The 60,948-nt window shown below is 41.0% G+C and overlaps 4 protein-coding genes across 7 annotated transcripts; 3 read left to right on the top strand and 1 right to left on the bottom strand.

Moving 5' to 3' along the window:
* Positions 1–1,841: 1,841 nt before the first annotated feature.
* Positions 1,842–8,980, bottom strand: LZIC (leucine zipper and CTNNBIP1 domain containing). Of its 2 annotated transcripts, XM_082295727.1 has the most exons (7): positions 8,939–8,980; positions 8,120–8,261; positions 6,919–7,054; positions 5,773–5,871; positions 5,017–5,112; positions 3,174–3,255; positions 1,842–2,225 (listed from the first exon to the last, which is right to left on the bottom strand). In XM_082295727.1, exons 2-7 carry the CDS (start codon positions 8,218–8,220, stop codon positions 2,167–2,169), a joined length of 573 nt encoding a protein of 190 aa, XP_082151853.1. In that variant the 5' UTR covers positions 8,221–8,261; positions 8,939–8,980; the 3' UTR covers positions 1,842–2,166. The 2 variants fall into 2 exon arrangements, with proteins under 2 accessions (XP_082151853.1, XP_082151854.1); XM_082295728.1 differs by lacking the exon at positions 8,939–8,980 and having other exon boundaries at positions 8,120–8,873.
* On the top strand, positions 8,979–15,147 carry NMNAT1 (nicotinamide nucleotide adenylyltransferase 1). The gene is made up of 5 exons (XM_082295726.1): positions 8,979–9,084; positions 11,694–11,868; positions 12,309–12,492; positions 13,185–13,330; positions 13,694–15,147. Exons 2-5 carry the CDS (start codon positions 11,745–11,747, stop codon positions 14,110–14,112), a joined length of 873 nt encoding a protein of 290 aa, XP_082151852.1. The 5' UTR covers positions 8,979–9,084; positions 11,694–11,744; the 3' UTR covers positions 14,113–15,147.
* Positions 15,148–17,205: 2,058 nt separating this feature from the next.
* Positions 17,206–18,818, top strand: RBP7 (retinol binding protein 7). The gene is made up of 4 exons (XM_082295633.1): positions 17,206–17,297; positions 17,811–17,989; positions 18,247–18,348; positions 18,680–18,818. The coding sequence occupies exons 1-4, from the start codon at positions 17,225–17,227 to the stop codon at positions 18,728–18,730; spliced, it is 405 nt and encodes a 134-aa protein (XP_082151759.1). The 5' UTR covers positions 17,206–17,224; the 3' UTR covers positions 18,731–18,818.
* Positions 18,819–21,802: 2,984 nt separating this feature from the next.
* UBE4B (ubiquitination factor E4B) lies at positions 21,803–58,799 on the top strand. Of its 3 annotated transcripts, none has more exons than XM_082295874.1 (29): positions 21,803–22,013; positions 27,588–27,774; positions 30,459–30,594; positions 31,102–31,189; positions 33,237–33,381; positions 34,202–34,430; positions 34,893–35,267; positions 36,138–36,251; positions 38,935–39,076; positions 39,579–39,679; positions 40,810–40,924; positions 42,476–42,559; positions 44,125–44,181; positions 44,542–44,658; positions 44,774–44,872; positions 45,317–45,430; positions 46,377–46,575; positions 46,797–46,935; positions 49,159–49,258; positions 49,974–50,101; positions 50,445–50,543; positions 50,946–51,181; positions 51,913–52,039; positions 52,333–52,477; positions 53,550–53,684; positions 54,040–54,231; positions 56,437–56,611; positions 57,054–57,200; positions 57,518–58,799. In XM_082295874.1, exons 1-29 carry the CDS (start codon positions 21,990–21,992, stop codon positions 57,574–57,576), a joined length of 4,008 nt encoding a protein of 1,335 aa, XP_082152000.1. In that variant the 5' UTR covers positions 21,803–21,989; the 3' UTR covers positions 57,577–58,799. The 3 variants fall into 3 exon arrangements, with proteins under 3 accessions (XP_082152000.1, XP_082151999.1, XP_082152001.1); XM_082295873.1 differs by lacking the exon at positions 21,803–22,013 and adding an exon at positions 23,977–26,018; XM_082295875.1 differs by lacking the exons at positions 21,803–22,013; positions 34,893–35,267; positions 36,138–36,251 and adding an exon at positions 23,978–26,018.
* Positions 58,800–60,948: the final 2,149 nt, after the last annotated feature.

The raw sequence follows: 60,948 nt of genomic DNA, 5'->3' as shown, positions 1-60,948 counted from the left end.
CACAAACTTGTTTGTTAAACACAAACCCATGCTTTCATTTAGCAGTTGTTCTTTTGTTATCAGTTTTTATTCTTATAATAAATAGATTATGGACTTTTTTTCCTGCCCCTGCAGAAACATTTGAGATAGTGGTGGAGGTACATCCCAGGATTATTTAGCAAAATGTTTAGCACAACACACTAATTAACTTACTATGCCTGAAATCAGTCTAACTATTTCAAGAGGTTACTTAACTATCTGCAAGGGTCAACACATGAATAGCTTCACATCAGCAGCAGCTTCCTTGTTTAAATCACATTTATGGTCAGGGCATTCTGTAGGACACAGCCAGTCTCTGGGTAAAGCTCCGATTTCTGACCCTTCACAGCTTCTGAGAAGTCTGACCCAGCACCCTGAATCTTGCAATCTTGGTCACTAATCTCAGTCTCATCTCTGTCAATCTAAATCACCAGAGATCCTTCCAAGAGCAGAAGCGGCCCAACATTGGAAAGATGTTCAGTCAAGGATCAGTTTAACAGGAATGTTACAACTGCCTGCAGTGCAGAAATTTGCAAAAATCCTGAAATATTTACAAACCAATTTTAAAGAGCTTCTCCTGGAAACTTACACCTCTCACACTACAAGGAAAAAGATTTCCATGTCATTCTACTGTAAACTTTTTTTGAGTGCTGAGAGATTTAATTTACATAATAATGCTGCAAGCAGGCTGGGGGTGTATGGGGAGAGAGTTCCTTAGTACCAGTAATGAGCAGAAAGGAAAAGAAGGCAGCTCCAGTCCCCATGGACTGTTTTGTTTCCCATAATTTCAGAGTCTAATAGTGCCTTTTAATAAGCTGCTCTCAGCTATGAAGCTGCAATCAGCCTTTGTCAGAGAACACAATGCTGCCCCAGACAGGAAAACAGTTCTGCTGGAATGGACAAAAGACCCCACACCTCAATAAAGGCTTCTTAAAAACAGGGAGAAAAAAGTTGCATCAGGGAAAAACAAATTATGCTGTCTATACCATGTATCCTTTCATTTCTTAAATGCTAGATTTCGAAAGTGTACCTATTAAAGCAAAATACAGTCTAGAGACACATTTTCTAGTCTACTCCAGTCCTAGTTTACAATTAGAGAAACTTGCTAATTTATAGGGTATTTGTGCCCTGTAAGTGCACTCTAAATGATGATTGACCATGTTAATTTTCTGTTTATAGTGTATGCTACCCACTTAGTCTCTGAGCTAAAAATTCAACTATTTGAGATTTAAAATCCTCCTATGCCAAGTTTATTCAGGATCCAGTGGAGACACAGACCCTCCCCTCTCCATAGCATCACCACTTAGACTGAGCAATGCTTGCACTGATCACAGAACGGGAGCTTTTCCCCCCCTTTTAAAACTTGTTTCTCCTGGCAAGCTATTTCATGCCACCTCTGAAATAACAGCATCGTGCAGTTATGCACCACAGCTGAAGGAAGAGCCACAGAAAGAGCATCTCATTGCCATGTCCTATCAATTCCCTGTCCTTTCAATACACAAGGTTAAATTACTCCAGAAGCCTCCCCACAGGGCTGCCATTGTCCTCAGTCAGGGCTGGGACACAAAGTGCTCATTCATGTGCACAGCAAACAAGCAGCCAAGGGCCAGTGATCAGCATCCAGGCTCAGTTTGGGTCTTCTGCAAACAGTTTGTAGGAAGATGGCATTTCAATAAACTACATCCATTTTCCAAAGCTTCGATGCTTTCCTAGCACAAACTACTTAGTAGGGAGTCCAGACAAAAACCTAAGACAATGTGAAGAATCACCCCAAAAAAATCATCAGGACCACTCCTTAAAAAGATCTGCTTGCTACAACCACATGCAAAAAGATTTAAGTTTTAATAGTTAGAGAAATACACATTAAGAAAAGTTCAAAACAGCTGACTCTTTCCAAAGACAGTCATACCATGCTTTTGTTTTAGAGTTCCACTTAGTGTTCAGCCTCAGAGCTTGTATTACTTAAAAGGGTACAGACACCAAGGTTCCAAAGTGCACTTAAGGCTGTTAAGGACCCAAGAGTTTTAGGACTCGGGTCTTTTGTTTTGCTTTGCTTTTATTCAACATGTTAGAAATAGAAAAACCAAATGCAGTATGACCAAAATTCAGTGCTGCTGATAACTGGAGACACAAGCCTCACGAACCTCTTCATTGTTTCGCCTTTTCTACTTCAACACTTGCAAGAGCAAAGACTTTGTCTCCAGATCCTGAGGGGGAAGAAACATTTGAGTAAGTATTAGTAGAAATTGTGAATTACCTTATATACAACTTAAATCAAGCAAAACATTTGAGATAAAAAGAAACCAAACCTACATTGGGAAAACTACAACACTTGAGCTAATTTAAAAAAAAACCAACCCCACACTGGCTTGCCAGGTCTAGAGCAGCCATGTCCTACTGGGCCTGGCTGGGACGGAGTTCCCTTCCCCCAGCTTCTCTTGTAGAGCTGGGATTTGTGTTTGTAGCTGGAATGGTGTTGGTAGCACACCCGCACACACACAGAGCTACTACCAAAGTCCCCTTTTGAACGAGAGGGTTCTCACCTTGCTTACACTCGAACGGAGAGCAGAGCTGAAAGGTAGGGCACCCAGACAGTTTACTTGTACCCTGACCTAGTCTGGCACATTCCTGCCATTCACAGCTCTTTCATCCCAGTTCTAGCTACTGCTACAGTGAACTGTCATGCTTATTTAATGCCTTTTATAACTGAACTCTTGATCTTGTCGACACAATCAGAGGTATGACAATTATGGCAGGAAGAGTGCTTTAAAGCTGTATTTTGATAACGTGCCACTAACTCCCAAATTCTTTGCATCAGGCAGAGGAAAAGGCTCTCCTGAAGAGAGTCATTAATGCAAAAAAGATCTGTGTTTAATTGTAAGAGCGGCATCTCTGCTTGAGACAGACCATTCAAGCCTTCAGTATGATGGGCACCCTTGGCATTTCGTGGATGTTTGGCATTGGATTTATTTGCTGTGTTACTTTTTCCTCATGGATAGTGTATTAGAGTTTCATTGTTAATAAAATATGTATTAACATTTAAAGGCATGAATCTCTTGTTCATATTTTCTCTTTCATAGGAGAATCAGATGTACTTCTATTAATCAGTGTTCAGTGATGCAAAGGAATCAGAAGTTATGAGAATGAAAACTTACCAAGGTCAGTGGAGACTCTCTCAAACTGGCTCAGGGCTGTACCAGCATTTGTTGACAAGAACATCTCATCATCCCCAGTGAGCTAAATCAAAAAAATGCCACAACTGTGAGGTTGATACCTTAACTGTGCATATTCCCACCATCTACCTGTGCATCTACATGAACTATGACAGGTTACAGCAATGGTCCATTTGCAGTTTTGAAGTGGCAGTGTCATCTACCATGCTGAAACCTAAACAAAAAAAAAGCAAGCTACTTCCCCTAGCACTGAATTTTCCCTCCCTGGCTCCTGTCAGCCCAGGCAGGACAGCATGTGCAGTGTCAGACATACCTCCACATGCAAGCTTCCAGTTGATTTCCAGGGATCATTTTTTATGAAAAGTTCACACTGTACCTGTGCAGCTAAACTATGCCAAGGTGTCAATAACTTCTTTGTCACATGGTCAGTACAACAATGAACTAAGATCTAAGCTTACTTCCCATCATCTGCTGAGGAAAGCAAAAAAAAGCTGTCACTACCAGCTTTGACCACGGTAAGAGCCAATGACCTAGAAATGGTTCTCTTCCTTTAAAGTGACATTTCCTCATGTATATTTTACTTTTATGTATGTGCTCTGATGCCTTGTGACAGATGCCCATAAAATATTTACAATAATGAAGCAGTAACCTACATTTGGAAGGTTCAGATATTCTAAGTTAAAAGTCACTCATTTAATTAGCCTCAGATACACATCTTTATTACAGCAAAGCATGTGTGTCAAACTGCTCACAGTGTTTGCATCAGTTTATTTATTAGAAATATAAAAATGAGGTACAGACATTTCAGGATGATGTTGAATGAAGGAAAACATATTACTTACCTGGCTTTGTAAGCAAGCATACAGCTACTCAACGTTTTGCAATACTGTGCAGACAAACATGCAATATTTGCTGTCATTGCTCACATCCAGAGCAGATGTGAAACTACTGTCCTAGCAAGCCCTCTGTGCAGCAGGCTACTGATCATTTTAAAAGATTAAGAGGATAGGTCAGAGTGTGGTGAAGTAGCTTGATACTGTGATCCAAGGAACTCATTCAAGAGGATTAGATACCTTCATGCATTCAGTTCACAATCTTAACTAGCCTTTACATATTTTCAAAACATTTTTTTTCCTCTGACAGTCAAGCAATAAAATATTCTGAGGGAAAGCCTTTGCTTTGGAATCTACTTGGACTGCAGCTCCTTTAAGTACTGCACTGGATCTTTTCCATTACATTCCTTCATTTCCTAAAAAAGCTTAAGTACAGAGATACACAGCAACCCATTTTCTTCATATACCATCCACAAAGAGAAATAACTTCTCTTCCTCCCCCTGGTGGCAAACCCAGGACTTTTTCTGCCACTTATGGATCACTGGGGCAACAATCAATTTATCACTTATCTCTCCAATTTCTTTATCTCATACCCAGAGGTAGGTATTATTGACACGATAAAAGTGAAGCTGGATACACGTCAGAAGTCTTGAATAGTTCCTGATGAATTTGTGGTAGTTGGCCAGTAAAAGACTTGTTTTGTAGCTTTCCTAAATATGATCACCTTGTACCAGCTGGTGTGTGATTCATGCATACAGCCCACCAAGGGAAACATTTAAAAGTAGAAACAGCCTTACAGAAAGGTACAAAACTATTTGATACATGTTCAGCTTCAGAAAACTCGGCATTTAAATGGAAGGATGTTTACGTAATGTAAAAGCAAGCTGCATTTTATTGTTTGCTTATAAAATTGTAATGTCTTATTTTAATTATTTCTAATTCCTCCTAAATATGCGGAAAACTCTATTCACCTATCACACCAACCCCTTACCTTCTCACCAAGCTTTCTGAGGGCAGTCAGGATTTCCAGTTTCTGTTGGGTGTACAAGTCGCATGGCAACTTCCCAACCATTAAGTCTCTGTCCATCTGCACACCAGGGGGAAAAAAAAGTCAAAATATATAAGCTTCCCATTATTTCACCCAACACAGTGCATGAGAAATGCAACAGCCTAAAAATATCATTAGTAATCATGGACCCACAGCAGTAAGGGACCTCTGTCCTATCTGAGATTTAAAAGATGTCTGTGAAGTTTTTCTGAATGTTCAGCAAATACTCTTTACCCCTAACCTTAACTTACTTGATTTCTCCAAACTTGAATCTCTTTTTATCAAATAATGATAATCATTTAAAATTATGTATTCATACATCACTGGTACATGGAGGAATCACATTTGATTTCACTTTATCCAGATCTTCATTTTAGATCTCTGAAACATCAAGTGAACTCTCCAGCCCTCACTACAATCACAGACTTTCTATTTGCAGTTTCCTCAGTTCACCCTGCTAATCCCATTTTTGCTTTGAAGCAGGAAGATAGAAGATAACTCAAGAAATACACATGGTTGTCCCCATTACCTCAGTAAACATTTAAAACTGAACAAATTCTGAAAGAGAACTTCTCCATCCCTTTCAGACTTTACCACCAAGTTTTCCAGCACACTCAGTGCTTTCCTTGCAATCATTACATACTTGAATCAGTCTGGCTCAAATAAACGGGTTTTTTGCAGTAAAACAGAATTCTTCACCTCTGCCAGCCTTGTCCTCAATTGCCTCGGCTGCTTCTTTGCAAACATTCTAATCACTTCTGGAGTTTTAAACGCTTGGCTGATAGCTGCTTGTATTGCCTGCAAGGAAAAGAGCAAGAATGACCAGGACTAACAGGAATCACAAACTACAGCTGCAGGATGAGATTAATGAAGGCTGGAGAGCATCATTACTATCCTCTGCATAATTTGATACAGCTTTTTTTCATAACCATGGAAGTGAAATTAAAAAAAAATATGACCTTTATGGAGGGCTTAAGGAATCCTCTAATTAGTGTAACTAGACTGAGAAAGAGCTGTGAAACTTTTCATTACTGTCCAGGTCTTAATTTCTACTCATTTCCAACACCTTCCTGATACTAGCACATCACAGTTTTAATGCCCACACTGATGACTGCAACTCTTCTAAGGGAAAGCAGAATGTAAATGATGAGGCAAACATCCTACTGTTATTCGAAATCCTCTATGGATTATCAAAATTATCACCATAGTTATCTTTGGACAAATCATGATCTCTCTGAAAACAAGACCCTAGAACATAAAGTTCAGAAAGAACAAACCATTCTCTAGTTAAGCATTTGAAAAGAGAGAAGATATATCAGAAGTCTGGAAGTCAACATAAAATGAGACCAATAATATAATATAAATAAATATAAAATATATAAACATAATATAATAAAAGAACTTCAAGTCACACAGTCATTCCTAAAGCCTTTTCATCTGGACTAGTATGAATCTGAAACACAAATCAGTAGTAACAGCTACCTTATGCCTTCTAACAAACAGGCATGAACTCTATTTCTCATGATGCATATTATCCTGGATTGTCCCCCACACCTTTTATATATTGCATTATTTTACGTTATTTTCTAAAATAAGGGATCGGATATATTTAGTTCCTGCAATGTCCTACAGTGTTATGGCTGTAATTCATCAATGGGTTTTTTTTCCCTTTTAAAATGAAGACACCTATCCAAGTTTTTTACACATACAGGTATATTAAATTATAAAAAACATTAATTACATAGATCTAGATTTCACATAAAAATTATAGTGAAATGTATCTATTCACTGTTTCATCGACTCCAGGCAGAACATGAACTTTTCTTAGCAGCACATCATCCTTACCAGTTGCATCCCACTGAGCTCATCCACCAAAGTCATATCTCCGGACATAATCTTCTTCAGGGAGTCATTGAACTCACTCAGCTGCTCTAGAGTTTCTTTTTTGGTCTCTTCGTACTCATCTGCATCCAATTCCTCTCTAAAGAGGACCCAAGAAGACACATTAATTCACAGGATTTAACCTGAGACATCACATGGAGCGAAGGGCACACCATGGAGCTCGATTCCCCAGGCAGCACTGAGGTGTTCCCATCTCTGCAGACTGCTCTGCTCCGACCCCTTCAGCTCTTATCCAGCCCATGCGTGTGTAGTTTGCTTGGGTTTGCACCCCTCCCAGCCACCTGCGTGGTTTGTACAAAGTCACTGATAATAAAAAAGCCCTAATAATAAACAAGATACCTCACACCTGGAGCAGTATTTAAAAGTATTTTTGGATCTCAACAAAAATATGCAGTGAAATTGTCTTGCTCAAAGGTACAGTGAATGAGATTATCTTAGAAGCCTATCTCCTCACCCAAAGCCATCCACTTAGGAATAACTGATCCTGCAGTCTACACCTTACCCAATTCCCAGAACTGCACTACCACCCCTTAGCAGTTCTAGTTGTTCTTGAAAAAGATACATACTGCTTGGACAAGTTAGAACTAGAGTCAGAGAAAGCATCTAAACACAGGGTGTTTAAATGCAAGTACTAAAACAGATAAAAGCCCAACCTTCTTGATAATTCACTGTCTCAAATTGTATCAACCCACAGAAGACTAATACAAAATCACATGAAAAGTTAGACAAACTAAAAAAGAAAACAATGCAAAAACACCCCAGGCATCCATAATTATAAGATAAACCAAAAGAGCCACAAAAGCTATTTGTTCACTGCTATTAAAAATCCCATAGAAAAATTGTGATTTTTGTGAACAGCTATTAGAAGTTTAAAAGTCACACTGAAATATAACATTCCAAAGAAAATATTGAGTATTTATGCTTGCATTTTTCTCAGATATATAAAACAATCTTAATAAAGGTTTTTAAAAATAATTTTTACTGACACCAATATCCTACATAATTTAAAAACAGAAAGCCACAGCAAAACACAAAAATAAATACATCCCCCCCCACCCCAAGATTTTTGAAAGGTACCACTTTCTTCTGCCAACCACTTAAGAAAAATACTACCATATAAGAGGAAAGCAACTATTTTTATTACCTGCATTCTTCTAGATCTTGAAGTTGCTGCATTAATCTGTCCAACTGCTCCTCCAGGTTTTGTTTTAGTTTACTTGTCTCTGTTGTTCCTCTTGAAGCCATTTTCTGTTTTCACATGAAAATGTTGTTTTTACATGACACTCCTAAGAGAAAGTACATTTTATTGTTTGTACCAACAACTTAAAACACATTTTAAATGTTCTAAATATGAAAATGATGCAATATCTTGCTGATGGGATGTTTAATCACAACACCCGGAGATCCTTGCAGTGGAAATACAGAAATGCCAGGCTGGGTGTACAGGATTATCTTCACAGTAAGAGGCGGTTCACCAGGGAAGTAACTCCAGCACATAAAACCAAGCGAGTGTCAAACCAAGTAGCAATTACTGAAATACAGAGGCCCCGCTATATGAAACAATAGATACGACTCTTCACCGGCCCCTTGGAACACTACTCAGGAGATAACCCGGGTGCAGGTGTCTGAAGCGCGCCAGCACGTCAGGCAGCACCACCGGCTGCAGAGAACCAGCGCACGCGAGAGGAACCCCCGCTCCCCGCGGATCGTCCCGGGGCGGACACAGCGCCGGCGGGCAGCGGGACACCCCGGCCTCACAGCCGGCTCTGAGGGGCCGCGCCACCGCCGGCGGGCGACAAGGAAACGCGGCCCTCCCTCCGGAACGGGCGAGCACGGAGCGCCCAGCGGCCTGCGGGGAGGAGAAGGCGGAACTCGGGCGCTACCCGGGGCCCGCCTCCCGTTCCCAGGCCGGACTCCGGCCCCGCTCGCCCCCCTCCGCCCGCCCGGCCCCGGGCCCCCTCACCCCTCAGCCGGGCAGGCCGAGTCAGGGCGGGCCCATCCCGGCCCTGCGGCGCCGCTTCCGCCGCGCCCGGGCCAATGAGCGCGTGCGGCCCCGCGAGCCCGGCCGGGCGGGGACAGCGCGGGCGGGCAGCGGGGACAGCGCCGAGGGTGAGCGGGGCCGGGGAGCGGGGCCCAGCAGGGCCGGGCGGCGGCGGCGGGGGGAACTCACTAGGGCGGGCCCGGACCGCCGTGCAGGCCCCCGGGGGCGGGGAGCTGCGGGAGGGTGTAACTGAAGCGTCCAGCGACGCCCACATCATACTTGTATTCTATAGATATACCGATATATAAACATATTTGACAGATATTTGCCTCTAACATAAATGAGATTGAGCAAAGCATCCTTACCTGCTTATCCCCGGAAGCTGCGTGGCAAGTTGGGCTCCAGAGCCATCCTAAGACCTGCTGTAGGAATATTTTGATGTCTTTTAGCGCAAATACATGTCCAGTCCAGCTAAGCACTAGCAGGACTGTGATCAGTACATACTAAAAAGCCACACTGATATATAACACTTCAAATAAAATACTGGATTGGGTGGGATTATGTAAAAGCATGATGAGATTACATGTAAGCATGTATATTAGGAGTACATCAGAGGGCACTTCATTTTTCCTTCAGAAGTGAAAATTGTCCAGGATGTATGTCCTACACTTACAGAAAACCTCAATGAGGGCCATTTTACTTTTATTATACAATAAGAATAGGCCTAGTTCCATTGGGCTGGGCTTTGATCATCCCTGGACCTTGACTTTTTTACCTGTCCTGCGATGCGCAAATTGCATAGCTTTTCCAAAAAATTCAGAGCTGTGTGAAGGTGGTTCCATAGAAAGCAGATCCCAGCTCTGATGGTGCTGTGGTGGTTATAAGATGAGATAACAGTGAAGGCAATCATGTCACTGATTACCTCTGATGTCACATACCTCTCATTTCCTCCGTTCCCCACATCAACCATGCAGCTGTTTTCTGTGCAAACAGTGCTACACAGAGGGTGTCAGTGCAAATTAGGAGACTGGGGGGATGTGGAAACTATTAAATTCTATGTATACTCTCGATATGGAATGCTGCAAGGTGAGTTTATGAGGTAATGATTGTCTGTTTCTGTAAACTGTAAAATAAGCAGCATGGAGAGGGACATTTGACTAACTCCCGAAAAGGTACTCTATATTTTCCTCCTAAAATTTTCTCCTTTTTTTGTACTTTTTTTTTTTGTTGTTAAGGAAAAGATCAACCTTTTTTCAGTTCTGCAGCATGAGTTACTCTGTTGAAAGTAGGATTTGTGCAGTACAAAGGCAGTCTAATTCCTCTCCTCCCTGTTCCCATAGTAACTCTCCTTGCCACGCCTCTGTGAAGGCTGCATTTCAAGTACCACCAGCCCTTGCACTGCTGAGCTACTCTGCAGTAGTAAAGAATATTTTAAAAGTTTGTGAAACTCTTGAAAGCACAGAAGAGTACTAACACTTACAAAATACGAAGCCTTGCAAGAGTTCCTTTTATCTGCGGGCTGTTTGATGTTAGAACACAGTCACTGTTACAAGGTTTGGCTGTGATGGTGTCTCAGCGCTGTGGCTGCTGTGAACATCACTCAGCCTCTCTGTAAGGGAGACAGAATGTGAGGGTGACCTTGTGGGATTTTTCCAGCTGGCGATGTTGCTGTAGAAACAATGGCAGATAATTCTGTGCTCCTCAGGATGTCTCAGACGTCTTGCAAACAGCAGCAGCAAGAGAATGGCCCATCGTGGTTCTCCTTTGTTAGGCCAGGCTGTGGGAAAACATCTTGGCAAGCCAGAATATTCTCAGGAAAGAACAGAGAAGCAAAAATGTGTGTGAGAAGAAAGTGAAGTGTGAGGAGAAGTTAAATGATGAATAGTGAAATTTCCTTGTTTTCAGCAATTCTTAAGCAGCCTTCTGAAACTGAAGCTCAGAATTGGAACAGAGCTGTGGTATTTTAGAAAAGGGGAAAAACCCCAGTATTTAATTGCAGCTTTTACTAAATTTCTGTTAATTCACTATTCTTCTCTCACCTTTTCCGCTGGTACACCTAACACTTGCTGCAACACAAAGCAGACTGACTTTTCTCATGTTTAGTCCATAGCCCTCTCTTCCCACTTACCATGCTGAATTATATAAATTACCCCTCTTTGGATTTTGTATTTCAGAAAATGTAAGTAAATCCTGCATGAAGAAGTGTTGACGCTGTTTTCCTCCAAAATTTAATACAATGTAATATGTGGCACAATATTGATTTTATAGATCATGCTGGAAAGGCTCACTGCAATTTAGAGAGGCAAGACTAGGAACCGTCAAAGGATGTTCTATTTCTCCCTGTAAGCACTAGAAGGAAGTTACTTAACAAGGAAGTTCCCTGCCCACATGTCTCTTGGCAGTTGATTGGCACTGGCATCTTAAAAAAGGTGCAAAGTTCTAGTAAAGTGTGTCCTGCAATCAGGATAGATAATCTCTCCACGTGAAGTTTAAAAGCATGAGCTGCTTTTCTTCACAGTGGGCCGTACGCCATCCTCTCTGGGCAAGCAGCCTCTTTGCAGTGATTTCATATTTTAATCACTTAAAATTTGGACAATAAAGTGTCACATAAACAATCACAGGCCAGGTGTTGGTGGAAGAAAAATACAGCATTCAATTGGATCTTGAAATTTTATCTTCTGCTTAGTGGCAGCACAAGTAAGTAACTATAGCTCTTTCTTAATCCCATTTCTTGTAGTGGCTGGTACCTGGCACCAACACTCTCCACTTGGCTCGGTGGCTGTGAGGAATGGCTATGGAAGATCCTGACAGGAAGACTGAAGTGGTACTGCTGGCCTGTGGGTCCTTCAATCCCATCACCAACATGCACCTGAGGCTCTTTGAGCTGGCTAAAGACTACTTCCATGAAACAGGTAGGATGGTAATTTATATCACTCAGAATAGCTTTGATAACCAGACACTTATATGTTAAGGTGAATATTTTGTGTCTATGAATGCCTGTTTTACAGGGACAGATATTTTTGCAAATGCTAATTAGATATTGAAGCTGGTATCTGTTTATGTCATATACAAAACCATGTAGGTCATTATGAGAGAACTCACATATGTGTTGCTTATTACTGATTTTAATGAGCTAAAGCACGGGTTTTATGGTTTATGGAAATATATTTTACTGACTCTTTCCTTGTGCTGCCCTGACAGTGCAGAAGTGTCCTGTATTTTTCCACAGGGCTGGCTAATCAGCTGCCATTGCGCTGGATAATGGTTATGTCACAGGTTAAATACAATGCAGGGGAAGTAACATCTGCTCAACCACTTCTCATGTTCTTGTGTGATGTGTTTTTTTCCACAGGAAAATACAAAGTAATCAAAGGCATCATTTCACCCGTGGGTGATGCATATAAGAAGAAAGGTCTGATCAGTGCGAATCACCGAGTGACTATGGCAAAACTGGCTACAAAAAACTCAGATTGGGTGGAAGTCGATGATTGGGAAAGCTGCCAGAGCGAGTGGTTGGAAACGCTAAAAGTTTTAAGGTATTCTTCAGCCCACCTCTAAAAAGTGTCATGAACCTGTAGAAGGATTAGGAATGGTGTTAATGCTAACAAGTTGGGATAATTGCAGGCTAACCCCAAATCATATGGATAGACTCACTGAATTCAAAAGTACTATTGATATGAACATTGAAAATGAAAGATTGCATCATTAGTCCTAAACATACCAAAAATGAGCCTGTGAACAACTTTTAGGATACATCATTTCTTAGGCATTATTCAACTTTTGTGCTGAAAGGGTATTATTCTTGGGGAAGAGCAGAGACTAGAACAGGACAGACATGCTACACAAGTTTCCCTCCTTTGACCCTGATTGTGTTGTGCTGTCCATTTGTGTATTTAAAGACTGGCATGAGAATTGTCTGAAGGAGTATTTTCTGAGTATTATGTTTTTACTCTTTCAGTCATTGCTACTTCACTGAGGTTCTTATTATTAAAATGAATTTTTATTAAAGAAAGAAACAAACCAACCTTGTTGTTTTTGCTTTGAAATCTTTTCACTTTGACCACCACATGACCAAGCTCTAACAAGTCCCTGTTTCTGCAGATCAGCTCTTGGTAGGCCTGTCTGTGAAAGTACTGCAAGAAGAAGTAGAGACAGGTTCTTTAGTAGGCCATACTATCCGAATTTTCTCCTACATCTCTGAAATACCTAAAATACATCTGTTTTGCAGGTATCATCATCAAAAACTTTTATCTGCTGACGTCACTAATAGTCTGCAGGATGCTGTACCTGTAACAAAGCTGGGACGGAAGAGAAAACAGCAACCAAATAGGCATGAGCCCATTAAAAAGAAAAATCAGAGTCCAGTTGTAAAAAGTTAAGTCTGTTTGTAAATGAAATGGTTAATGATCCTTGTTATTTCAAGCAAATTGCGCTGATGAGTAACTTTTATGGTAGCTCTTGGTTCTGATGTCACTCAGTTACTTTATTCCCTTAGATTCTCAGCATAAGGCATTAGATCCCTTTAATGAAGGGACTCCCATAACCTTTATTTGGAAAAATCTGAGGCTACTAATTATCAATTATATACTCTGAATCTTTTTTAAAATTTCATTCCCTCGTCTCATCTTAACCAAAGATACAGAGAGAGAGCGCCAAGAAATTAAATGTCCCTGTCAAGTTTGCTAACATCTGGTGGCCTAAACCAAGCCCTATTTCTCACTTAATTTTCTCTTTAAGGTGTCCCACAGGTTAAACTGCTTTGTGGCAGTGACATGCTGGAATCTTTTGGGATCCCCAATCTGTGGAAGTTGGAGGACATCACCGAAATTGTGGAGAAACATGGCCTTGTGTGCATCAGTAGGGCTGGAAACAATGTTCAGAAATTCATCTATGAATCTGATATTTTGTGGAAACATAAGAATAACATTCACCTTGTGGAAGAATGGATCACAAATGATATTTCCTCCACCAAGATCCGGAGAGCCCTGCGGAGGGGTCAGAGCATTCGTTACCTGGTGCCTGACGTAGTTCGGGCATATATCGAGAAGAACGAGCTGTACAGCCCGGAGAGCGAGGACAGGAATGCTGGGGTGGTCTTGGCTCCCTTACAGAAACATGCAAGTGACTCCAAGAACTCACAGGCACTGAACAACTAACTTACTGTCTGCTGTGTAAAAAACCTACATTTCAGTACAGGAAAGTGTGTTTTCTAGGGGCTGGTTTGGGGTTTTTCTTAGGCAAATAGTGGGCTAATTCTGTACATCTGTAGTTACTGATGAGGTTTTTTGCACTCAGCGATTGGACCTACACAACCTTTTCCAAGTCCAATAATTTCCAGGATTTTCACATTTAAACGTTTTGTCCCAGTGCACTGAAGTGAGTATAAGAATTCACATCAGCATATGAAAACTGCAAATGTTTAAGCAAAACAAATGAAAATGTTCTGATTAGTTTTAACTCAAACTGCTCTGCTGTTTATAAAACAGTTACACAAATATTTTTAATAACTTACAGTGTCTTAACAAAATTATCTGGTTTCAAGATGTATCATTTACTTAGAGTAAATCCATGTAATTTTGGTGTTTTTTTTTTTTTTAATTGTCAATGTGTGATTCACCTCAAAAAAATTATTTAGCTCTATCCTGGAAGGGAAGAATTTCTTCTTGGCTGAAGTGGTGCTAGGTACACCATGCTTTGAGCTGCTTGCCTTTGAGATATGCAGCTGCTTGTTTGCTGTCATGCAATTTGCTTCCTGAAATGTCTTGGGCTTTACTTTTCCGTTGATATTTCCAGGGCTGTTATGTTAAGCTCAGTATTGTTTCTGATGGAAGGACAAACCTACCTCAGAAACTGGTTTAAAGCTATTGATTTAATAGATAGAAATTAAAAATAGTGTCATTGCACTGATTCTCAGACACTTGTGTCTTTATTACAAATAATACATTTATTTAAAATAATAAAATATCTTTTACTTTTGAGTCATAAATAGAATATAATTATATATAGCCAGAATTGTTTTCTGTTACTGAAGTTGAGAGAAAATGGTAGGATATCAATAGTGATCATAAATGAAATATTTTTCTTTGCCAGAAATCTGGTTTTGAATCTAACAGTACATTGTCTCCATTATGTGAACATAAACTAGAGAGGTACTGTGACTGTTGTGGTGATAGAATTCTACCTCCCTTTATTTGCTGCTATCCCATTTTTGCTTGGATTATGTGCCTTATTAAGAACGCCAAGGTTTGCAAGCCACTTTCTCATGGGTCAACAGCTCTTTCATGGGATCTCCACAAGATGACTCTGGTCACGTTTTTCAGATCAACAAATCCAGCTGAATGTGAGACTCTCCAGGCAGGTGGCCAAGATGCTGTTGGGCAAGTCTAGAACCAGGGACATGTTCCACAATCATGACTGACTGCTTGGTATGGATCCTTTGTTTTACTGGTGGGATCCAGGAACCTGCCTGTTAACAGCACTAGAAGTAACTGCACACTGGCCATCTCCTGTTCAATCAGTTATAAACACCAGCACCACAATCAGTGCTGGGGCAGAACAAAGATGTCAGACAGGTAAAAGTCTCAGGAGTGGACTCTTGTCAGACCTTAAAGAGAACAGGGGGCCCTTGCACCTCACGTGTCATTTAGACCCAAAATATTTTATTAATGCTGCTACAGCAGCAGGACCCACCTGGTCTGCTTCTGTAATGAGGCCACACCCCTAAGGGAATGTGTTAGATGTGCAGTGCTTCTCAACAACTAGGATGGAAATGGAAAACATATTTCCACAAAAATAAAATAAGAAATCTGAAGGGAGAAAGAAATGAACTTTCTCACATCTGAACTTTCAGTTGTGGCCAGGGCAAGAAGCAGTTCTTAGAAGCTCCATAGGCAATTCTGTGGCTGAAGCTTGGAAGAGTACCCCTAGTGCCCTTTAGAGGTCTTTGTGTGAGGTTTGAGTACTGATTTACAGAAAGAAGGCCCACACCCCAGATTATCTACATAATTTAAATTAAAATGTTATATCTGGGCTTTGACACAGGATTTACCAAGTACTGACTTTTCTTTGCTTGCCAGAGCCAGTAGTATTGCAACAATGCTTTACTACCATAACCTCGTAACACCAAATTGTGGGTGAAATGTTACTATTTGAGTCCAGAGGAAACAGTAATTTTCATTTCTCGGTGCCATTCCTGGTTTAGTGTGGGTTGGAGAACAATATACAGTTGCAAACAGGAAACAGGTTTTGATGTCCTGAGTTCCTACTCACATGATTCTGTGAGTCATATGGGTCAAACTGCCAGCTCTGAAAACAGAGCTAGCGTTTGGGGAAACCTCCCTGCAAAATACTATCCTTCAGCCTAACACAAGCCAGTAAATAAATAAATGTAGTAGGTATAGGTGTGTTTCCTCACCTCTAAATCCCTTATTTCCTCACTTACAGATTCCCTATGTCCTTTCTCTTCAAAGTCAAGCATTTTTTATTCACTTTTCAAAACACATTGCTGGCTCATCAGGGATTTCTATCACTTCTTTGCTGAAGGTAAATTCCAACACTGAAGCTTATCTGCTGCATCATGTTCTCCACTGCCTGTGTGCTCTGCCACAATGTGTAGCATCTAATAAAGCATCAGTGGGAACAGCTCCTGTATCAGCTCTCCTTTATGTGTCAAGAACAGAAAGCAAAGGCAGGAGCTACATCTCCTATATACACAAGATTACTTTTTGAATTCTGCTTACTATTTACTCCAGACATAAACCAACACGATACAATTCTTATCTCTGTGTCATAGGTATTGCTTTAAAATTTGTTGATATAATACAATCCACAGTTTAACAGTCAATCCGTGTCTGTTCAAGTACAGCATGTCTTTACAGGGGTACATCACCTTTTCAACCAATATCTGGATTTCAGATCATAAAGCCCCAGATCTAATAAACATCCAGGAAATCTTAGTAACAACAAAATCAGTCCTTTAAAGTATACAAGACAGACATAAATGGTTTAAACCTGGTTTTGGCTTGCATTGTCACTCTTGAGCTATTAACATTTGCTCCACACAAAGATTTCAGACACGGTGAACTTTTCCCTCCAACGCAGCTGAAGCCATTCTACAAATACCCTCTCACCCACTGGCTCAGCAGCAGCACCCTTCCCCTCCAGCAGAAAGGTTCAGGGGTGTAATCCCACCCACAGGCTGCCTTATAAAAGGCCTGGCTAGAAAACTACATTTGCATTTTTGACTGGATCTTCCTTCTACTGCCTGCAATGCCTGTGGATTTTAGTGGAACCTGGAACCTTGTCAGCAATGACAACTTTGAAGGTTATATGGTGGCCTTAGGTAGGTGAAAATACTTGATTCTGTCCTTCCTGCCTTCTCCCATAAGGGTCTTCTTGAATTTGAAGGACTGCCCTTCATTTCACCCTATTTAAGGCATAGAGTGCAGAGAGTTCTTGTTAATTCTTTCATTGCCTTTCCTCTGAAGAAGGATGAGAGTAGGCATTAACCTCTTGCTAAGTGGGGGTTATGTCTGACACCAAGCTTGGTGTCTCTGTGGGGGAAGCCAGCTCTCTCCAGGAGTCTTCTGACTCAAAGTCCTGGAAATCTTGCATAGGAATTGTGCAACAATTGAGTAAACTGGTTTTCAAAGAGTAAAAAGTACAAGAGGACAACTTAATCTGTGTAACATGGAGCTTTAAACAAAACGAAGGGTTCCAATAAAACAACAAAATGCTGCATAGCAGTAAGGTCAAGCTACCTAAGAAATGCTTCTGTTAGTAATAAAGGTTCAGTCCTGGCTGCCAGAATGGCTGGTGATAAATACAACTCTGACATTTTTGCCTCCTGTCCAAGGTATTGACTTTGCAACACGCAAAATAGCAAAAATGCTGAAGCCTCAGAAAGTGATCAAACAAGATGGTGATTCATTCTATATCCATACCACTAGCACATTCAGAGATTACTTGCTTGAATTCAAAGTTGGAGAAGAGTTTGAGGAAGATAATAAAGGCTTGGATAACAGAAAATGCAAGGTAAGAGTGAATATATAAGAGGCTGAGAAAATTAAGATGCCACAATCAATCCAGATACTTGAGCAGAAATTGTTTCAAGAATAATATTTGTAGCGCAAGACAGCAGTACAAGCTTGAGTTACAGACAAAGAGTGTCACTTTCACTCAGGAGTAACATCTGGGTCCTCTTTTATCCAGGAAAATGCACATTTTTCTACAAGTATTTTGCAGAACTGAGACAGACATGCAGAAACACTTTTTTCCCCCCTGTTCTACAGAGCCTTGTTACCTGGGAAAACGACAAACTTGTCTGTGTGCAGACTGGTGAGAAGAAGAACAGGGGCTGGACTCACTGGCTTGAAGGGGATGACCTCCACCTGGTATTGACAGAGTTCTACTACTAATATCTCTGTATGGCAAAAATTAGGTTTATAATGTGGTCATGGTGTGCACAAGTCTTCTAGCTCTGTAGGATGTGTAATGGATGGTACATAGTGAGCACATACTGCCTTGAAACAGCTCCATTGTTTCACTGTAATGTGTAGATAAATTTGGAATGTCAAGCGTAAGTTACTAGCATGGCCAGAGCAGTGGCAAAGGACCTATGTTCAGTTTTGGAAGCAGTTCCTTTGATTACTATATATATATCTATACCCTTGTTGGGGTTTTTTGGTTTATATTTGTTTGTTTGTTTTTTGTTTTGTTTTTTAGGAGCTTCGTTGTGAGAATCAAGTATGTAAACAGGTCTTCAAGAGAGCTTGATTCTGTGTGGTGTGCTGGGTCCTGCGTGCAGGGACAGCTCTGCACAGGAGCCTCATGTCCAGTGAGGGCTCTATGGACAAGAACTGACTCCTGTACCTATTAACCTGAATGGTCTGAAGTTTCTGGCTCAGGAAATAAGTCTGCTGTTGCCAGTGTTAAAGGTCTGATTTTTGCTAATAAACGCACCAAACCAAACTAATCTCAAGCACCTTGCTATTGAACATGTTTTTCTGGAGGAAAAAACCCAACCCAAAACATAAGTGATGAGGCCTGGGTCTCTAAGTAATCAGAAGTCAATTAACACAAGAAAACCTGCCAATTCTAAGAGGCATGTCAACATCAAACAAAACAGGGGAAGTTGGGTGCTGATAGAGGGGAAGATAACAAATAATGAAACAAGGAACAAAAGGTATGGATTTATTTTTCAAAATGCTTCTCTTTAAGATGTAGATCACTACTTTACTTGCTTGTCTTACACATTGTAGTGTGAGGCCCCATATTGTGCCATAGCTGCTTTGTTCTCAAAAATAATTAAGTTGATCTTACCAGAGGAAACCAGCCTGTGGGCAAATCCCAGAACCATGAATATGGGTCCGAATGATCCATAGAGATTCCAGTCTGCAAAATAATTGAATTCTGTAAGCACAGAGGGAAAAAAATGCTGCTTTAGTTAAGCTTTATTTGGATACAACTGTTACATTATATTAGATATGTTTCTTTATGACCGTGTGCAATATTGCATAGAAAAGTAGGGTTTTTTTCCTTGAGAGAACAGATAAGTTGTCAGATAAAGTAGGTAGTTACAAATGACATGAGTTGTGCATATTCCTGGTTGCATGTTCTTGAAGGACTGTAGTTTAAGCTTAGTACCTTAATTACTTCACATAAAAAAAATAACCCCTGACATTTTGAAACAACTAGCACCACCTTTCTGATACTTCTTATCAGTTCAAATTGCTTAAAGCCACCATCAGAGTCAGACATCTGTTGAAGCAGGAAGGGCTTTTGGTTAGATTGACCCCCTCCTCTAATTACTAGACCTATATAAATTTAAGCTGGTTTCCAAAATAAAAATAAAAGAACTAGTAGTCTTTATACAGTTAGGGAAATGTGGGGACTAGCAGTAAATGCCTGGTGTTTATGCTATGGCTCCTGACAGCGCCTTCCTTCTGAAACTGAGTGGTTTTATTTGCTTGAAAACAAAATTGCCGTTAGAGTGCTGTGTTAGTAGAAACCACAAATTCGGGCAGCAGCCCCGATCGCATCCGTTTATAAAATGCAGCTGCAGGCAGAGTTTTCTGCGCCACCGGATGGCGCCTCTGCAACGTGCTGCACCTTCCCTGAGCTGGCGCAGGTCCTCAGCGTGCAAAGGGCTCACGGGTTACACAGCGCAGATACTCCCAAACCCACTGCTTCCAAGCCCTGCTCTCCGGTAAAAGCGGTGTGGGAAGCAATACAGAAAGGCACGAATGACCTTGAAGGACAAGAACAGAACTCCCCAGAGAAACACTTGAAGAGTTTTATTCAAAGGTGTTTCAGATCACTGCAATTATCTTAAGAAAATCCCAAGGAGATAAACACAAAATGAAGCGTAATCTAAAAACCAAAGGTAACAATATACATCTATTCTATAAAAAGACTGGCAATATATATTATGATCCAATTATTGGTTTCCTTTCTGAGCACCCTGGTTAAGTCATCAAAATAGTTTGTTCAAAAAAAATTTAGATCAATAAAGTACATTAAAGATGTATATAAAAACACAAGACCAAATACCCTACCTACTCATCTATGCATTAAAAAAATTGATCAATTCTATTGCTATATAATTATTTGCAGTGTGCATGAAAATATGTCCTAATTGCTCATACAGATCAGTTTGGTTCCATCTTAACAACATCCTGTTGTCCTGCTTTTACGGGATTCTTTCCCTTGCTGACTCAAATCACACTGCCCCGTGCACAGCTCACTTATTATTAGTGACTGTTCATCCTGGGCTAAAAACTTGCTGATGCAACTCTCGATTCGTTTATCCTTTGCCAAAAGAGCAACATTTAAAAATCCTTTTCTTTCATCTACATGTATTATAACTCAAACAAACTGAGCTGGGGGTGAGCCTCCAATGTACTTACCCGGCCAGTTTGGTCCATAGCTGAGTTTCATTTTGAGTGTGAGGGAAAAGATTAGTATCTTCCTGAAACATACTATTTTGTGGTATAATGAGGGAATTAGGTGCAGAAAAGTTCATAATAAAGAAAAAAAACCTATTTCATGTTCGAACTATACTTAGAAAAGGCCGAGGCCAAGTGCTCAACGGGGTCTTAGCATCTTGTTCTTTCCTTGGTATGTTACTCAGCTTGCAATAATTAGATTTAGATCCTGCGTATTCTCGATCACTCGTCACTGAGAGGGGGCTAACATTTACGGACCCATTGGAGAGGGAAGGCTTCAGCATCTTGACCCTCCCTGGGATAGCAGCGTCCCTGAGCGGCAGCTGCCCCCTTCCCGCCCCTCCTAGACCCTACACGGACCCCGGCCCCCTCAGGAGCCCCGCGGCCGCCCCTGCCCAGCCTTTCCCGGCCCCCTCAGGAGCCCCGCGGCCGCCCCTACCCAGCCTTTCCCGGCCCCCTCAGGAGCCCCGCGGCCGCCCCTGCCCAGCCTTTCCCGGCCCCCTCAGGAGCCCCGCGGCCGCCCCTGCCCAGCCTTTCCCGGCCCCCTCAGGAGCCCCGCGGCCGCCCCTGCCCAGCCCGCTGCCGGCCCCGGGCCCGCCCTTTCTGGGCCCCTCACGGGCCCCGCCCCCCCGTTCCGGCGGAGCTGCGCGTGGCCCCGCCCCTCCCGCCCCTCCCGGCGCTGCCATTGGCCGGCGTGGCGCGCGCGCGGCCCCGGCGTGCCCGGCCCCCTGCGGGGTCACGTGATCCCCAAGATGGCCGCCGCCGCCCTGTTGTTTTGATGAATAATCTCTGTGCGGGGCAGCGGCCGCGGGCGGGCGGGGGTCGGGGTCGAGAGCTCTGAGGGGCGCGGGGGCACCGGGAGGGCGGCTTCCCCTCGGCCGCGGCGGCAGCCGAGGCGCGGGTGGGCGGCGGGGAGAGGGCCGGGGGCGGCGGTGCTGCCGGCGGGCGAGGCGCGGCGCGGTCGCCCCGGAGATGCCCTTGTGAGGCGGCCCGGGGGGCGGCGGCGGCAGGAGAGCGCTGCCTCGGAGCGGCCCCGCGGCGGGGCGCAGGAACGCGCCCTCCCTCCGGGCACCATTAAGAGGAAGGCGATGGAGGAGCTGAGCGCGGACGAGGCGAGTGCGCGGAGCCGGGGCCTGAGGGGGCGGGTGGGCCCCGCGGGGAGGGGGCTCTGGGCCGTGCTCGGACCCGAGGGTGGCGTTTGGCTGCGCAAGAAGCGATCCTGAGAAGCTCTGCCTTCGCCCCGTGTCTGTGCTCGGTGTTTTTCCTCCTGTCTCCGGGCTGTCCCTGACCCGCGACCCCCCGGCTCAGCCATGGGGTTGGGTTGCTGCTCTCCTGGTTAGTTGTTTATTCTCTGCTTCCATCTGCCAGGTAGCCTTTGTCTGCAGCGTGTTCCCTCTCTGTGTCCAGTACTAGGCGTTTATGTGTTCTTTGTGTGTGATTGGAAATTTTTGCTTCCTTAGACTCTTTGCTGAGAAGCAAGATGCGTGTGTTTGTGGTCTTATATTTAGTATCATTTCTTCTTGAAGCAGCTTGAAACAGGCTTGTCAGTTTTCCAGTGTTTCCTTTGATTTTTTTTTCTTTATTTATTCAAGATCTTCATCTTTCACTGAAGAATTGTAGTGTTATGCTGTAATTGGCAAACATCTATCTCTAATGTATATATTCTATTCACATAGAATAAGGTGAACTGTTCCTTGTTTCTTTCTTTTAAAGGATGCTGCTTTCATTTGTTTTTTAATATAGAGTAAGGTCTTAAGTTTTGCCCTTATATTAGAGGACTTCCAAATGAATTATGTCCTGGGTATAATATGTCAGGATCTAGGGAGTTTCCCACTGTCCCTGTGTAATCCTGAAACCATGTAAGCTTTGAATCTCTCATATCTTTAAAATAATAATTTAATATGAATGTGTACTGCATGCAACAAAATGTATTGTATTGGACCTGCTGCAATACAGGCTCAGTGCTGTACTTGTATTCCAGGGAGGATCAAAAGAAATTATTTTTATTCTGTCCGTATCTTATAGTGGGATTGTAGAGCAGGGTGGCTGCTGTTACTCAGATTCATATTCCAAAAAGTTGGGATGTTTTTGATGATGCTGTCACGATTTAGCAATCCTACTGTGTTGCGTCATGATCCGGGAGAAAATGCTTTGTGCTGTTTACTTGATGAAGGTACTCATGCTCTATGGAAGCACTGAGAAAAGGAGTACAGTTCCCATGTTGGGAGGAGTGGGATGAGACGCTGGTGTTGTAAGTCTGCTGTGAAAAAAGGTCTCCAATTTTACAGGTGTATTTCATGAGTACTTTGTTTACGTGCAGTTCTTCTCATTGTTGAACTGCCCTGATCCTGAGGTGTTTCATGATTAATTTCAGAATTATTTAACCTATGTAAGCTTATTTGTGTCACTGCCTTAGCACATTACTGACATCATCAAAACAACTGCATCATGGATCTGAGGATGCAGGAAAGGAGTTCTCCATTGAGGACTCATCCACCTTTTTTGGCAGAATGTTTGTCTCCAGTGACTTTTCTGTGTCCTTCTTGTCCGGTTCAGCGAGGACCAAACCAAATGGTCTTTTAGGTGATTGCTTGCACAATCTCGTATCATTTTAACAGAGTCAAGTTGTCACTTCTTGTTATTAAATGGATCCCTCATTGAAAAGTCAGAGCCAAGTCCTTTTTAATATTCCTCCACATCTCCATTTTGCTGTTATTTGGCACGGTGGGCCCTGGGTCAGACTATATTGAAAAGTAACCTTCTGAAATATGCTATATGTGACTTCTTCAGATTCAGACTTTTTTTCAGGTAGTGACTGAAGGCAAAAAAACACTTAACGGAAGTTTAAATTAATTGCTAGGCTCTTACAGGTAAGGTTATCTTCTGTTATCAAACCATAATTAAATATAACCCTGACAGGCTGCAGCTTAAAAAAAAGAGATACACGATTGACCATACATACATTTTAGTTTCAAGAAGGCATTTTCCCCTCCTATCAACAGTGTGTCTCACTGACATTTTCTCAGTGTTGCCTTTGTTAATGCACTAGAAATTGTGATTCACTACAGACCATAGTAAAATTTTTAGGAGGGGAGAAGAAGAAATTTCCTTCTTAGTGCGTGAGTTTTAGCACAGTAGATAGCACAGGATGAGAACAGGGACTTCACAGAAAAAAAGCAGAATCCAGCTAAACGTAGCATAAAGTGGGAAAGAATGATGTGGGTTTGTCATCTTCCAACATGTACGTGATTTTTGAGTAGCACTTTCTGAGCATAGAACACGACCACTGTCACCAGAAAATTAAGCATTTCTTAAACCAGTTTAACAGGCTCTAATGAATAAAAAAAAAAAAATAAACCTATCTATTCAAATTACCCTTAATTGTACAGATTTGGAACTCTTCTACATTATGGTCAAATAGGAAATTTCTTTAGAGTCTCACTAAGCAGTTGCCACTATAGCAGATACTGATACAGATTTGATTTTAACTGGGAATGTGTGAGCCTGAAGGACTAGCCTTCCTGGTTGTATCTTTATTACCTGGTGAAAAATTAAATTATCAGTCAACCATCTTTAACAGGGTGCTATTTTTACATTTTTTTTTGTTGTGGTGCATGCAGCTAACAGCTTTTAAGAAGTCCATTTAGATCAAAAATGTATTTCTGAAAACTGCTACTTACAGATGTAGTTCAGATGTGTCCAGCAAAAACTGTCCCAGACTGTACTAGTTAAAAAGCAATGTGCTCTTCCCGTTCAGCCCATTCGTTTTTTTTTTTTATTAGGCCTTTAAACTGTGTGTTCTGGAGCTGTGCTCTGCAGGGAAGATGGGCTCTGGAGCAAGCAATGCCATGTAATAGTTAGGACTGAATTACTTGTCACTATTAGGTAACATAATGACACATAACAGCTTTGTCATGTGTCACTGGCTCAGGTGTTTATTGCTGAATCAAGACATGGGGATTATTCAAATACCCTAAACTTCCCTAAAAATATATTTAAACCCCCCAGCTTTGTGCTGCTTCATGGTAATTTGGGGAGTCATTCAGTCTGAAATGGGATCAGGTTAATTGGAGGCAACTCCCACACTTCTGACATGGTATTTGTGTTATGTGAAGGCAACAGGTTGGGGTCTCGTTTGTGCCTTGTGCTGTGCAAACAAGCTGTGTCTTCTGAGTCCCCAGCTGTGCCCTCAGCAGAAAGCCCATCTTCCCTCCTCTCCCTGCTGTTCAGCCTGAAGACACGGGGAATTGACTGGATTGAATGTCAATTTTATGCCATCTTTTCAAACTTTTTTCAGCCTATACTTGGTCTTTTTAGCCTAGTATCCGTTTCTCCTCTTTTGTCTCTTACTTAAAACTTCCTAGTTTTCAGATCAAACTTCAGATTCCTGTAATAATTTTATATAAACCTGCAGGAATGTGACAGCTTGGGGTATCCAAGAACCAGATCTGGTCCTTTAACATGTGCTCTGTGTACCCTCAGTTCTGAAAGGTGTATCAGTCAGTGGTTAAAATATTCAGTTTATTTATATTTTAATGTGACTTTGTTCAGCAGTAAGGAAGGTAAGTGTAATTTGCCCACCATCCTTAAAGGGGCAGGGAAAAATACTGTATTAGTTTTTATTGCAATATCTTATCTCAAAGCAGGCCAGTGTCTGTGCAGATTTTTTGTTCTATGCCCTCTTCAGACTATTTTGCAGGGCAGGTTACAGTCTGGGGGACTGGTCCCTGAGAAAGGCGGGTGGTTGATGGACTGAGAGTGACAAATACAAGGCAGAAGATTTGTCTCAGTGTCCTCCTGTTTCAGCAGTGCTGACTGCAGGTGGATTTGCTGTAACTTGGGCATGGATCTTGCCTAGCACTGGAAGGGAAGGAGGGCCAAGTGCCCCTAGTGACCTCAATTATCTGCCTGACACTTGGAGATGTTGAAGAGGTGACCTTGTTTGAGTAATCAATTGGACTATACCTGTGAATAAATTGATAAATATATTGGTTATTATCTCTGCCTTTTTCTCCTCACATATCTCCTTACACCTGATTTGGAACTAGCTAGCAAGAATGAATGTGAACAGTTGTGGAAGAGTTCCATATCACGTTAATTGTAAAAAAGCAAGAAAAGTAAGTAATCTTTCTCCTTCAGACACTGGTGCATATATGGAGTGCTTGTGTCTGCATTTGTTGTATTTGTGAGCTGTGATTGCCTAATTTGGATTCAGATACGGGGACATGTAGCTGACATTTCTCAGTTATACCTCTGAGGGCTGAGATAGTTCTGGAGTTTTTTCAGATAAACACTTGGATGAACAACTGAAAAATTGAAATGTAAGGTACAAATGAAGAAGAGGGAAACCCTAATATGTATTACTTTTACTTAAAGGCAAAGCTGAACAATTTCTTTTTGCATTAAGCTCCCCTATTTTGTTTGACGAGAAGGAAGGATTAGAGATTCTATTCATAGCTATTTTTTTGAGTCTTAAAAAAAATTCTTGCTGCCATTCATGTGGTGACACAGTTCCCACAGTTTTTGAAGTCTGATTTAATTTGACTGTTCTTCTTCCTGTTGGAGTAGGTTTCATAGGCCATTAAATGATATAGCAATGTAGTGTAGACATTGACTTGACGCAAATCTTTTGTTCACTCTTTCAGTTGCCTGGCAGTTCTTTAGGACTATGAGCAGAAATGAAAACTTCTAAGTTGTGTGCAATGCTTGAGTGTCATAATACAAAGGGAATAACAGGAATTGCTGATTTTTTCAGGGAGCTGGCATCCTCAAATATCATACTTTTATTTTGGGCCTATTTGAAGCTGAAGATGTAAGCTTTGGGCACAGATCCTGTAAGGCAGCCTGTGATAATAAATAATTTATTTTATGGTTTTCATTTATGTGAAACTTGAAGCATTATAAATTTAGTTTCATAAGTTTTGTCTGTTTATTTCTCATGTATAATACTAGTATTATGTGATTACGTACTGTTTTTAATAAATAGGTTTGTAACAGTTTTCTGTAGTTGGCTTTTGAAGGCAGATGCTTCTCTGTCTTAAAAGTAACATGCGAAACCAGTTTTTTAAATTCTTTGTGATGAAATGCCTCTAGGTGATAAGAGAATGTTTTTTACTCTGTCTGTACTTGTCAAGGTGCTTCTGTCCAGCACACACGATGCATGTTTTTGGTGTTGCACTTCTGTTTTGGATTGATTTGGACAGTGATGGTCTTCAATAACTTTCAACTAGACCTTCTTTAGCACGGGTGTGTTGTTATCATGTGGTGTGAAATTAAAGCAAAGGTCGCATTCACGTTGTCCTTTTTATCACATTAATGCAGTTTTGTCAAATGCCAAAGTAAATGGGGAGGAGTATTGCAGGTTTTGAAATTGCTGAGCTGTAAATGTTAAACTGGTCTTACACAACCCCTCGAGGGACAAACACAGCATTCCCAGGGCAAATGGTTTTCCAAGGCAGCAAATACGTACTTAAAATTCGAACACGCAGGGTACCGTAGCGCTGTGACGCAGAACAGCGGGAGAGCAGCAAGCCCAGCTCCCCTGAGCAGGCTTCAGGTAAGGCTTCAGTCTTTGCTTTGCAGGAGCCAGTCCCTGCTGTGAGGGAGGGCCGGAGGGCAGGGCCGGAGCCGTGCAGACGGGCTGGCCGTGCAGGCAGAGGGGTTCACCGGGGTTCTCTCCCCTGCAGATCCGTCGCAGGCGCCTGGCGCGGCTGGCGGGAGGCTCCTCGTCCCAGCCCACCACCCCCCTGACGTCCCCGCAGCGAGAGACCCCTCCGGGGCCGCCGGGCGCAGGCGCAGCGCCGGGGCCCTCGCACAGCCTGGGCCTCAGTGTCCACAGCATGACCCCAGCTACCTCTCCCATCGGTGCGGCAGGTAGGCTGGCAGCTCCCGGCGTGCTTCTGTGTGTCTGTGCACATTCCTCACACAGCTCCTCCTTGTACCGGTGCTGCTGCTACTTGTGCTCTTACTGAAAGTAATTTTCAGAAATAAATGTTGCAAGATGGTGAACAAAGGTACTTCTTGTTTTAATTTTCCAAGTAGTAAGGGGTTTTCCATTTATTCCATTTACAATTGTTTTCCAAGTGTCAGTAAACTCATGGCATTTACAATATGGGTTACCAAAGCTTGAGAAGGTTGTAATAAAGTTTAATATTATACAATATTATGGAGAAGATGCGTCAAGGAGACAGGAAAATCCCTTTCAAATCTTGCAACACAGTTTCTATTGATTGGTTTCTAGGTACATTTTAGCAATCAGTCTCAAGTTAATTTTTGATCTTTAGTTGCAAGCATTCACCACAATTAAAAATAGCAAGCTGTGGCTGGGCATTGTCAGTGTAAGAATGAAGTATTTGCATTTGCTTTCTGCTTTGTATTACTTTGGCAATTTCACCATTTACTGGAGAGAATACAAGCAGGATATTTACAAATTGTATTTATTTCAGAAGAGACCCAGTTCATGTATTTATGCCACGTTTGACCTAACACAAATTAATTTTGATTTCAAATTGTCTGACTTAGAAATCAGGACACATTGGCATGTTTTCCAGTATTGTGATCTTAATCTGAAAACTTAAATTGTTTTGCATGTTATGTTACTGAGCTGAGATGTTCACAAAACCATTCCAAAACAAATGTCAAGATGGTTCTAACCAGATATTCAATATTATTTCTAATAATTTAATAGAAATAACATTTTTCCAATGCTCCTTGATAAGTTTGCAGAATTCATTATCATTTACCTGTTTGCTTCTTGAATTTTCCAATTCTCCCTTTGGCAAGTAGAGTATTTTACAAGCTTAAATCTTGTAGTTTAATTACAGCGCCGTTCAGAAATACCTAGAAGAGACTCCTTTCTGCTTGTTTTGTTTCCTTGCATCCAAAGCAGGACAGAGAAAAGCTATCAAAAGCATTTCCTGAGATAAAGTCATTGCAGATGGAATTTAACACTCTGTATTGTCCTCATGATCAAAGCTAGCAACCCAGAGGTGGAGGTGACTTCTTTTTTCTTAAGAGTGGTGCAGAGTTCACTCACTGTTCCCTCAGCCTGTGGTTATATGACTGTTTTAATCCATCTGGGGTCTGACTCTTGCTGAAAGGAGTATTTGTTGCTCTGCTGTCCATGGCAGCTGTGTGGTGCAGGGGACTGTGGGCTTAATACAAGTGAAAACTAAGCCAGGAAAAGTAAATGTTTAATTTTCAAATAGGGGAGGTCCTGATCCATCCTAGGGCACAACTGGATAAACAATACTGCCAGCAGAGAAGGAGGTGTGGAAATGTGTACCTGGAGGTAGACATGCTCAGGTATTGGCAGATGGGTTTATCATGGTTTGAAGTGGTTGGATAGTGAAGACCTTGGAGATTTCTGTTTTGAGAATTCACCAGGACAGTGCCTGACTGTACTGACTGGATTGGCTGATGACCCAGAACAGGAGTTTGTAGTGTTTGCTTCCTATGGTGCCATTTGTGCAGCTGTTTAATAATGTGTGTCTTTTTCACGTCAGGGTAAGAGATATGGTTGAATTGGGGAATGGATCAGGAAAAAAATGTTCATAACAGTTTATCTTGTGTGTTTATGTAGCGTAAATGAAGACTCAGCTAATGCTGTGTGGTTTGCAGCAGTTCCTTTCAGCAGCAGACCAAAGTGACTGCAGAGGATTTTAATTCATTTGGACATACAGAGAGCAGCTCCAGCAGAATAGTGTCCTTGTAAGCATCCATTGTTCGAAGGAGTTGCCTGTCATGGTGAGATCAGACGCAGGAATCGATTTCATGGAAAATACCATTATTTTGTATGTATTTTGAAAATACCTTGGAGAACCTAAAAACAGTGTTATCAGTGACAACTGGAGCTTCAGGTGTCAAGTATTTTATTGTGTACCTGATATAGCAAAATACAGATGCAAGTAAATTCTGGAAGATATGTGTGAAAAGATGGTAGGGTAAGGTTGAGGAGGGCTATTAATGAGTGCTGCAGCATCACTGTTAAAGTACATTTTCCTGGCTGTAAGAGTAAGACCCCAAGGGAATGCAGAACAATGCAGTCTTTTGCCCTGGTAAGCCCTGTTTGCTCTGGTCTCTTTTGTCCACTGACTTAGCTAGATTTTCTTTGGGGAGAGGGAGGAGGAGAGATGAAGAACTCAAGGAATATTTATTGCTCCTTTATACTTGGTGATGTAACTCCATTGTAATAGCCCAGTCCTGTTCTGATAGGACAGTTTTAGAGGGGCTCTGACAATGTCTTAAGGTAGTTGACAGAGCAGTCTTTTAAGAGATGAGTTTTTATAGGTGTGAATCTCTAAGCACTTCATGGATGCAAGTTTATCTTTGTTCTTTGTTTAATGCAGGTAAGCATCCCTAAGCTGCTGAAAGGGGAGGTAGAAAATCTGATTATCTGTAGTCAAATGTGAATATTATTAACATTTATTTACTAATGCATTGCTAAGAATACTTAAGAGCTGGATTGAAAAACAGTGTTTCCTCTCCTTTTCCATCCAAATAATGTGTAGTGCCTTCTCACTTCTGTAGTAGTGATCTTGGTGGTGCCTTTTCTTTAGGAGTAGCCCACCGAAGCCAGAGCAGCGAAGGAGTGAGTTCACTCAGCAGTTCTCCATCAAACAGCCTTGAAACCCAATCTCAGTCCCTCTCTCGGTCTCAGAGCATGGACATTGATAGTGTCTCCTGTGAGAAAAGGTAAAAAATACAGCTTGTAACAGCTGGCAAATATGGCACAATGCTGATGGTCAAACCTCTTAGCAGGACAATGCTCTGCCCTCTCTCCCTCCCAGCTGTGTTAATTCAGTAGGGTTAATGCTTAAAAACCATACACTGTTTAGACCGCTGTAATGCTTTTTCTAGTCTGGTTTTAATGGGAATTCCTGACCTAAAGTGGTAAAAAACAAAATGTTATCTTAGACATTAAGAGATGAGCATGTCTGGTGGGGATAATTCAGCTACTCTATTTAAAATAAAAAGGTTATGGGATGTAATAGCTGTGTAGTTTGTATTGCCTGCTGAAGAAATTTAGACCTCAAATGTAATATGAGAAACATTTATCAGCCAGTGATTTTAACTGCTGTTTGTGCATTGCTTTCTCTGCTGCATCTGCTTAAGGGGACACACTTTCAGTCAGCATCTTACAGAGGACTGTCTACAGCTTTCTACAAGTTAATGGACTTTTTCTCTTATTTCCACTTCCAGTATGTCCCAGGTAGATGTGGATTCAGGAATTGAGAACATGGAAGTTGATGAGAACGATCGCAGAGAGAAACGGAGTCTGACGGACAAGGTGAGCCTGGGTTGTGCTACCTGGAACCTGGAGGAGGGATGAGCTCAGTTATCTCCATATATCAATATCCATATATCATGTATCCATTTTTTAATACACAGTAGGCCTGAATAAACTTTGAAAATTGTTGCATCCTATTTGTGTAGCACTTGGTAGCCTACTCACAAAGTACTGCTTCAAATGTATGTTAGGTATGCTGGAGTAATGTTGTCTAATAAGGTTTTCTTCTAGATATTAAAACCTGTAAGAATTAGCTATAAAGTTTTAGAGAGATGGTAGAACCCTTTAAAGTAGAAAAAGAAAGCAACTACAAAGCTCTAATCCACTCCTCAAATTGTCCTTTTTGTCATTTTAGGCCCATGTGAAATAGAGCCATAAAGAAATGGGACATCAGTTTAATAGAGAGAAGTTTCTACAGCAGTGCTTGCAGTGCTCGTTAGATATCTTTGTTTATTCTGCCCTGTCAGTAATAAGCTCAGTTGGTAAAAGCCTGGCCTGAAGCCATGCAGCAGCAATGCTGCTGCAGGATCCTTTGGGCAGCCCGAGCTGCAGGCTGCACTCAGGGCTTCCACTGGGGACTGAATAGCCTGGCATGGAGGACACTCCTTGAGTCAGGGGTGGGGGGAAGCCAGAAAGTAAATTAAATCTTTGCAGCCTGAGTTGATACTTCTTACTCATTTGAAGAAACCAAAAATTAAGTAGATGGGAAACAATGTTGTCCTTATACATGAGCAGAACATTTTCTTGCCTGGTTGTATGCGTTGGAAATGATGTCATCAGTGAAACTTTCTTTCAGAAATAGGCAGGAGAGGTAGAAGTATTTGAAACCAACAGAATATTGATAGATGATAAAGTCAGTGAAAATGTATTAATGTCCCAAAATTTATGGTTTAAGGTGTTGAGGGAAAGCTTTTGAGAAGGATACAGTGCTGGTAGTTGCTGGAAATCTGATAAATCTAGGCTTACCTGGTGGTCATTATGAGGCCTCAAGTTTAAAGGAAAAAAGGGAGATTTTTAGTGACAACCTTGTTTTTTTCAGTCTGTTTTGTTCTTGCTCATTGACTTATTTCTTCTAAAAGAAGAGTGTTACTATCTTGAGAGGTAAGATACATAGCAGTGCAAGGTGCACTAGTATTAGTCAAATACCAGAATTTGGTTTTAGATCAAGTAAATATCTACAACTCTCATGGACCTCTTGCAGGAAAATAGCCTCAGAGTCAAAATTTGAAATGCTGCGGAGCTGAATTTTCTGTTTTGTGTATTACATTGCTTCTACAGTGTTGGTAAAAGAGTGTAGGGGAGGGCAGAGTTGTGGTACTGGCTTGTCATGTACATTCTGGCAACTTTTAAAGGCCACCTCTCCTCACATTGCAGGGGTAATTACTTGCGTGCTGTTCCTGTGTGTTCCATCATTTTTTCAGGTGCACACTCAAAGCTGCCTTAGGGGTGTAGGAACCCACCTTTGACCTTTGCCAGACACTCTGTGTGGCTGCATTCGTGTTAGAGAAACTGGTTTTTCATTTTGAGCAAAGTTTACACCATGTTTCCTTTCTTGGAAGAACAGGGAACAAGGAAAATTCTTGAGTCTTTTGTCGTGTCCTGACTTCATTCAGCTGAAAGATGTCTTTAACTTGGGCAAGGGTGAAGGCAGGAAAGAACTGGGGAAGCTTTTTTTCTTCCTGTGCTTTCATTTTTACCAAAAAAATCTTAAATAAGTGTAGATAATGAAAATTTAAATCCCAAATTAATTCTTTAAAGCAGACATCATAAGTATCTTAGTTGAATTTTCCTTCTTAGTATACAGTTTTGAATGTTACAATTTTGGAAATTATGCTGGATTTGAGTATTTCCGCTACATCTTTGCTGCATCCCTTGTGTTTCTTCAGGTGTTTTTTCCAAATTTTGTCAAATGTATCAATATTCCTTTATGATTACACAAAACCTGCCATTATGAGTTAAGCTGAAGCCGTTTAAGGAAGATCTGTATCTGATTGTAGGTTGAGTAATACAGTTGCAGATCAGGTGTTGATTGTTTTGTTACCCCCAGGAGCCTCTGTCCGGGTCGGAAGTGTCTGAGGAGCAAGCTCTGCAGCTGGTCTGTAAGATCTTCAGAGTCTCTTGGAAGGACCGAGACAGAGATGTTATTTTCCTGAATTCACTCTCTGCCCAGTTCAAGCAGAACCCAAAGGAAGGTGGGTACCTGAGCAGGAGGCACTGGCAGGGTGGTTTCTCTTGAGTGGTGTGTTCCCCCCACTCCTTATTTTTACCTTTTTATCCCTCTGCTGCAATACCAGAGCCACCTACTTGTGGTCTTTGCTCAATTTCAACATCTGCTGTCAGCAGACGTAGCAGGAAATGGAATCTTGGAGCAGGAGCATGGGACTGATGGCTCATAGCTCCTGTTTTAATCAATTGGTCTGCTCTTGTTGGTTGTGTTTTTGGTCCTCAAACTAATGTGCTGATCCAGAGCACGTTGCTGGTTCCATTTATTTTTTCAGAAACATTTTTGTGAATTAAAGGATTGTCTTGCATCATAGTAGACATCTAGCAGTTAATTTGTTAAGCCAAAATTTCCTGATTATTTTATGTAACAGGCTATATATCCTATGTTAGCTGTAAGGTACAACCAAAACAATTGTTATTTTATGTGTGAGGTATGTGCATGTTTTGTTTTCGTTTCTTTGACACAACTTGCCCAGCTCAGCAGCAGAGTGGGAAAATAGGAGTGCAACACACAAGACAACTTTAATAGCTAACTATAGGAGCATTAGGTCATCTATGATCTCCCGTGTTTTCCATAAAGGCTGATTTTTTTTGTGTAGCTGTAATTCCAGAACTTAGGTTAATATAGACAGTGATAATTACAGATGTGTCAGTGGGTTGTTTTTGCCAAAACCAGAGCTCAATTCACAGAAGTCTGTTTCTGTCCTTTTTTTCTCTGCTAATGTTTACATCTGACTACTGTGTAGATGAAGACAGAGGTGAGGATATTGACTCTCTTCTTCTTAACAGTGTTTTCAGATTTTAAGGACTTGATTGGGCAGATTTTGATGGAAGTGCTGATGATGTCCACCCAGGCAAGGGATGAGAACCCCTTTGCCAGCCTGACAGCCACATCCCAACCCATTGCTGCAGCTGCCCGCTCTCCTGACAGAAGCCTGATCTTAAACATGGGCTCCAACCCTGGAAGCAGCCCCATGTTCTGTAATGTGGGCTCCTTTGGTTCCAGCTCGTTATCCAGGTGACTTCTGATTGTAACTGAATACTGATTTCACTTGAATACTGATTGGTAGACTAGAAGAGAGAAAAGGGCATAGAAGTGTCCCAAGAACAATAAATAGATGGATTTTTAAAGTTTTTCACTCTTTTTCGTGTGAGTGTCCCCCATTTCAGCATTTTTGATTACACTGCCATGGCTAGGAATGTCTTTGATAGATTCAAGCAATGTAACTGTTTCCTACTGAGAAGTATCCCTAACTTGCATCAAGAAGGCCATGACTTTTAAAAATGTGTAGAATATGACATAGTTTTATTCAACGTCAGTAGAAAAGAATAATGTGTGTGAGCTGCAGAAATATTGCTGAAGAGTCATCAGGAGGGCAAGGACTTCTCTTGCTCGTTTTATTTTTTTCACCCTTTTTCTGCATATCCTAAATTGTTGCTTTTTTTTTTTTTTTTTCTTTTTCCCCTGTAACTGGTTTAGTCTCTATGGGACTAGTCCAGCTCCTCCTACCAATTTCACAAGCTATGTACCAATGACTGGTTCATCTCTTACCCCACCAGCCAGTTCAGTGCCTCCCATTACTGTCAGCTCTCACCTCCCAGCAGCAAGCCCCTCCTGGACACAGCCTTCCTCTCCGCGGTACCGGCCATACACCGTGGCCCATTCCGGAGGCTTTGCTGCTTCTTCCATCCCGCGTTCCTTGAGCATTTCCATCCCATCTAGTTCTCCAAGTCCTCCAGCCATGCCAGTCAGCACATCCAGACACAGGCCCACAGCCATGGGTCCACCTTTGTTTACTGCTTCACCCCGTGCTTTGCGCAGGCGTCCTTCCTTACAGAGCAGGATTCCTCCTAGGTATTGCACAAGAGCAGAGTGTGTTTGATGTGTGCTCTGCAGGGTGTGGCATCAGCGTGCAGTATGGAAGAACTTATGTTTGTGCTGAGCTCACCCTACTCACCCTGAGTTGATTTCTGCGTTTGGGTTTGTGCTAATACCTTGACTTGCTAACCAGGTGTCTTTGCAAAATGTTCGACCTGCTTGTGTGCATTTGAGGTGTGATGTAATTACTTTAAAAGTAGCAGTGTGATTTTAATTTCCTCCTCTTCATATATCCATTCCAGTTAAACTATAAGCTTTCTGTTCAGTTGTTGCTGCTGGATAGTAAACCACATAAACCTGCTGCTCCAAAATCAGTTTTCTCAGTAGGGCCTTAGTTAATTTGTTGAAAGCTGGTACTTGCTGGACTAGGTTGGATTTGACTCCCTGGTGCACAGATCTAAATTACAGATCAGCATATTTCAGAATGCCAGGCTAAGTACCACTGCTTTTCCTCTCTTGGCTGTTCGTGGAATCCCTTGTTCCTGCAGGAGAGAGAAACAAACACACAAGGTTTTGAGACCACTGCTTTAAAGTCATTAGCTTAGAACTGTAATATTTATTATTCAGTCATGTCTAAACATTCCACTTCAGCCATAATTTTTATTTGGTCTCAAAAATTCTTTTTCAATTTTTGTGTTGTAAACGTGTGGTGTTTTTGATACCTGAATAACTTGTACTAGTGTAACAGAGCATGTTAGTATGGTCCTGGTTTTACTAACATGGAGTTACCTGTTGTTTGCATGCTTAGAGAAGATGATTTTTGACAGACTTAAAAAGAAAAGCTACCATTTACTTTTTCTTCTGGCTTTAAAAATCTGATGGCCTTTTCCATTTTTGTTGTGGTAGTTTATACGACAACCCTTTCTCCTTCCTCCTTCTTGCTGTTTCTGATGTGTCTGAGGACAGTAGTGATGAAGAAAATGAAGACGATGATTTTTCTTGTGTCCAGTTTGGGTCCAGGTATTGGAGAAAGAGAATGTAACCTGCATGTTTGGTTGTTTAGGAACTAACAGTCTGTGTAGTGTCAAGTACAGAGTAATTTGTACTTCAAAGTAATTTGGGGAACAACTGAAGGCGAGGATGTGACTTGGCTGGCTCGTTAAGTTGGTGTGTAAACATGGGTAATGAGTACAGTTAGTCAGCTCTCCTTTGGAGATGTGACTAAGGTAAATAAATGTTCATCATACTGTACTTTAGGCCTAATGAGCGTGGTTTCTGAGATGATGTTTGAGTGGAACTTCTCTTTGGCTGTATGAGTAGAAGGCATAGTATTCGCCCGTGGCTGTAATTATAAATCACTGGTACATCATGGGCATGCTTTCCTATGAAAAACTGGAAAATGAGGACAAGGGTTAACATGCAGACAAAGATACAGTGACAGATAACCAGCTGATGCAAACAATGGGATTTTGAACATTTGTTGCTGCTTGACAGCTGAGAATCCTCCTTTAGCCCGTGGAGAAAATACACCTGAAATCTTACACCAGTCCTTCGATGGGGTTATTGTAGAGAAGGGTAAGGGAAGCAAGAGCAGAGTTTTACAGGCTACAGACCTGTGGAGTGACTGGGAGGAAAGGGCTCCTCCAGGGCTTTCAGTCCAGTGGGTATATAGTTACAGCAAAAATCAGGGCAAATTAGTTGCTTGACCTTTCTAAAACAAAGCCAGCTTAGGACTTTAGGAAGTATCTGGTAGTGTCAAGGAATGCCCAAAAATACTTAGTGTGAAATGATCTTGCCCCCATTAGCTTTTTTGTCTGTTGCTGTGCTATGTTGGGACACTGCTGCTGCATTCACTGTTACCTACAGCACCTTCCAAGTAGCATCTCCTCTTTTCTACTGCAGTCTGATTTCGGGAGAGTGAACTTGATAACACAGCTATAGGAGGGATTTATGTATGTGGAATTTAGGGTTATTTTCCCCACTGCTTTGTTTAGTTTTTATTGTGTTGGTGACTCAGTCCAAATGTTGGATTGAGTTGCCAAGCTTTGGATAGGATTTCTGCTGTGCTTCTGGGGTTTTAGTGTGTTTATTGTATCACGGCATTTTGCAGACAGCAGTAAGTTGTTAGTTAAAATATAAACACAGTGGCTGTACAACTATGCAGCAGCTGGCATGCTGAAAGCACCAAGGCATTCAATATATGAGCTTTGTGTTAGAATAGTTTTGAGTTATTGCTGCAGTGAAATCATTAGTAGAGTGACTGTAGAACTAGTAGGTTTTCATATAAATTTATGTTCTTAAAAGAGTATTTTTTAAGCTGGATGTGAGAAGCCAAGAGGTTTAAAAAAGAGACCATTAAAAAAGCCCCATGTGCATGATTTTGTGGTTACTGAGCACTATTTCAATAGAGCTGTGTTTTACATGGATTAGTTTTAATTGAATAACTGAAAGCATCTCTCTGCAAACAGAGGTTGCTGCTATTAGAATGTTGTGTTTCTTAAGCATCTGGTAGCTCAGCATGTTAACAGCAATAACCTTTCCTGGCTTTATTGGTTGGACTGTAAAGTTTGCACAATAGATTTGTATGGCTCAATTATAGAAATATAAATTATTTTGCAGTTAAAAGGAAATTCCAGTTCTGACAGTTTATAGTTTTAAATATGTTTTTAAAAAGCTGTATTTGAGGAAACCAATAGTCTTATTTTCCAGTTTAAGATCTGGGGCTCGTAAATTGGTCTTCATTCAAATCTATCCTGACTGTACACAGACTTCTCTTTGAGAATTGCAGCAGACCATCCAAGTAACTGCTGGTTTTTAGATTTCATTTGCATTAAGTGAATATTTCATGTCTTTAGTCTCTTCTGTAAAATGAGGATTTTGCTTTTAATTAGCTTTGTCAAGCTGTTACGTAGAGAAGAATTCTGTTGAGATAACAAGTCTGAGATTGAGAGTTGTGGGTCTGTTCTTACTTTTGTGTTCAATTTCTCTCATCTCAAGGATGGTTTTGGTTTTGTGGGTTTAGTTTTTGTGTTTACAGTATCAGTGCTTTCTTTTCCCCACTGAGGCTGTGCTACTTAATGAAATGATGTGTTTTACTGAACTGAAATGAACTGAGTTGAAATGAAATAATCTTGAATGTAGTAATGTAAAAAACAGCAGCAGCATGGATATATTGCCTCTGTTTTATGGATTCTTCTTCCTTAGAGCACCTGAAGTGGTTGTGTATAGCCCTGTCTGTCAGCCCAGGTCTCTTCTCAGAAGTGGGAGGCTCCTGCCTCCTGTGGTTTGGTGGTGTTAACAGAATTTTGACATTTCTGCCGTTCTGAACAGTGGCATGGAAGGGTTGTGGTGTCCTGAGTGTCAGGTACAACTCAAAGGCTGTTTGTTTTCTCTGTTACATTGTGAGACCAAGATTTACTGATTCCCATCAAAGTTATGCACCTTGTGGCTGTCTTTCAGGCACTTGTTTAATAAGGCATTTACAGCTCTGAACTTCAAGGGCTGGACAAGCTGTTACGTGGAGAGCTCTTCATAGATCATGGAAATTACCTGAATTATCACAGAAATTACCTGAATCACTGTGCCATGTGTGTGATGGGATGGATCGTTCAGAGCATTGACAGAGGAATGTTCATGAATTGTTTGATTGTGCAGTGAAGAACTCTACCTAATGCTTTTTTTCTGCTTTCTGTGTGTTTTAAAGTGTGGGAGGCTCTGGCAGCTCGAGTGTTTCTGATTCCTGCAGTGACCACTTCACCATTGAAAACTGTAAGGAGACAGAGATGCTGAACTACCTCATTGAGTGTTTTGATAGGGTTGGAATAGAGGAGAGAAAAGCACCAAAGGTATGTTTCAGATGAGTGAGGTTGTAGCAGTGCTGTCACAAACACTCCTCTGACTCATTAGTGGGGAAAGTTGGTGGGAATGATAGTTCTTCTTGATGGCTTTGCTGTAGAAATAGATTTACTGAATTTATTTGGGCCCTTTGATTCTTGTTAATTCATCAAATTTGAGTGATGCATATATTTTGTATCTCTTAAATAAGCACTGTGTTAGAAATCATCCTTCCTATTTCCATTTACTACATTTTATCCAAGTTCATTCTGTATAAAACAATTTTGTGAGACCAGCTCCCTTGTCAGTGTTCTGTATTCTACTCTAAGCTTTTGCTTCTGGGGAAAAAACAACCAACCAACATTATTTATATATAATCTGGAAGGTTTTAACTGGAGTAGTTTTAGTCTTAGTGTGCATATTACATTATACTGCACAAATAAGTTTATCGTCTTTCCTGTGTGTTCTGTATTTAAATTCTGATTTGTATTAAAATAATGTTGTTTTTGTCAGATGTGTAGCCAGCCAACAGTTAGCCAGTTACTGAGCAACATCCGATCCCAGTGCATTTCACATGCTGCTCTGGTGCTACAGGGATCCTTAACACAACCAAGGTAAATCAAGCTGATGTTAATCATGAGAGTTAGACTGTCCCAGGATTCTTTTTTTCTTCTGAGGGTTAGATAAGAAAACTAAGATCAGTTGTTGGAGCAGGAGAATTATGTGCCAGAGGAATAGTTTGTTGCTTTACAAATGATGAGTTGGTGGAAAGCAGTTTGAGTGCTTTCTAACTGCATTTGTGTAAAATCAGCCAGGTTGAAGTGAACAGTTTAAGCAGAGGATCAGGAACCGAGCTGGTTTTTGTCTTGCCTTACGCTTCAACTGTTTTAGTTACAGATTGTTGGGGCACTACACCTGGGAAGGTCAGTAACCAATAGAGCTGTGGTCTTAAAATGTGTAGCAAAACCTGCTGAAGGAACATAGCAGGTGTTTTGCTCCAGAGTTACCATGGCAGGTTTGGTAATAGAAAGCTGTCTGTCCTAAATCACCACTCTGGGATTTCAAGTGCAGTTGTTTAACCAGCAGCCAGTTTAGTTAGAACACTAAAAAGGTTTTTAAAATAGGATACGTGGCTTTTACTAAAATCTGCATAAATTTATATTTGTGTCCCCAAAGAATACTTCAATAATCTTTAAAAGTGCACCAGTTATCTGGTGTGCTTTGAGGTCAGTTTTGTCTCTGCGTGAACCAGTGTTGACATTAGTTGTGTAAATATATAGTAAGGAAAAAAGACACTTCTTTCAAAATGCTAGGAAGCAGTTAAAAGCCACATTAAAAGTAATGACTGTATTAATTCAGAAAAGACCAATGTTATGTTCTTTTTTTAATCTGGAAAAACACATGTAAGAAAATATTGTTCCTTCACCAGCTGATCTTAACAAAGGGTTTTTTTTATTAGAGGGGGTAGAAGGAGCAACAAATTACTACACAAAAGCTGTTGTTTTCTTCCAGCCTCGTTAACCACAGTGTGATGTTGGCAGCAGCATCTGTTTGAGAATAACCTTTCCCCAAGTAACTTGAGCAGACAAGATTAGTTACTTCTGAAAGGAATAGGTGTATCCAGACATTGATAATGTGCTTGCAGACACATCCTTGCATGTGGCTGCTCTGATGTTTTTGCAAATACTACTGCAAATAATCAGTAACTGGTTTGGATTTTAATTTTTTTTTAATACAAATTAAGGTCATTGCAGCAGCAGTCTTTGCTGGTACCATATATGCTGTGTAGGAATCTCCCATTTGGCTTCATTCAAGAATTGGTGAGAACAACTTACCAGGATGAAGAGGTGTTCAAACAGGTAAGGCATAGGTAAAAAGTAGCTACAGCACATGACTCTATAATTTGCGGTATCCAAGAGAGTGGATTGTCAGAAGTTTAGTCAGTGTCTCATAGTCCTCTAGGACTAGCAGCCTGTTAAAGCAACTGGACTTTTTGTTCTTTTTTTAACTCTTAACATTTTGTTAAAAAGGCTGGCTTTCAGTATTTGCTGGTTCTAAGTATTAAAAGTGCATTTGCTAATATGCAGCACACACTAACACAGAAGTGGACTACTTGGAATGTGCAGGCATATATTGCAAGGTTAATCTTGGTTTTCGTCCTTTTGTACAGAACTCCTAAAAATGTACGTGTTAGGATGGCAATCTTCTGCAATCCTGCTCAGAGTTACTGTGTTTTCCATCTTGCAATCTTTACCCTTCTTTGCATCTTTAACAGTTTGTATCTAAGGTGCTAAGAGCAGTTTACAAATCCTAGTCCAGTAATTCTTCATGTTTACAGAGGAAATGACTGAGGAACATTAGGTGGTTTGTTCTGTGTGTCAGAGTAGCTCACTGAGATGATAAATAATTAAGACACAAAACTAGCGAACTTCTAGCCTGTAGACTGTAAAGCAGATCAATAAGGCTGTAATTGTCTCTAATTAGCACTCCCATAGTATTGTGTGATTTGGCTGTAAAGAGGCCTTTGAAATGGCATTTGACCCTTCCAGTTTTGCAAAGAATGACATTAGATAATTTTTATGTGTAGTGCGAGTAACTGTTAATAATTTACGTTTCTGTCTGGACTTCTTTTAGTAGAGGTTCATGTAGTTGAAAGTACATTTAAGCATGACAAAAAGTGGTTGTAAAAGTGTTAGAAGTCCTGCCCTGGAGAAGAGAAGCATTCCTGGAGCTGAAGCACATGGCCACCTGTATAGTGCTTTTCTGTAATATGATTTAATAATATTTTTTGTCTCTTCACAGGAGCAACACAATATACTTTAAAATTCAGTGGGACTCCTGTTGTTGTTGCAGAATTACTATGGGTTTATTTTGTGAGGGTATAGTTGTCAGAACTGTGCAATTGGGACTTATTAAATGGGTGCAATTACTTCTGATTAATAAGTTCCTGTCAACTCATTTCCTCTTTCCTAACAATCCTTGACTGCTGCTTATTATCTTTACCGACTTACACATCATGCAAAATTAGAGTTGTATTATTGCCCCAAATGTACAGAAAAATAAATTATTACCCATTTGGGCAATAGGTTGTTGGACACCTGTCCAGAACCCGTGCACTTGTTTGTGTCTACAACACACAGAGAACTTGCTCACTGAGAACATGCAGGGAACTCGATGGAGCAACGCCCCATTGCTTAGACTACAGCAAACAAGTTGGGTTTTAGCTTTGAATACCCTTTAAAGCCTTCAGGCTTAACTGATAAAAATTAAAAAAAAAAAAAATCCTAGTTTTTGTTTTGTGTAACTTGCACTATTTGAAGAATGAACAGGCATTTCATGCTTTGTGTGGCAATGGAGTCATTTGATTGCTTCCTGTTCTTGAATAAAGTAATTTACTTGTGTTTTTACAGATCTTTATTCCCATCTTACAAGGCCTGGCTGTGGCTTCCAAAGAGTGCTCCCTTGATAGTGACAATTTTAAATATCCCCTTATGGTAAGGACTGTCCATTTCTAGAAGCAGTTTCTTTATGTTTGGTGATAACATGCGGCTTCTAGGCAAGATAACACTTCAACACTTTGGGGATTCTTTTTGGTTAGTGGATTGCTATTAAACTCTGTCAGAAGATTAATGGGGCATGAGATGTGTAAAGAACATAAAAAATTTAGTAGAGTGTGAGGCCATTAATGTCTTAAGCTTAATGAACGCTGTTTGTATAGGTCTGCTCAAATGTTTGTATGTATTGCTTTATATAAAATCAATCAAATGTATGGATTTCATCATGCATAACTGTAATACTGTGGATGGTTATAAAATCCCACTGAACTCCTCTCAATTTAAATCTGGGGAATAACAACCAATATCCATACCAGTGTATGTTTAGACTCAACTTTTGTATGTGAGGAAACTCAAATAGGTTGCATTAAACCCAAATTATTTGGAGTCTATCTACTGAGAAAAATATCTTCATATTCCCTGATGACTGAAGAGGTGAAGGGGTTATTTGTAGTCTTATTAAAGTGTGTACTTCAGTCCTAAGTCTGCTTTCCTCCTACTGCTTTTATTGACAAAACAAGCCAGTCTTTTGCAAACTGTGTTTGGCCACCAAAAGAGCAAGTTGGATTCTTGGTAAATTGAGTATTGTCAACTTAACACCTTCGGATCCTTTAAGGTTCTTCAGTGTATGATGCCAAAAAAGGCTGTTGCACCTCAGATTTGTTTTGTATTTAAGGAAATCAGCTGGACTGGAGTGCTGTAAGTCAAATTGACTAAGTAACTCTGGTACTTGGCAAAAAACATTAATTTTTCTGGGTTTGTGTTTTCCTGCTCTTTTGTCATCCTCCCAATTTGTGAACTGCTACAAATTTGGCTGTTGGCTGCAAAGAAGGATTACTTGAAAATGAGTCTGTGTTTTCCGTATCTCTAGTTGGCACAGTGTGAAACAAAAGGATGCAATAGTAGTTACTCACTGTAGTATAATTGAAAACTGAGAACATGTAACACAGGACAAGTGGGAAAGCCAGCAGTATCTTTGTGTTTCCAGAATTCTCTGTTACGACTGCTTGCTTCTTTCTGTACTGCAGTTGAAAGTGAGCTAGAGATCTTGGGTAGGATTCTTTGTTGCTGGGTTCTGTGTTCATTTGACATTTTTCCACTCTGAGTCAGAAGACAAAGGCCTTGGTGTATGGATTAAACAATTGCTCTATTTATTATTGTTACTGGTTTTAATGGGGCAGGTCAGGAGTCCAGCACAGGCGTTGTCATGTTCTGAGCAAACAACAATTTGCACAGCTAATTTTTGGAATAAGTGCAGTAATTTATTATCCTGTGAGACATGTTGGCTTTTTTGAGGCAACTTGGAGCAGATGCAAAAGCTAAAATGGGAGCAGGGTGTGCTTTAGTTCTCTTTGGACATCTTCACTGTGGTAGTGAAGTTTTTCTGCTAATCAAGGGAAAAAGGTTCAGCTCTTTCAGCAGTTTGTCATAGTAAGCTTGTTTTTTGCAGACAGGTTACTTAGGAATTACTCAAAAAAGTAATTTTTATTGGGATTTCTTTATAGGCACTATGCGAACTTTGTGAAATCAAGTTTGGGAAAACACACCCTATGTGCAGTTTGGTGAGTGTCTCCAGTTTGAGTTTTTTCAAGTAAAAAGAACCATGTCACTTATTTTGGTGGTGGTGTACAATTCCTGTTGATAATGTTCTCCAGAACTCTAAGCAAGAGTACTGGAGCCTGTCATGCAAAACAGTAGTCTAAATTAAGCTGGTAGAGGGAGTCCTTTACCCTGAGAATTTATTAAAACTGGGACAAACATGAGTTGCTTGGGTTGCTGGAATACTGAGGAGATGTTTCCATTTTGCCATGGGCATGACTGAGGGATGGAGGTTTGAGGGTGTGTGGCAGACACTGGAAGGTGACAAAGCAGGATGGCTGACATGGCAGCTTTTAAGAACTTGCTGTTTCTCCTATTTTTAGGTTGTCTCTTTGCCCTTGTGGTTGCCTAAATCTTTAAGCACAGGTGCAGGAAGAGAACTGCAAAGGCTTTCCTACCTTGGAGCCTTCTTCAGCCTCTCTGTCTTTGCTGAAGATGATGTAAGTGTCACAGAAGGACGTTGACAATAGCATGGTGGAGTTCTTTTGTTGTGAGGGGTTTTTTTACTTCCCCAAAACATTTCAATACATTTGCCAATATTCATCTTACTTTCAGAACAAAGTAGTTGAGAAGTACTTCTCGGGGCCTGCCATTACTCTTGAGAACACCCGGGTTGTTAGCCAGTCTTTGCAGCATTACCTGGAATTAGCAAGGGTAAGTATTCTCATTCCTTTAAAAACATAATATGTGGGTTTTTTTGGTCTTGACATAGATGAAGAACATAATCTAAAAAAATTACCTTCTGTCTTAAACCACAAATCCTTTAGGATATGGCTGAAATGAATTGGGGGAAAAAAATTAGAGTGCTATGAATATTTCTCTAAGGCTGTAAGCCAATTCAGAAAATATCAGATCAGTTAGTCATGAGTTACAGACCATGTTAAAGGATGGGTAAATACATACTGTGTTAGTAGTGTGTTGCACTACTGTTGTATTTACGTCTTCGATTTAACTGATGTCATAACTAACACGCATATAAAGTTGACAATAAGACCATAACAGAAGTTTTAGTGAGTTTTGTGGATTTTGTAGAACATAAAATACAGACAAACAGAAAGCAGGACTGTGATGCTGAGAGGTGTTTGTTTGCAATTGCAGCAAGAGCTGTTCAAGATCCTGCACAGTATCCTGCTGAATGGGGAGACGCGGGAGGCAGCTCTCGGCTACATGGCAGCTGTGGTCAATGCCAACTTGAAGAAGGCCCAAATGCAGGTAAATAAAGGGAAATGCTCTTCCTCTGATTCATCCATCCACAAGTAGCCCTAGATGGCTCATGCAGTGGTGGTCTGGAATGGAGGACAAAAGAATTTTGAGTGCCTGCTGCCACAGGCAAGAAGTCCTGTCTTCTATCTCTGTCTGTTTCAATACATTTTCCATTTCTGAAATTAATCTGTTTTACCTATTTTAGCAGTTTACTTCCTCTCTTAGAACTGAGATGTCGCTTCATTAACAGAGCTTCTAGATTACATGTTCAAAGCTTTGTACTTGCCCTGCCCCATTTCTGAGGGCATCATTCCAACTGACTGTTTAACACACTGCTTTCCCAGCTGGTAAAGTGCTGGGCTTTGTATGGTGTCTGTAAAAGGAGCAGGGCAGATACAGAATGGCCTGGCTCCAGTGAAACCACAGGGATGGGATTTTGGCATTGTTTAACCAATGCATTGCCCTTGTTTCCTGTGATAAAACCTGTGCATGAACTGAAGCTGTTCATTGTTGTCTCCACATTTCCTTTTCAAAAGCAAACATTTGGAACCATTACTAGAAATATTTCTGTGAAATTACAGTGAAGAAGTAATAGAAACTACACTTACGATAAAACTTAGGAACTGAAGCTCAGCAACTATTTGAAACTCTTTGTTGTTGTCTATATCAGTGGCAGACCATTCTTGAAAGAGGCCCTTTTAAGCTCTTTTAATTTCGTAGATTACTTTCTGCTTGTTTTTACGTGTTTGCTTAATGTTCTTCAGTGACTACTTGAACCATAGGGAAGGATATGTAAGTTAGTAACTGACCTTCCCATTGCCACAAGTCTCCTTATGCACAGCCACGGTCTTCATAATTTCTCCCCTTTCTTGAACTTGCATAATTCATTTATTGAAGACTGTCCCCCTGTACTTCTCAGCTCATGTCTTCAGCCCTTTGTTTTCTCACCCCACAGACAGATGATCGTTTGGTGTCTACAGATGGCTTCATGCTCAACTTTCTCTGGGTACTGCAGCAACTAAGTACGAAGATAAAGCTGGAAACGGTTGATCCCATGTACATATTCCATCCCAGGTGTCGAATCGAGCTTCCCACAGATGAGACAAGAGTGAAAGCAACAATGGAGGAGGTTGCAGCCTGGATTGCTGAACTTTGTTAGTACTCTTACTGAGATATGTTAAGCATTACTGTGCCTTCTGATATGGAGGTACATGGAAGTACTTGATTCCAGCAAAGAATTTCCTTTTCCTAAATCCCTTTTCTTGATGCTATCTGCTTTTCCTTGTTTTAAAGAAAAGTTGAGTTCAAGGTCTCACCCTAGATAAGACAGTTCATTTTTTAATTTATTCACCTCTACTTCTTTTTTGTTTTTTAGACAGGGATCCGTCTCCATTTTCTGAGCCGAAATTCCCCACGGAATGTTTCTTCCTCACCCTGCACGCCCATCACCTCTCCATCCTGCCCAGCTGCCGTCGGTACATCCGGAGACTGCGGGCCATCCGGGAGCTCAACAGGTTTGCAGCCGGGGGTTTGGGTGTGGCTGAGGGTCCTGGCAGGCTCCTGGTGTCCCCCTCTCACCACGGCAGCAAGTCTGATAAACTACATGAAATCACAATGACAATTCAGGTGAAACTGTCGCTGAGTACAGAACACCTCCGCTTTTCTGTTACCCTGCTGCTTTTGGCCCTTGGGGATTTTTGGGTGTGTTTAGGACTGTGGCTTGAATCAGGAGTTCATAAAATAGTGAGATGGAGGGTGTTGGTTACACAAGGCAGCTCAAGTTGGTGAGAAGACCATTCTATTTAAAAGATAACTCTCTTCAGAACATTTTAGGATTCATGACACTACTTAACACTGTTCATTATAACTGATCTGTGGTGTGGTTGGTGGGATGTGGGCATCAGTGCCTCAGGCTCTCTGTCAGAGCTGGAGGAATGCATGTCAGGTTACGTGTCTGATAAATAATCAGGTCACTGTGGAGGTGACTTGTGATTTCAGAAACAAGGCGTTGTGAGTTGTGCCTGAGCTGTTTTGAACATCCCAGAAGATATTTACCTTTTCCCCCTCAGCTTCTGAGACAGGGAAATTTGCCATATTCTTGGGATGGGGGGGAGAGAAGCCTTCAGCAGTGAACTCTTAATATTGTTGTACAACTCTTAATATTATTGTACATGTAATTCAGCATATGGATTACTGTTTTAAAAATGATAAATACATTATGATGCTAACATGAAGATACTCCTGTTTTCCATTTCTCTTGGCATAAACTCAAATAGACTTTTACAGTTGCTAAACCTTGAAGAATGCTCTGTTAAAATTAGAACAGATTTTTGTATCATCAGTATTTTCCATTGTTTATAATTGCACTCATTGCATTTTGGTAAATGTTCCTTGGCAGTAATGCCATGAGTTCATTACAGGATTTTTGGACTGCATTTGAAATGATTTAATTTTTAAAGCACATGCAGGCCAAGAACCTGGGAAGTAGCAGAGAGCAGAGCAGGAAGAGTCAGTATATGTTAAAGGAAAAACTATTTTCCTATGAACAGCCTGTGGATTACTTGTAAAAAAGCCATGTGTTGGCTTGAAAAAGGAATTGCTGCTTTTTCCTTATTTAGAATTGTTTTACAGGAGTTGCTGATGCAGCAGTCCCCATCCAACGGTGCAGAGTGTAGAGCTCTTGGCTTTACTGACAGCAGTAGGAGCTTAGGCTTCAGCATTTTCCATGAATTGCTTAGTTGCTTGCAACACTGGGAAATGTCTTTAGATCTTGTTAGTAAAGAAATTACGCTGGATGTTTGTCTGCTGTAGGCAGAGATTGATGTGGAAGAGAATGTATGTTTAGAGAAGGGATGAAAAGGGACTGTATTCATGCAGTTCAGTGTATGAGTTTTGTTCTAATCAGCTGCACTTCCTAAAAAGGATTAAGATATGGGAATTTTTTTAATGCAAATAGTGTGTGTAATGTACATTTAAGTTCTCTTTCTGTGGGGCGGCGTAAGACGATGGGTAAGGAAGGGAAGGAATATCAACCCCCTTGGTTTTCTGGTCCTTATACCAACAGGGAGACTGTGGACTATTCGCGTACTGAACTCCTCTACAAGCCTGAGTTTTCTTGGGAGTGGAGCATGAGAAGTGTAGAAAATCATTTGCAGTAGTAGAAAGGGGGAAGATACACAGGATATAGACCTGCAACTTTCTTCTTTCTAACAAGACTTTCTGTTGGCCACCTTTTTCTTCCTTGGCTGATTTTGTCTTCCATTTTCCTTTTTGATACTAGAAGAGGAATGAACTATCTGTCTCATTAATTGAACCATCCTTCCCTTGTGTTAAGGTTTAATTTTCATGGCATCCTTTTAACCTTACTTTAGAGTGACCATAGACTTCAGTGTGAAAAAAAGACAATTTTTTTTTTTTAAATACAGTGGAGAAAATTAGTTTATCAAGCAAGATAGAGCCCTTGTGTTTCATCCCTTTGGTGTGTCTGACAGTCATGGGTGTTGGAGCTAGTGTATGTGGTGCCTCTGAGTTCTGGCTGTGCAGATGTTCAGTCTGCATTTACAAAAGCAACTTACTTTTCATGTTATGATGATGGGTAATTTCTTTGAAAATGATCAGCTTTTTTCCCCACTTGTCCATAGTCCCTTGGTTTTTAGCAGATAAGTCAGTTAAATGCCTTGTGCTGGCAGCACATTTCCACTCTGTCATGATAACCAGTTCCTGCATCTGGTTTTCAGGACTGTTGAAGATTTGAAAAACAATGAAAGTCAGTGGAAGGATTCTCCTCTGGCCACCAGGCATCGAGAGATGCTGAAACGGTGCAAGACACAGCTTAAGGTTTGTAAGTGATTCAGTTCTCAACTAAACGCTTTGGTAGCCTGTGTATTGACTTTGTGTCCTAATGGTTAAGTACAACTTCTCTCTGATGCTGCTTGAAAATGGTGGGTTTGAACCTCTGACCCCTGTGAGTGCTGCACTAGATGGTGGTTGTGATACAATATAACATCAATGGTGAATTTAAAATTCAAAGTAACACCAATAAGAAAATTCTGTGGTTTTTTAATTGGAGAGACACCAAGCAAAGGGACTGTGCTTTGTTCAGGAGTAGCTGTGTGTGCACAGTCCATGCACAAGCAGGGACTCTTAAGTCACTGATCTCACACAGAGTTCCTGCAAAGATGAGTAAACTGGGGTGCTCTGTTTTTTGAAGGCCTGTTCTGCTCAGATCTTCCTCATGGAAATTGGCACAAATTTTTTGAGCTGTAGACCAAAATGGCTTTAATCACACGTTTTCCCACTTTGATACCTTTGTTACCTCTTTCATTGTTCCCATAAAGCTTGTGAAGGGCACATCTGTCCCTGCAACTCTAAATTATATTTTACTTGCTGTGTTGGGGCTTATGTGCCCTGTTTTCTTGAAATAAGAGTGTACTGTAAGAAAAGACCACTGTATAATTGTTGTGATTCTCAGATGTATTGATTGTCTTGGAGAGGCTTCACATTCCTTTATGTTGTCTTGCCCTGGCTTAGTTTTTGTGTGCATGTTCTGCAGAAACTGGTGAGGTGCAAGGCTTGTGCAGATGCTGGTTTGCTGGATGAAAACTTCCTCAGGAGATGCCTGAATTTCTATGGCATGGTGATTCAGCTGATGCTTCGCATTCTTGACCCTGCCTATCCCAAGTGAGTGTCAGGTTGATCTGTGTAAGTGGTATCAAAGATATTTCAGATTGTGTTAGATTGCTTACTGAATTTAGCAGTTCTAGAATTATTTTTACTTACAGCATCTGCATTACGTGGTCGATGACGTACATCCTTGCATGGAATATGTGTGTTACTCAGAGTTTAATGGTCAGTTGGGTTTTGGGGGGCTCCCTCAGGTATGTTTGGTACCCTTGAAGTACTGACATGGGCTTTTTAAAAAAGTCAGTTTCAAATTTTTATAAAGGGCTCCCATAGAAGAGTTCCATAAGGAAGCACATGCCACTGGTTTACTGTCCTGTTTGTTGTCTCTTTTGCTTTACAGCGTAAAATTGCCTTTAACTCCTGAGGTTCCGAAAGTATTTGCAGCATTGCCAGAGTTTTACGTGGAAGATGTTGCTGAATTTTTATTTTTTATTGTACAGTAAGTAAAGTTATATTTGAAGGTAACTTGTACTACCACTTGCCCCATTAGCAGGTGGCACATGCATAAATGTAGGGTGGAAAAGTAGTTTTCTAACTTATCTGCAGTTGATGTTCTGGTTGTTAACAGCAGCCATAAGGTTATGGCATGGCAGCATTGCTGCAGCTATAATGCATAGATGGCTCCACAGTCCCTTCTAACCTGGATTTATCTTGGAAGAAAGTAGAAAGTTTTTTGGTTCTCTCCCCAGGAATTTTCTTTATGGTTTGCAGAGAGACCTTTTGATCTTCTGATATGTTAAATCATCACTAGAATAATATTTTTAAAAAGCCATAGCTTAAGAAGTAGAACATTAGGGGTTGGCGTTTTTTCATTTAGTTTTCCTTCTCTCCTTGTTTCCAGATATGCTCCTCAGGTGCTGTATGAGCCCTGTACTCAGGACATAGTGATGTTCCTTGTTGTGATGCTGTGCAACCAGAACTACATCCGAAATCCTTATTTAGTAGCCAAGCTGGTGGAAGTGATGTTCATGACAAATCCAGCTGTTCAACCCCGGACACAGAAGTTCTTTGAAATGATTGAGAATCACCCTCTCTCCACTAAGTTGTTAGTCCCCTCCTTGATGAAGTTTTACACAGGTAAGTGCTCTGTCTGTAGATCACTGAGTGCACAATAGTATTCTAAGGCCAAAGGCTGTATTAGCTGTTGTAACTATTAAAAAACCCAAACAAACCAAACCAAAAAAACCCAAACAAACAAAAACAAAACCCCAGATAGATCTTGAGTCTTGTGAAGATGAGGCTTTATTGCTCAGAAATGGGGGGAAATAGCATTAGATGGAACCTTAAGCATTCCAGTCCTTTCACAAGCTGTTGTGCACTGACAAGTCCAGCAGTGTGAATTGATGTGACAATTGCTTTTGTGATCTTTAAATTCCAAAATTAAAGCTTTTGCTTTGCTTCTAAAGGAATATTGGGATTTTAAAACTCCTCATTGTAGTTTTGCTAGTCCTGTAGATTTGGGTGTTTCAGAAGAGTTTTTGCACCCATAACAAAAACAAGTATTTTTGTAGCATACCCAGTTTTTTTAGTGAGATTTTAGTCTGTGGGATGAAGATCAGAGTTGAATAGAGCAGAATGTTTTGGTTTCTCAGGGTTTTTCTTCAGAAATGAGGTTGGGTCTAGATTAGAAAATGTATAGGGCTGCTTCTTTTAATGGGAGTTAAGATGGAGACTTCTGAGCGGGAATTGAATTTCATCTCTCAAAGTTTCTGTGCGTGCTTCAAGCTCATAACATTGGAGGCAGTAGGGAGAGGTGTTTTGCCAGTGAATCCTGGTGGGAATGTTTTGGGATCTGTTGTCTTTTCCAGATGTGGAGCATACCGGAGCCACTAGCGAATTCTATGACAAGTTTACAATCCGCTACCACATCAGCACCATTTTCAAAAGCCTCTGGCAGAATATAGCTCACCATGGTACATTTATGGAAGAGTTCAAGTGAGTAAGAGGTTGTCTCAGGCTGCTTCCTGTTGTGCAGGCTGCTCAGGCAGGGACCTGAGGAGGTCACTGCCATTGGGAATGGGTGATGCTGCTTTCCATTGTATCTTACATGGCAACCCCTTCCAGTAGAACTGGAGTGTTTCTAAACTGAGCTCTGGACACCACAATCAACTTGGCTTGGGGAATGGGATCGTTGTTGGAAATATACAGTGCAGGAGTGTTTCTGGGGTTGCAGTCTGCTCTGCACACCCACCTGCTCTGCCGTGATACCTGTGTTTCGATGTTTTCAGCTCTGGGAAGCAGTTTGTTCGCTACATCAACATGCTGATAAATGACACAACTTTCTTGCTGGATGAGAGTCTGGAGTCCCTAAAACGTATCCATGAAGTGCAAGAGGAGATGAAGAATAAAGAGCAATGGGACCTGCTGCCCAGGGTGAACAGAGCTGTTTTTCAAAGTGCCCTTTACTTATTTTTAATTCTCCAATACAAGACCACTAAAAAAACTTTTTTATAAGGGGCAGCACCAAAGAGCTGCTTATGAGAAGCAGCTGTCGATGCTTTTTCTTGCTGCCGGTATGGCCATGGTCACTCTGGATCACACTCTGCAAAAACCATCATTCTGCCTAGTTATGTTGTGGCTGGCAAAGAGAGTGGTGTGAAGTGGATATAGTATAAAGTTTCAAATTACTCTGCACTTAATTCTAAGTGGAGAAACCGAGACTTTAACCTTCCTGAAGGAGGTTTGGGAAGATGCTCGCCAGTTGAATTGACTTCAAGGAATAGAAGCTTTTATTCTGTTAATGCATTGGTCCTTGGTAGATTCGATGCAGACAATTATAATCCTGTACCTCAGAGCTTGGCCTGATTAGACAGTAATTGTGTGTGTTGACCCACCAATGTCAGGTATTTCTATTTTAAGGTTATTGATTTATAAAAAGAAAAAGTACAAAAGGAAAAGCTATAAAGATCTTTGTTAAACATATTCTGGTTTGCTCTTCTGAAGCCTTTCTTCCTGTCTCTGCCTACCAGCAAGGTAAAGCCATTACTGTAGTTACAAAATGAGCTGGTACATCATCTACAGATTGTTCCACTGGGGAGTGTTTATTATTTATGATGGTGCATAAATTAGAGAGAACCTCATTTGACTCTCAGATCCCAAGCTCGTTTTGAAGTATTGGCATTTGGATGGAAAGGAAGCATAATCCAGTTCTGCAGCTGTGAGGAGCAGTTAGAGGGTGTAAACAGACTCAATAACCACGGGGGCTCGTTATGCTGTTTGCATTCCTTCTTTAGTGTTGCAGAATTCTGGAAAATTGGTGTAGACATTAGTACTAGGTGATAAAAGTGAGCAGCTGTACCTTAGATTAAAAGATTTCCCACATCTGTATTTGAATTACTGTCTGTCCTTTTGTCTAGATCCCCTTAGGAATGTGGCTGTAAGGTTTTGATGAATGGTCATGCAGGAAATTCCTTGGAATTGTAACCACTCTGTGTTTATTTTGTAGGATCAGCAACAGGCCCGGCAGTCGCAGCTGGCTCAGGATGAGCGTGTGTCCCGTTCATATCTTGCCCTGGCAACAGAAACTGTTGATATGTTCCATATCCTTACCAAGCAGGTCCAAAAGCCTTTTCTCAGACCTGTAAGTCCTGCTCAGATTTAAGTTGGTTCCCTGCTTCTCTAACATCTCTGGATAGTAACCTGGAAATGTTTGGTAGCACTTAGTCTCCATTCTCTTCCCCTTTCTCCATCTCATTAAAATCTAATTGCTGTTGAAGCATTACCTGAGTCACTGAGATGGTGTGATCCTTCCAGACAGCAACTGTTTGCATGACATTTTTTAATGGCAAACATGCATAAAGAACAGACACTTCCTGCAAGCCTACCAAATGAAAATTTTATTAGTTAATAATTCCTGATCTTGCTGTGTGCAAATCTAGCGATAATCTTTATCACTGCCTTCACACTGTGATCTGTGTTTTACTTTGCTCTCATAGGAACTTGGACCACGACTGGCTGCTATGTTGAACTTTAACTTACAGCAACTGTGTGGCCCCAAGTGCCGTGACCTGAAAGTTGAAAACCCAGAGAAATATGGGTTTGAACCAAAGAAGCTGTTGGACCAACTGACTGACATTTATCTGCAGCTGGATTGTGCTCGCTTTGCTAAAGCAATTGCTGATGATCAGGTGAGCTCCAGAAAGATGAAGGAGAAGGGCAAAAGCGCTGTGGACAAACAGGACTTTGCAGAACATTCTAGAAGCGTTTCATCTTGCTTGTGTGCTGCCAGCCAGTTTGTCTTACATCCCTGCAGTTTGTTTTCTTCCAGCAGGTCATCTCTGTTCATATTCTGTCTGCTCTTTGTGGATGGGTGTTCCCAGTGCTTTGCAAACGTGTAAACATACATAAATATCCATAGCACTTCACATGCGTGGGAAATTTCATGAGCATGATGTGCTCATTACCTACAGACTCACTGTAAATTAGCAGAAATACTTTGTCCCTTTGCAGGTGGGAGAACTGAGGCACACTGAGATTTGACTCCCTCCCCTTTCCTCATCAAAACAGGCAGAGCTGGGACCAAGAGCCCCCTTTAACAAATCAAAGTTCATTCTCTAGATCGACAGTTTCCAAATTGTATTCCCTCTGAAATCACTTTATTAAATGGCAGTGTAATAAACTGACAAAGCGCAGCATGTATGAGACAATTAACAACACCTTTGAACTCCTCATGGTAATATTCAGAGCAAGATAAGCTATTGCTCAGCTCTGTGTTCTTGTAAAGTTGTCAAACTGAGTCACATCTGTCCATGCCCTTGTTTCATAATGCAAACTTTTCAAAGTATAGAGGGGAAAAATTGTTCACAGCAGCTGCTTGAGATGCTAGTGGAAGCTGGTTTACAGCACATGAAGCTGTTTGCGTGTCTAGTGAAGCAGAGGTATTGGGGTAGCTCAAGATCATTTTTCTGTAGTTATTTAAATTCTGATAATTGCAGATAGTACCAGTAATACTTCTGAAACAGACCATATGCATTTGCATGTGCATAATGAATATTTTTGTGCTATTCAGCATATATGAAATCATTCATCATTCATCCATGCCAGCCACAGCAAATGGACAGACTGACGTAGGGATTCAAAAGAAAGAAGCCTGTGGGTATGAGAACTGGAAAAAAGCTTAATTAACAAAGTGGCCCTTCATAAAAAAGGAGTGGGGGGAGTGACCAGTCTCTTGGAAACTGTCAGTGACAGGAAAGAAATACCAAGGAAATGTTCGGTTGGTTAATGGCTACTGGTATTGGGAGAAAAAACAAAACAAACAAAAAGTTGCTTGATCATGGCGGGATCTCTCTAAAGCATTTTGAGACATGTCCCATTTGCAAATCCCAGCACGTAGGAGAGGGAATCTGCAAACGTTTATAGAGCCCTGGGCGTGTTGCCATCGTTCTGTTCCCTCTGAGCACGAGAAAGGAGTTTGGGTGGGCACTGTGTGTCCTGCGTACTGAATGGCATTTCTTGGTGCAGTGTGGTGCAGATGAAAGAAGTGGGGCTGTGTTGAACCCTTTAAAAATCCCAAGGGAAATAGAAATCTGTGAGACCTAGTGTGTTTTGTTTTGTCATATATATCAACCTTGCACTGTAAAGTAAATAACACTTTTTATTAAAAGGTTTATGTCAAAACATGACATAGTGAACTTAAAAGAAAATGGTGTCTCTATAGAACACAGACAGCTACAAAAGTCCTTCCCTAACTTTCTTTTTCATATGAAAGTAGTGCTTGCTTCAGTCGCATTTGATCTCTCTGGATATTCCTACTGCACTGGGTGGCAAATCTCCAGCATTCACTCTCTCTCAGCTGTCTTGCTATTTTTGCAACATTGTGGGGTGGGTTTTATGTTAGTTCTTGTTTGGACTGGGAGAAAGAATCACTTCTTTCCCAGTACCGCGCTGCACATTATCAGAGAAGTTAAGAAATTTCAAGAAAAAAAAATTCATTTTGTGCTGTATTTTCAGCTAAGACTTGTGAGAACAAGAATACAGACAGAAGAATGGCAGGACAGATGTTTTGTCTAAGAACAGTCTTAATGATTATAGTCAGCCTCTCTGGGCATCTTCCTCACTTTCTTTAGGTGATGTTGCCTTTTTTTTTTTTGGTCCTTAACAGTTCTACAGTGGTGACGACTAGTAAAAAAAAAAATCTTAAGTCTACCCCAAAGTTGACATTTTGGTGTTAGATGAGTGCTACCTACATACTATTTGCTTTGATGTAAGGTTGAGGTTTCACTGATCCTTCCTTCTGCAGTTTTAAAAATGCATTAATTATCTTTAGTATTTGCATGGCATGTATGGATACTACGACTCAGCAAAGTTGTTTTTTTATGCTTTGCCTGTAGAGGTCCTACAGTAAAGAGCTCTTTGAGGAGGTTATCTCCAAAATGAGGAAGGCTGGAATCAAATCTACCATAGCAATAGAGAAATTCAAACTGCTGGCAGAGAAAGTGGAGGAAATTGTTGCCAAGAATGCCCGTGCAGAGATTGATTACAGCGATGCTCCGGATGAATTCAGAGGCAAGTGGAGTCTTCTAAATCCTCACTATCTAGGAGAGAGGGATTTTGTTTGTTACATTGATTCCGTATGGTAATAGAAACTATATATTGTTTATGAAGCCTTCCATCCTGCTCTATTTCAATGATGTAGTTGAGTATATACAAAGCTAAGAGTTCCTTTGGTTTTCCCTGAGATTGTACTGTCCAGTCCTAGCCATGCTTTGCTTACATGTACTTGAAAACAGTAACCCCTCCTCTCAGTCTGAAAATAGGGTGACAGCAGTGAATGCTTAGTTCCAGGTCAGAAAGGGGAAAGTGCTATAAAGATTTATGTCCATTTAACTCTCTATAACTTCAGCAGTGTACTGGGGACCCTGAGCAGTGGTTCTGTACTGTGGGTTTATGGGAAGATAAAATTTGTAGCTCTTTCCTCACTTTAATGAGGAGACCCTTGTGCCCTCAGATCCACTTATGGACACTCTGATGACTGACCCCGTGAGGCTGCCCTCTGGAACTATCATGGACAGGTCAATCATCCTGAGGCATCTGCTGAACTCTTCCACTGATCCTTTCAATCGTCAGACGCTGACGGAAAATATGCTGGAACCAGGTACCGTGGGACAGCTGGCCCTGGGAGGGGGCTGGGGGAAGCAATTTGTGGGCAGGTGTGTACTTTCATAGGACAGTGTGGAGGCCCTGTAGAGGTAACAGTTCTTTCATCTCAGCTTGCACAGAAAAGCTCATTCCTTCTGCTTTCCCTTTTTCTGAGGGGAAAAAACCCTCACACCCTTGCTTTCATAACTAATGGGCTGAAAAACATGATGATATGTAAATAAGAAATGGCTGTTGGTCATGAGGGACTTTCTTATAGTACTATTACCAAGTAATTTAATCATTCTTTTTTCTCTTTTTTTTTTACCTTACTAGTGCCAGAACTTAAAGAGCAAATCCAAGCCTGGATGAGAGACAAGCAGAATGACCATTAAAAATTCCCTTGCAGTGCATGCCACCACCAATGGGCAGAGCAGGGCATGGGCTGTTCTGGCAGGAGTGGAGCAGATACACTTGGGAGCTGTTGATAGGATTGGCACGCCCACGGCACCGACTTGCAGTAGTGACCAGGAGCATGTGGACGAGGAGAAAAGCAGCTTAATTCTTGTACATATATTTAAGTGATAACGATGGTCAATAACATGGAGGACAGGCTAGGAAGTTATGTTACAAACTGTCCTTCAATATGTCACATTTTGGAGTTTTTACAGCTGAATTATTTTAGCAGACAAATGGATCAGGGCAGCATCCCTTCAACCTTGTTTTTTACCGCCAGATATCCGTTAATTTGATTGTGGTTAGAACTTTGGACATTTTGCTGCTAAAGTAACTTCTTTCTCTTTCCCTTCCTTTCTTTCTGTTCCACCCATCAAACCTGCACTGCTGTCTTTTTCTTTTGTAATGCAAAAAAATACAAATCCTGTGAAAATCAAAATCATTCCCCTGCCCTTAAAAGAACATATTTCGTGCGATAACTGTGCCTGCAACAAAGTGTTCATCTTGGGATCGTATTTTTATATTACACATATTTGCCTATTTGGTTTTTAATTGGTGTTAGACACAAGGATAATTTCAAAAAAGCAAAGGCTTCACACATGGATTTTAATTTCCTTTCCGTGAGATGTCCCTTTCCTTTATGTTGATCAAGATGCTCTGGTACTTGTGAAAAGCCTTGAGATAGAGATATGTTAAAACAGCTGCCATGAATGAGATGCTTGGGAATACCAGGATTTCAGTGACTTTAAAAAAAATAAAATACATTCTTTCAATGCTGCAGATCTATGCTAACTGACAGTTCTGAGCCATTGGAGCTTGTCCGCAGAGCGCAGATACTTTTATCCTTGGAGGCTGCAGTTTGGGGCAGGGGTCATTTTTTATGTTGCATACCAATTTGTATCCATGGCTTGGCCTTACCAAAGCAGAAAGGGTGCAGGAAATGTAGAATTACGTTTTTAAAAAAAAAAAAAAAAAAATTCACAAACATTTTTATATTACTGCCCCCTGCATATGATACTTGAATTTCCTTTTTAAAAAGGATTTGAAACCACAGTGTTTTAAAATTAAGTTGGAAAAAAAAAGGTTGTTTTTCTTTTATTTGTTTTTTGCCATGTCTTCTGTTCAATTCCTGACTCTCTTGAACTACAATAAATGATACACACTCGCACAGAATGTTTCCTTGGTCTTTCTTGTAAGAGTGTCAGTGAAAATATAAAAATTACAAATGATTGGGTGTCTTTGTTCAGGTTTGCTGATAGTGATTTAGGATCTGGAGATAACTTAGTAAATTATGTGGAAATTTTCTGTGCACACAGATACCAGTGCTACTTTAAACTGAAGAATGTTCCCCAGCAGGTGACACTGAGCACCTACTCATAGCTCTGTGACAGCTGGTGACAGCTCCAGGGGGAATTTTGGTGAAGTTATACAGAATCCAGTGTTGACCTTTTAGGTGTGCAAATAACTCTAAATTATAAAATGTGAAAGTACAATCGTGGGCTGGGGTTTTTTTTTGTTTGTTTGTGGGTTTTTTAGTGGTGCTTCCTCTTACAGTGTGAATGTGTATTTCTTTTCTCCAAGGATGGGAGGAAGGTTCCAGAGCTTCTGTCTGCCTGGACTGCTGCAAGAGAGAAGCTTGTTTGTTGACTGGTTTTATAGTTATAATCTTCACTCCTTCCACAAATTCAAATCCCCCTCTTCTTTCCTCTTCATAAGTCACAGATGAAAGCCTGCTCTGCTTTTACCTGCAGGCTGCCATTCAAGCATCCAAACCCAGCACAGGTTCTGATGCGTTCTAGGTTGTGGTGAGCTGTGTGAAGAAATTACCTCTTCTTTAGTGAAGAGGTGATTTCTTTCTATAGAAAGAAAAACTCTGACATGTTCAACTGTCCTCTCATCTTTAAGGATTACTGCATGAAATCTCTAGAAATGTCCCAAAGTTTATACATTGATGAATGACAACTGTTCAGTCGGGAATGTGTGTTTTTACTGGAGATGATTAAACTATGGCTTCACATTATGGGGGTTTTTTTTTGCAAGTCAGTATCATGCATTACTTCTATTGACAGACTATAAAATGAATATAAAATGAAAATTCTATAGTTTTGGGTTTTGACAGGAGGAAATAGAAATATTTTTGGATGTTTTAATCAACACAATGCCCTTCAGAACCTGAATTCATGCTTATTCTGCCATTGTGTCAGACTCTGACCTGAGGAATATAAATAGTGAAGTGCATTACTGAAATGTTTTGTCTAATTATGGCATACGTCTATCATTTGAAAACTTATCTATGCAGATATTACACAAGACACAAAGGCTTGACATAAGTGGCCAAAACAATTTTATCTGGGGCACTAAAATCAAGTATTTCAGAGGTGTGAGCTCAGACAAGTGTTCTCCCAAATTCTGCATTCATGAGCAGAATGATGAAATGTGTTTTAGTACAAGCAGCTGAAGTGCCATTCTATTGTGTCTGGCCACAAAAGTGAATCAAACCCCTGTCTTTAAGTGGATAGTGGACATTTGAGTAGCTGAAAAGCAAAGCTGAAGCTGGATTAAGAATCAATCTCCCACAAAAGGTTGTGTGACAGCTGTTAGTTTAGTTAATTTAATGCTACCTGTAGTTTTTTGTGATTGCACTTCCCCTCACTAATATGTCATTTACCTTTTTCAATCCAACTGTAACCTCACTGCAATACAGAGACCTTATATTAGATCGCAGAAACTGTGGATGGAGTTAGGTTTGACATGTCCACGTGTGTGCAGAATATGAACGTCTCTGAGCTGCGAAGGGCTTACCCCAGCAATGGCTAACTTACACCTCTGTTACAAAGTGTGCTTTCCTTGGAATTTTGAGGTTATATTGTATCACTGGTCTCTCCTTGTCCTCTACGCTAGAGACAGAGAACTTCCTGGGGCAAGTGCTGATGCTGTAGCAATACAGTTCAGGACAATTGATTCTATTATATCACAATTTATACTTATGTAATGGCCCAGTTTACATCTCTGTCAGCTCTTCCCGGCTGGCAGCAAGGGCACTAATGCAGTTCATAGTGAGATGACAACGCTGCTGTCAGTCAGCGAGGGAGTTACTCTAGCAGCCCCCAGGAGCATGGTAGCACAGTGTAACTGCGCCCTTCTCCCTGAGCTTACAGCTGCCCTCTGCCCTGCATTTAAACCGGCTTCCCTGGTTTAGGTGGTGTATCTTAGTGGCTGGGGTAACCAACTATGTTTCTCTGTAGTAATAAATGCAAGAAATTGCTACGTTCATTTTTCCAGTGTAATAATGCTCAAGGACACTTTTCTTG

This window comes from Coloeus monedula (genome assembly GCF_965178545.1).
Source record: "Coloeus monedula genome assembly, chromosome: 22".
Lineage (NCBI taxonomy): Eukaryota > Metazoa > Chordata > Aves > Passeriformes > Corvidae > Coloeus > Coloeus monedula.
The sequence above is the reverse complement of the archived record's forward strand: the minus strand, read 5'-3'. Positions and strand labels throughout refer to the sequence as shown.

Excerpts from the sequence above, each read along its gene's own strand:
- LZIC (XM_082295727.1), bottom strand. The coding sequence starts at position 8,220 with ATGGCTTCAAGAGGAACAACAGAGACAAGTAAACTAAAACAAAACCTG. Across the intron at positions 7,055-8,119 it reads CAAGATCTAGAAGAATGCAG|AGAGGAATTGGATGCAGATG; the intron begins GTAATAAAAATA and ends GGTCCTCTTTAG. Across the intron at positions 2,226-3,173 it reads GAGAGTCTCCACTGACCTTG|GATCTGGAGACAAAGTCTTT; the intron begins GTAAGTTTTCAT and ends CTTCCCCCTCAG.
- UBE4B (XM_082295873.1), top strand. The coding sequence starts at position 25,959 with ATGAATGTGAACAGTTGTGGAAGAGTTCCATATCACGTTAATTGTAAA. Across the intron at positions 26,019-27,587 it reads ATTGTAAAAAAGCAAGAAAA|ATCCGTCGCAGGCGCCTGGC; the intron begins GTAAGTAATCTT and ends TCTCCCCTGCAG. Across the intron at positions 35,268-36,137 it reads CAGAGCAGGATTCCTCCTAG|TTTATACGACAACCCTTTCT; the intron begins GTATTGCACAAG and ends TTGTTGTGGTAG.
- NMNAT1 (XM_082295726.1), top strand. The coding sequence starts at position 11,745 with ATGGCTATGGAAGATCCTGACAGGAAGACTGAAGTGGTACTGCTGGCC. Across the intron at positions 12,493-13,184 it reads GAAACGCTAAAAGTTTTAAG|GTATCATCATCAAAAACTTT; the intron begins GTATTCTTCAGC and ends TCTGTTTTGCAG. Across the intron at positions 13,331-13,693 it reads TCAGAGTCCAGTTGTAAAAA|GTGTCCCACAGGTTAAACTG; the intron begins GTTAAGTCTGTT and ends TTTCTCTTTAAG.
- RBP7 (XM_082295633.1), top strand. The coding sequence starts at position 17,225 with ATGCCTGTGGATTTTAGTGGAACCTGGAACCTTGTCAGCAATGACAAC. Across the intron at positions 17,298-17,810 it reads AGGTTATATGGTGGCCTTAG|GTATTGACTTTGCAACACGC; the intron begins GTAGGTGAAAAT and ends CTCCTGTCCAAG. Across the intron at positions 18,349-18,679 it reads AAGGGGATGACCTCCACCTG|GAGCTTCGTTGTGAGAATCA; the intron begins GTATTGACAGAG and ends TTTGTTTTTTAG.